At 47.5% G+C, this 71,755-nt stretch overlaps 2 long non-coding RNA genes across 4 annotated transcripts; both read right to left on the bottom strand.

Annotated features, from left to right (window-relative positions):
• Window positions 1–18,614: 18,614 nt before the first annotated feature.
• LOC139079629 (uncharacterized) lies at window positions 18,615–25,800 on the bottom strand. Its single transcript, XR_011533392.1, has 5 exons — window positions 25,361–25,800; window positions 21,284–21,464; window positions 20,452–20,567; window positions 20,106–20,228; window positions 18,615–19,242 (listed from the first exon to the last, which is right to left on the bottom strand). It is a non-coding gene; the product is annotated as an uncharacterized lncRNA (long non-coding RNA).
• A 16,748-nt stretch (window positions 25,801–42,548) lies between these two features.
• LOC139079720 (uncharacterized) lies at window positions 42,549–61,933 on the bottom strand. 3 transcript variants are annotated; one of them, XR_011533603.1, is made up of 12 exons: window positions 61,778–61,933; window positions 60,279–60,462; window positions 59,930–60,146; window positions 58,698–58,736; window positions 57,591–57,827; window positions 56,100–56,296; window positions 55,450–55,497; window positions 54,409–54,490; window positions 46,658–48,675; window positions 45,778–45,849; window positions 43,454–44,126; window positions 42,549–43,190 (listed from the first exon to the last, which is right to left on the bottom strand). It is a non-coding gene; the product is annotated as an uncharacterized lncRNA (long non-coding RNA). The 3 variants fall into 3 exon arrangements; XR_011533604.1 differs by lacking the exons at window positions 56,100–56,296; window positions 57,591–57,827; window positions 58,698–58,736; window positions 60,279–60,462; window positions 61,778–61,933 and having other exon boundaries at window positions 59,930–60,058; XR_011533602.1 differs by lacking the exons at window positions 56,100–56,296; window positions 57,591–57,827; window positions 58,698–58,736; ... (1 more) ...; window positions 60,279–60,462; window positions 61,778–61,933 and having other exon boundaries at window positions 55,450–55,640.
• Window positions 61,934–71,755: the final 9,822 nt, after the last annotated feature.

The raw sequence follows: 71,755 nt of genomic DNA, 5'->3' as shown, positions 1-71,755 counted from the left end.
CATAAGGGAACATTCCAGCAAGCCCCTTCTAGAACCGGCTGCTGACATTAACCTCATAGAGGTGATTGCAGGATCTCTGCATGTGTGTGCATGCACGCATGTGCGCATGCGTGTGTTTGGTGGGGTTTGCCGGAATGTTTGTATCCAAGTTGACGAGAGCCCGGCTCTCCTATTTACGAGCTATAAAACCTCTGCTGGTCACTTCCTCCCCGCCAGCCTCAATCACCTAAGTGGGGAGAATAACGTCAGGATGATTCAGTGACGTAAAGGGAGAGAGCGCTTAGAGTTTTCAGAATAACCGCATTCTCTCCTTAAATCAGGTCAGAGATGGAGGCCTGGAGGCTGGGGGCAGGGGCCTGTCTGAGCACCTCACAATCCTACCAGGTAGCTTGATTTTCCCAGAGGGCGGGCTGCTGCTTCATTCATTCTCTCATTCATACAACAAACAGTTACTGAGCCCCTCCGTGAGTCAGGGGCTGTGCATCCCATAGGGTCACAGAGACAAACAAGACCTGGCCATTGCCTGGAGGAGCCCAGTGACCAGTGGGAGGGACAGGCACATCCATAGATCATTGCTTGGAGTCCAGTGACTACCACAAAGGAAGTCTGAGTGGAGGGCAGAGCATGGAGGGGGAGGCGGCTGGCTCCGGGAGAAAATGCAGGACAGGCTTCAGAGAAGAAGCAGCTTTGCATCTGGGCCTCAAGCGGGGAGAAGCTCACAGGGCAGTGAAGAGAGGGAAAGGACGTCCTCAGCAGAGAAGCAGCTCCAACAGCACAGGGGGCAGGAGGGCTTCCGGTGTCAACCGAGCGCATGTGGAGAAGTTTGGTGTGAGTGGGCTAGAAAGTGTGTTGGGCCAGGAGAGAAAAGGGTCACATGGTCTTGCCAAGGAAGTGGACAAAGGGAGCAGAGACACCAGCGGATCTGACTTTGTCCATAGCGTGGCTCAGCGCCATCCGCAGGCCAGCAGCATCAATATCACCAGGAGCTAGAGAGAAATGCAGACGGATCCTCAGGCCCCTCCCTGCACCTACTGGATCAGGAGCTGGCGGGGGCGGTGCCCAGGAATCTCTGTGACGAGGTGGAGTTTGAGAAGCACTGGTATAGAGCATCAGAACCAACGGCTCCCGTTTACAGGGCACTTTGTGGCAGGCACTAGGAGGTCCTTTCCATGACTTATCTGATTTAATCCTCGCAACAAGCCTATGAGGTGGGTCTGTCATTATCCCCACTTCACAGACGAGGAAACTGAGGCTCACAGAGGTAAAGCAACTTCCCCGAGGTCATGAAGCTCCTAAGTAGCAAACCTAGGGTAAACTCAAACCGTGAGACTCCCAGGCGTAGGCACCCAGAGAAGGGCGGTCTGCCTCAGGGACCCGTTGCAGTTTTTCACACCAGGAGGTGGAGAGGAGCATCAGAGAACCTGAGATTTTCTGGGAATAAACAGCAAGATCTGTTGACCTTGATATGTATGCGGAGGGAGCAGGAATAGACAAGGAAGACCCCAAGCTTCCTAGATCGAGGAATTGAAGGAGTGGAGACCTCCCCTCAGGGACAGGGACATCGGGAGAAGACTGGGAAGAGGATAAGCGGCTTCCCATAGGGATGTGCAGAGCATAAGGGGAACACCCAGGATGGAAGATGTGCCCGTGAGAACTGGAAAACATGGTGTTGTCTCCCTCTTGGTGGGTGGTACAACACGGCATATTGGATCAGACCAGAAAGTACACTTGGCTCAAGTTCCTACAGTTTAGGAGCATCCAGGAGCCTAAATCACAAGGTTTATGAATGTGTGGGGACAGGGGAGTCCAGGTTAAGGGACATTGTTCTCCCCGGGAGCCGTGGTGAGGGGAACCCAAGTCTTTGCAGCCAGTCCAATTCCTCCAAGGGTACACAGACTTGACCTTGATGTGACCTTTGACTAGGTCTCAAAAAAAGAGATGGAAAAAACCTGCCCTCACAGCAGAGGGTGACAGAGCAATTAATAAGGCAGATTCTAAAGCTTCTGAAATGCCCCCAAAGCAAGGATCCAGGTGCTGAATTCATCTGCTCTAAAGATGAGAAAACAGAAACCCCCTCTTTTGGTTCCTATTTGGAGAAAGCTGGACATAAATCATCGTTTGAAAAGGTGTCGTGGGTGCCTTTGGTTTAGGGGCTCCAGCCCTTTCCAAACCTCAACTCATTAATCCTGGCAAATACCAAGAAAGCAAGCCCCGACAGGCGGCACCTTTTGTGTCACCGAACAGATGAGACCCGGCCTCCAACTTAAAGACCCAGGCAGGTTCCAGGTGGACCTGGCACAAGACCCTGCTCACAGGCTGTTCGCTGCCCTGCCCGCGCTGTGGCGAGAGGGGAAGGAGTGAGGAAGGGGCGTGAGCGTGCGCGCATGCACTCTGAGAGCTTTTAGGCTTAATTATCTGGTTCCAAGAACAGAAAATGAGGCAGCAGCAGCCGGGGTTATTAGCTGGGTGGCTGGGTAACCTGTTACTGGGAAATCTATATTCTCCTCTGAAACTGCCAGGCTTTTGCAAGAATTTAATCACGTTTTCTTGGTGAGCTTGCCCTGGAGAAATGCTTCCTGGTTATTTCCAGCCCTGCCACATGCTTGCACATTATTGCAAAGGCGATGGGAAGGGGCTATCCACCCAAGAAGAAGAGAAGGTTAGAGCAGCCCCCAACAACACACACCCAAGGGTCATTTGTCCTCTGGGATCTGTCCGGGGGTTGGGTCTGGTTTTGTGTTTCAAAGTAAGGAAAAGATATCAAAGTACCAGGTGTCTTAGAAATGGAAATCATTTGATGTCGTCTCTCCTGTTCCTTTTAATAAAGAAGGGAAAGGAAATAAAGGGGAAAAGAGAAAGAAGAAAAGAAAGAGAAGGAGAAAAAAAGAGAGAAAAGAAGAGAGACAGAGAGAAAGAAAAGAACGTAAGAAAAAGAAAGAAAGAGAAAGAAAGAGAGAAAGAGAAAGAAAGAAAAAGAAAGAAAGAAAGAAAGAGAAAGAGAAAGAAAGAAAAAGAAAGAAAGAAAGAGAGAGAGAAAGAAAAAGAAAGAAAAAGAAAGAGAGAAAGAAAAAGAAAAGGGAGAAATGGAGAAAGAAAGAGGGATAAAAAGAGAAAGAGGAAGAAAGGCGATGGCGAGCGCCCGGACTCCTGCGAGATCCCGGCTTCCTACCCGGGAGAGCCGCGCACTTTCCGCCGCGGCCGCGGGCTCGGAGCTTTTAAGGGTTTCTAATCCTGGAAGGCTGTCTGACATCACCCCGTTTCTTGTCGGCTGATGTTTCGTACAAGCCTCTCATTTCCTCAGTGTTTTCAGAGCCACCAATTACTGCAACAATCTCGTGTTTATGTTTTCTCTCTCCTGCCTCGCTGGCCCTCCGCCTGGAGCCTTCGCTTCTCTCCGACGCACGGAGCCCAAGGGGGCTGGGTGGGGGGAGCGGGGTGGGGGGATCTGGATCAGGCATTGAAGAAAAAGGGAGGGGTCCCCCTTAATTTTTTTTCATTGACTTCAGCACCATGTGATCAGGAAGTCTGGCCTCCCTCCATTTCCCCTCCCGACTAAAGGGAAACATTGTGTAGCAGCCGCCGCGGCCACTGGTGGGATGGCCTTTGCTGCCTGACGTAGGGAGATAAAAATAACCGGCATATTTAAGGCCGGAGCAGGAATCCCGGCGCTCACACGCGGCCTGGTCAGTTCCCGAAGCCGGCGGGCGGCGCGGCCTGCGGGAGGCCCGGCGCTGCTGCGCGCACGGGGCCATCGCGAGTGCCAGCGCAGGAGCCTGGGGACCCAGGCCCGCCACCCAGGCCCCACCGAGCCTCGCAAACCACGGAGAGTCTCGGCAAGGCTGGCCGCCGGCAGCCTGGCTCGATGGAGTGCGTTGGGCCAGGCCTGAGTTCTGTGTGGTGCCTCCCTGGAGGAGGGAAGGAAGGATGCGGTGGCAGAGGGAGGGTGGCGCGTGAAGCCTGATGCTGGGGGCAGAAAGGCACACACCAAGCTGCCGCTAAAAAAGCCTGCCACCGGCAAGGCCTCCGGTCCCACACACCAGTGTGCACACACACACTCAAGTCAAGTCCCCTGTCTCCATCCCCTTTATCCGTTGGACCTGCACGTTGCAAAGATTTGCAAACATATGGCAGAACTGGAAACAAACAAGAACAAGCTGACCAGAGAAAATGGGGAAACTCCTGCAAAGATTTGGCCATTTCAGAGGAGAATATAGATTTTCCGAGGAGCATGCTCCCCAGCCACCTAGCCAGTGCCTACAGGTTTCCTCCAAGCTCCCCACCACTGTCATCACCTCTGACCTATTCAGGGACCCAGAAAATAGAAAAGGAAGAAATGTCCCTGTCCCCTAGATGAGTTCGCATCCCCAGTGTCAGGAGCAAAAACCAGAGTGAACAGTATTTTACCCTCTATAGCACTGACATGTTTCCATGTTCATGCTCTCATTTAAACCTTAAACTGCCCCGGACAAAAGGTTCTATTATCCTTATTTTACACAAAGGGAAACTGAGGCTCAGACAGATGAAATGATTGCCAAGTCACATGTGGGCAATGCTTCCCCACCACTTCAGTTGCCTCCCTTGGTTGCATTTACATGGCCACATTGATTTATCATTTCTGGAAACCACCTTCCTTCTGTTCCTCCCACTCCCTAAATAAAATTAATACCAAGCAAAACCAGTGATGTTGAGTTTTCCGCTGACCTGTGAAATCACAATTTTGCCCTTGCTCTGGACCACGAAGAAGTTTTTACTTCCAATTAATAATGTGAAATCTCCCAGTCTTCTGATGTTTAAAGGAACAAGATATTTCAAAATTTCTGGCAGCATTTTTCACCTAAAAGCCAGATGTGCTGATGAAAAATAAATCAACACTCTCGCTTAATTTTTTTGGCGTTACTGAGATAACGAATAGCTATTTATCTGGGTGGAAGAGGCAAAGAACTTGCATATAGAGAGATTTGAGAATTTAACCGTCTAGGAGGATGGAGACCCCAGGGTCTGGCATGGTCATTGCTGAATGCCCAGGACAATGCCTTACATTGAAGGTGCTCAATCCATAACTGTTTGGACTGAGTGAAGAGTGGTTGTGGGAAAATGATGGGCAGCACTTAGAGACACATGGGGATGATACGAGCTGGTGATCCCCGTGGAGACTAGAGCATAATCCCATTTAGTCCTTACAGCTACCCTAGGAGGTATCATTATTATCCTTGTCTTGCCTGTAGGGAAACCGTAGCATAGAAAGTAACTCTCCCAAAGTTACCCAGCTTAGGGAGGACCAGCACTGGAATTTGAATCCAGGCAGTCCGCCTCTAACAGCTGAGCCCTTAACCAATTGGCTGAATCCAAAGAGGTGCCCCTGAGACGTTTTCTCTGGAAAGGGACCCACCTTTCCTAAGCAGCCTCTCTGGCTCAACTTCCACACTTGCTGCTGGAGAGGTGGGTCAGAAGCCACAGGCTCCAGCCCTCGGACGGGAAGCAAGATTGCACTTGAGGCTCTCTGAAGGCAGCCCTGGTTCTGCTTCATCTCTGCATTCCCGACATCGATGCTCACAAATGCCTCTTGAATGGTCCCTCCTGTGGAAAGACTTCTTTGGCCACTGCCAGCCCAGCGTATTCAGCTCTACTCCCCATCCCTCCCAGTAGACACTGCGCGTGACTCATTTAAGCACCTGTCACACCGGATCAGAGCTCCTTGCTTACCCGCCTTCTCTCCTGCTGGTCTGGGAGCACCTTGAGGGCAGAAGTGACTCCTGGTTTAGCTCTGTATTCCCAATATGGACCCTGGGGCATGGCAGCCACTCACTGAATGTTTGATAAATGGTGACTGAATCTGTAACAGACGTCCTAACAATACAGGCCCCTATCACCACCACTCTTGATTTTCTCTAGCCCAGCACCCCATTCTCTTGCCGCATAGAATTTGTCACAGTTTGTAATTTAATCTATTTCCTTCCCTTCCATAAATCCGTGAGACAGGAACTGCTTCTGTTTCCATAGTAGCCCCAACATCTATTAAAAGGCCACATACGCGGCAGGCACTCAATAAACACTTGTAAAATGAATGAGTCAATGAATGAATGAATTAATCGACACTCCTTGGAGCACTTCTTACCTTTCTGTTTACAATAAGTTTATTCCGAAGGCAATTATAATTGAGCAAAGCCACTTGAAATAATGTCACTACCCAGATTGTATTCATAAAGCAAGTGCTTTTTGTTTGGTGACCACTTCAAATCCGAGTCTCATCCATATTGATGATAAGAAAGACTTAAAAGGGGGTATTGAATGAGGCCCTTCTTCTCGTACAATGTGGGCTCCGTGACCACTACAGTGGCAGCTACACACAGACTCCCTTTATGCCCCTCTGTTTTCATTAGCTCGGGGAACTTGCCAAAGAGTGATCCTTTTGGGCTGAAATTTTCCATGCTGGGTCTTGGCAAAAGGTGAATTTTGGGGGAAAGTTTGAATAAAATCCCTTCAGCCATTTTTTAGTTTGATGAGGATGAAAAAAAAGTACATTTTTCCTGCCGTTAATTGAAGACATTTTTAGGACACAGGAAACTGCAAACCAGTTGAACTTTGAAAACTTGAAACTCATGTCTGATCCCATCTAAGGAAACTGTGGAGATCATTTGGGGCTCAAAAAAAAATTTTTTTTTTAGTTTAAAAAAAAACCTAAGAAGTAATTGAAAAATCTCTTTGCAGCCTTAGCCGTCAAGACTTTTTTTTTCCCCACTTGGGCTCCATACATCTCTCTGTGATTCTAGCAAATCATAAAAGCTCAGAGCTGTTTAGAAGGGATTATAAACTTGAGTTTCACTCCTAGAGCATGACAAATGATCTTATTTCCCTCTTTCTTTTGTCGACAATCTTCCCTCAACATTGTACCAAGAAAATATGATTTAAACCACAGCCTCAGAAGATAAAGCAGCTGAGCTTCCTGCAATGAAAGGACCACTCCTTCAAAGCCAAATATACAACTTGTTTTCCAAAGCTTTCTTAGACACATGCTAACCCAAATATTCTGACATTGGATTTTCTTGATATTCATGTCGGTATCAGATTCTTGCTTTCTTATTCACTGGAAACTACCTAAGACTAGTCATAATTATTATAGCTCTTGCCACAGAATTATTTTCAAAAGGCAGGGCTGGGCTAGAAAGTCAGAAAGACCTGGGTCTCACTCTCTTCTCTGGTATATACTAAGCAAATACCTTACCCTGTCTAAGACTCAGTTTGTTCGCCTGTGAAATGGGGATCATAATACTTACTCAGCAGTTGTAGTGAGGATTAAGTTAGGCCACATGACCCCAACAGTGCCTGGTACAAAATAAATGCTTAATAAATGGCCGTGTCTTTCTGCCCCTCCCCTGCTAGGCGTGTATTCACGTTTGTCCTGCCTTTATACTACCTAGTTGGCACCACATGGCTTCTAGTTTTCCGCTCCTTATAGCATCTAGTACCTTCTGAGGCACGTTTAATAGAAATCTGTGGAGCGGAATCAATGGAGGGCTGGCCGTGGATTTCCGTTGACGCTGTATATTTCCAGTGACACCAGCCAATGTCTTGTCTTCACCTGTTTACTTTTCTTTCTTTCCCACTAGAAGGATCTCTTTTGCCTTTGTGAACCCAGGATGTAGCTGGATAAATGACTGAATGGATGGATGAACCAGTAAAGACCTCCTGTTTCCTCATAGGATCTGAGGCCCAAATGTTGGCCTCAGTTTTCAAGTAGTTATATTTCAGCTCAGGTATTGCCTGGCAGCTGGGATTTTCTTGGAATGCTCACTTACCTTGGCTATGGATTCAAAATCGACCACGTCTCAAATAATCTTCTTTCCTTCCGGTTTTATTTAGCAGTGGGCAGGCAGGGGACGTTTAAAGTCCTTTGTTGGGGCAAAAACTATCCCTATTAGAATTTCCCACCGCACAGATATAGAACCACTCTCAAAGAGGAAAACACTACAGGAACTCAAAAAAGAAAAACAGGGAGAAGAGGGAAGAAGGGAGGGAAGAAAGAAAGGAGGAGGAAGGGACGGATGCGGAATTCAGCAAAGCCAGCACATACCTCTACCTGCCCTGAATAATTTGTACCTAATCATCTGTCTGGTTTTTTTCCTTCTGCAAAGTTGGCTGGACTTCTTGCCTTCTCTTTAATAGTTAATTTTTTTAAGAAAATTAAAGGTGATTCAGTTCTGATCATGGGCCATTTCTCTTCGCACATATTATATCATTTCATCCTCATCTCATTTTACAGCCGGAAAACAGGATCAGAGAGGCTAGGAAGCTTGCTTTCAGCCACACATCGAAAAGATGTTACTGGGTGTTTTAAAACAATTTCTGATTCACAAGGTTCCTCCAGTCTTCCCTGCCACCTCATGTCCTCTCCTTATAACACTCAACCCAACACGTGCTGTGCGCACACACGCACAGACTCGCACTTAAGTAATTACGTTTTACAGAAAGAGTCCAGAGTGGAAGAAGCGTATGTATTGAAACAAATGGGGTGAGTATCATCATGGGAAGGATGGACTTCAAATCCACCACAGCACTAACCCAGGGAGATGAGGGGGATACAAGGGGAAAAGAGGGCACCGGAGGCTTCCATTGTGTTTGGTAAAGTTTTATCTCTTAAGCTGGCTGGTATTTATATGGGTGTTTTTATGGCAGACTATATAAGTGTTCGTTTGTCTTAAATGTGTCATAATACATTTTTTGAAGATTTAGTAGCATTGCCTAGTGCTTAGTCCCAGTTCTTGCCATCCTTAAGCATACACACACAGAGACACACAGAGGGTCACACTCAGTACATACTCACCCACTGACAAGTACACTCAAGCCCCAACACACACACTATGCACAGACATTCGCACGTTCACCTACACATGTTCAGTCACTCACTGAACACACACAATCACTCAAGTGGACAAACACACACTTGTACACACACACACTGCCTGCCAGCCCCAGTCTCTGACCACTACTCCTCTTCCCGGGTCAAGGGCAGCAGGGTTACACACAGGGACCCTGAAAGCTGGGACATGGAGATGACACCAGCTGAGTGATAGGATCACCGGGAAGAGAGGAAAGTGAGGATGTATGGGGCTGCTGTCAGGAGCTGAATCATATGATGTCACCGGTGTCCAGTGCCACCGGGGCCAGTGTGTCACCCCAGACTCCGGCAGCTGTACTCCCACTACAGCCTCATCCAGGAAGGGACAGAGTTAAAGAGCGGAGGGAAGACGCTGGTCTTTTACAGTTTGGGGTGGGAAGCAATAACTTGTGTGGGAAACAACCTCCTTGGAAACCATAGCAACACCCATTTGGCGGCTCTGGATTGGACCCCGACCAGACATTTATTAAGCAGCCTCATAAGCTGTGGTCTCCAGAAGAACAATACCAAACTGATCAAATGTTAATAGCTTCAATCTGTTCCTCCTCACAGAACTCCCGCCCCATCCCCCTCTCTCCACAAACCTCATTTCTGCTTCCCAGCCTCAGCTCAAGATTGCCTCTGCTGCTCCCCAGAGCCAAAGTTCAAGGCCAGGACCACAAGGCGCAGGTGACTTAGGGAACAGAGATGGAAGGCAGGTCAAACAAGGGAACCCTAGGAGTCCAAAAAGGGCCATTCTTAGGGTAGACCGCCGGAGTTGAACAATCTCCAAGATCATCTGATGGAGTTGTTCTCAACCTGGCTGCATTTAAGAATTACCTGGACAGCTTAAAAAAAAAAAAATGCCAAATGTAGGTTCCACCCTGATCCAATTAAATCTGAATGTCTAGGGTGGGGCCTGATCTTTTGTATTCTGTAAAGCTTTCCGGATAGTTCTGGTGGTAGCCAGGATTGAGAGGCACTGAATTAATTCAACCCCCTGTAGAGGTGGGTGGGGGTGGGGGACCCCAGAGAGGGACAAGGACTTGCCCAAGGTCCCAGAGCTTGTGAGGCACCATATTGAGAATGGACTCCAGGCATCCTGTCAACCCAGAGCTCTGTCCGTATGCCTGGGCTACAGCACTCCGTCGGACTCCTAAAAATACGTCTCTCTCCTTGATTCACCTTGAGTCCACTCTTTTCTGCCAGGAGCTGGCAGGGGGCAGGGGAGGCGGGGGATAAAATGGATCCAAGTAGGGTATGAAGACATGTAGTTTTAACAAAAATATGAGGGCTAGACATTCAAGAAATCACAACAGTCACTCTCACTATTCCCAGTGTTTACCATGGTCACGACAGAATTTATCATGGCTAAACGTCACCTTCACCCGGACACCCAAACCCCCAAACCCAAAACCTGGGAGACATCTTCAACTCATCCAGCTTCATCACTGCCCACGTGCAGTTGGTCTCCAAGCCATGAGGAGTTGACCTGTAGCCCCCACTGTCCAACTCACTGGCTGTTGTCCAACTTCATGTCACCTAAAATGGCCCAAGGGCCTCCTAACCAGGCTCCCTAACTGGGCATATGTTCTCCAAACCAACCTCTGCAGAGCCACCAAAATATTCTCTCTAGAACACACATCTGCCTCTGTCACTCCTCAGCCAAAGCTTTGCCAACAGGCCCCTGCCTATGGGTCCAGACACACCCAGGCGACATGCTCATCACACATTGACCACACATCACACATTGACCACACATCACACACTGACCACACACTGTGCTAGGACTGGGGCCTCCAATGCAAAATAAGATAACATGGTCTCTACTGATGTGCTACTTACCTTCCTGATGAGGTTAACTAATCATGTGATTACCACTGAGAAGGAGCTAAGAGAAAGTTACCAAGAGAATGTAAGTGGGGAATGGCCTAATCTATTCTCAGGGATGTCAAGAACGGCTTTTCTGAGCAAAGGCTGGGATGTTTGATCTGATATCTGAAGAGTAAAAGGGAGTTACGCAAAAGGAGAGGAATGTTCTAGATGCAAGGAACAATAGAATGCACAGATGCTCTGAGTGGTGAAGGAGTACAGTCTGGAACCCTGAGAGTGAGGAGAAAGGAGGGCAAGGTGAGGTTGGTCAGGGGTCAGACAATGCACAGCCTTTTAAGTCATGGTAGAGACTTTGTGTTCAGCCTTTAGATTTTAGTAGAGCGACCAACAAACCCAGGGTACCCAGCACTGAGGCGTTTCCTGGGAGGCAGATTTACAGTGTTAAGATGTGAGGGCATGATGGCACCCAGGTCTCTGGTCTGCACTGCTGCTACGTGATGGAGCCACTCCCTGGAGGGGACTGGGATAGGAGGGAGAGTGACAAGCTCAGTTGTTGAGTTTGGGAAGATAGGGCAATATTCAAGTGGAGATGCTAGTTCGGCTCTTGGTTCTGTGGTCTGGAGCTGGAGGTCTTTGCAGAAAGACGCAGGTTTGGGAGCTATCAGCATAGAAATGGTAGCTGAATTATGGGAGGAGATTAGGCAGCCTAGAGATAAAAATAAAGGGGACAGGAGGCCCTACATCCCAGCCTGGAGGAAGGCCAATGATTAAGGCTCTGGGAGACAAGAGTAAACCCAATGAAGGTGGCTGAGAAAGAGCAGCCAAGGCGTAGAAGGAAAACCAAGAGTCTGTGGCATCTCAAGTCATGAGACGCGCATGTGTCTAGCAGGACAGAGTGGCCCACCATGCCTGATGCTGCTGGAAAATCAAACAAAATGAGTGGAAATGCCTACCAGCCCAAGATCATAGAGGTCGCCATGAGCTACTCCGAGTGTTTCAGTGAAGCAATGAGAGTAGAGGGAGATTGAGGAGCGAATGGGAGGGAAGGAAACGGAGACAGTGTGCACAGCATAGAAAATGCATTTGGGAAATTTGGCTGGGGAGGATGTTGATGGAGCAGGAGCTGGAGAAAGACATGAGGTAGAGGAAGGGTTTGCGCTAAGGTAAGAGACCTGTTGGGGAGGATCCAGTAGAAAGGAAGAATGGAGGCACGGAGGACAGAGAAGGGCCAGTCACTATCGCCACAACACACGTCTCCCCGCACGCTCTGCCAGCACTCCCTGCTCCGAGTCTGCAGGGCGATCTCCCTTGGTCCACAGTCACCCTTCCTGGGATGAAAGGACAACCCTAGGAAGACTGCCCTCCTCTGTGTTTGTGCAGCCTGGTACAACACCTCCGCCACTGCACTCAAAGCTGGCCAGTCTCCATGTCAACTCTCCCACTAAATGGGGAGCTCATCAGAGACAAGTCACTCAATTCTTAGCCCACAGCATTGGCTGGCCCTGAGTACAAGCTCAGGAAACATCTGAAGGATGAATGAATGAACGAACGAATGAATGAATGAATGAACACACACTGTGATGAATGAATAATGATGGATCCGAAGGCGCACATGGGTAGCCATGAGGACAGCCTGGCCTGGCATGAGGAGTGATCTCTGTTCTCCAGAGCACAGCCCTCAGAGAATTCGGTTCCTGTGATCCTTGTCAGGGGCAGGGAGGCAGGGTGGGGCGGACTCCTCACTGAGCTCGCATTCTTCCCTTCCATTGTTCCTGACAGCTGCACATGGAAAGTACAACATCCACCAAGGCCCATGTGTTTCCCTGCCTCCCTTCCCTCAGCAGGGAGGGAACAGATGGGCGTAATTTATGCCCAAACCCTTCCCTTGCAGTCCGGGCACTGGGGAGACAAGATGCAGGGGCAGGGATCCACCCAGGTTCCACAAACTTCTCTCAGCATCTAGGCAAGCGAGCCACAGCAGGAGCCAGCTGGGGACGGGAACAGGAGAGGACAGGTGGAGGAGGAGGAGGGGGAGAAAAAGAAGGGACCCGCCACTTGTGCATGGCCATGGCGTTCTAGGCCACGTGCCGCCAGGTTACACACACTGTCAGCACAATTCTGCAAGGAACAGACTCTTGCCCCTGCTTCAAAGACGAGGCAACTGAGGCTAAGGGAGGTGGAGCGAAGGGACCGCTCCAAGGTGCCCCAGCTGGTGACTGGCTGCATAGCCAGGATTCCAATCCAGGTCTGTCAGGCTCCAAAAACTGTGTCCTCTCCACCAGACCCCAGTGAGGGAGGATGTCACATCTTCAAGCCTCCCTCCACCCTCCCTTTCCTGGGTCATCTGGGGTGACGGGCGAAAGAAACCTTGAAGGAACTGGACAACTAAAACCAAGGCTGTAGAGTACGCACAGACCGGCAGAAGACCGTGCTGGAGGAAGCATGAAGGGGAGCCCTGGAGGGGCAAGGAGCTGGGTTCTGCTGGGGTGGGCATTCCTTTGACTGCCTTTGGCGGTCAGCCCTCTGCAGGCGGCTGTCCTGCAGCCAACCCTCAAGGCTGGGAGACGGGGTAAAGGTGAGATTCCGAGGGCTGCCGAGCTCTGAGTCACCGCAACACATCTGCAGGAACACCCTTCCTTCTTCATTCAACGGCAGTTGAAGCAACTGCCAGGGACCCCACAGGTTTGGGGATCATTTGACCCTGGGTTCAAACCCCAGGGCCTCCACGTGCTAGCTGTGTGCCTGTGGGCACGCCACTTTACCTCCCTGAGCCCCAGCTTCTCTACCCACAAAATGGGCTCATGGGAAGGGGCTGGTGGAACGCCCCCTGCAACTGGCTCTATCTGGCCCCTTCAGTGTTGTTTTGGTTTGGCTCCTTTTTGCTCTTTTGGGTCAATTGTTACTTGTAAAAACGGAAAGACTACACCCAAAAGTATGAATTTCCAACTTCTTTGAATAATCAGAAAGTCTGCCTGCGTGGCCCATGGCTCCAATTTAGCGGGGACATGCACGCTTCGGTTTTCCACTGTCCCCATCACTCCCTCCCTCCCTCATCGATATCGCCTGCCCGTGGGATGTGGCATTGGCTACCCTGCTGTAAAAACCATTTCGCCATAGCCCTGAAACTCTGAGCACCTTGGGACCAGCGAGCCGATTCTAGTTCATCAGCATCTCCCCAGGCCTGGAACCCAGTAGGTGCTCAGAACTCAGTTGTTTAACAAAGACATATGTCTTGAGTCCCTGCTCTGTGAGAGGCTGAGATCGAGCAACAAACAGGCCAGATATGTATAGTATGCACAGAACATTCCATGAAACCAGATCTATTATTATCTCACTATAGGGAAACTGAGGCACCCAGAAAGGGAGGAACTCGCACAAGATTCCGAGATAAGGAGAGGCAGAGGGAAGACTTGAACACAGCTCAGCTGATTCAAACCAATGGATGTTCTGAACATCTGCAAACTACGGCCTGTGGACCAAATCTTGCCCACCACCTGTTTTTATAAACGAAGTTTTATTGGCACACAGCCACGTCTGTCGTTTACATCGTTGGTGGCTGCTTTCATGGGACAATGGCAGCACTGAGTGGTTTCAGCAGAGACTGTATGGCCCCTCAAAGCCTAACATATTTACTCTCTACCCCTTTACAGAACAAGTTCGCCAGCCCCTGCTCTGAGCCACTATTCTAAGCATCTTGGCTTCATGAGAGGTCATTGCTGTCATAAAATTATATGGGGGAGGGGCCAGACAGTAAAAAAAATACATCAAAAAGGCACATGCGATGGTAGACGGAGCTTATCCTGAGTGCCCAGGGAAGGCCATTAAGCTGAGATCTGGGTGACAAGGAGCCAGTTACACAGAGAGGGGAGAAAAGCCTTCCAGACAGGAGGACCAGCTGCGGCAAAGCCCTAGGACACGAGCAAGCGCTGTGGGCTCCAGGAACGCAAAGAAAGCCAGCCAGCCCAGAGCCCAGGAGGCGAGGAGGAGGGCGCATGGGTAGAAAAAGTTCTGATCAGAAGGACTTCCTGAAAATGTGTGAACAGAAGAGCTATGCGGAGCCCGGAGGAGACCTGCATCCCCCATCTGACATGTGCTGGCCTTCTGGATCCAGACCCTTCCTTGAAGCTGCAGGACCGCCTCTCCTTGGGCTGCAAAATGAGTTCTCTCTATGAGCCGCCCTTCTGGGGCTGGCGTGGGTCAGAGGCAGTAAAAGCCGTGACGAAAGGCCCTTTGAAACCATGCAGGGCGGCCTGAGACTGGATGGCTGCCCCTGACACGGGTGCTGATGCGTGCTGGGGGTTCGTGACCCCCAGAGAGCCGGAGACCCTTGGGATCCAGCCTCATCCTGGTTCTGGCCGGGGAAGCCTGACGCTGCCTTCCCAGCAGGCTGACTCACAGTGTAGCCTCAGGCCTGCCCCTGGGCCCGGGGCCGCCTCCCCTCACACAGCCCTCAGCTAACGGGGAAGTCTCCGCAACAGGGAAGGTGACCGGTGGAAGGAGAGCTTGAGGGTCTGGGTCAGAAGCCCCAGGAACTTCTCTGCAGAGTCACTGAGCTTGCTGCAAAAACATGAGCAGAAGGCCAGGAGGCTGAACACAAATCGTGTGTGTGTGTCTGTGTGTGCGCGTGCGTGTGTGTGTGTTGGCATTGGGATGTAGGGGCCAGAGCGGGCCTGCCTGGGTAATATGTGACCAGAATAAACCAGGTTTTCTATTTTTCCTAATATTATCTATCCAGCTCCTGGGTCTTTGCTGCCACAGGTAATGCTAATCACCTGTTTCAATGACCCACTTGTCAAATCCACAAGGAACTGAAAAGTGAGGAAGGGAATAACATGAATGAGGCACAGATGAAAGGTTTGGAGTCCAACAAGCAAGGAATGGCTTCCTAGCTCCACCACTTGTCAGCCATGTGACCTTTGGGAAATCACATTCCTATTCAGAGTCTCGGTGTCCTCACCTGTAAAGGGGGAATGCCACCTCCTAAAAAAGCTGTTGTGAGGATTAAGTGGAATTGGAGGAGTTATGGGAAGCACTTAGCAAAGTTCAGGATTATAGTAGCTCTCAAAAATATTAGCCTCTTAATGGCCTGGTGGTGCAGCAGTTAAGTTTGCACATCCCTCTTTGGCGGCCCGGGGTTGGCCAATTCGGATCCCAGGTGCAGACATGGCACCACTGGGCAAGCCATGCTGTGGTAGGCGTCCCACATATAAAGTAGAGGAGGATGGCATGGATGTTAGCTCAGGGCCAGTCTTCCCCAGCAAAAAGAGGAGGATTGGTGGCAGATGTTAGCTCAGGGCTAATCTTCCTCAAAAAAAAAAAAAAATCAGCATCTTTCCCCTCTTAGATTCCCAGTGTCTGATAGGACACCTGTCACAGCTGGGCTGGATGAGATTCAGACATCATGCGGAGGTACTGGTTTTCTGAAGCCTCTGTGTGTCAGACGGATGTCAAATGGGCTGGCCTTCAGGACACATAGACAAGAGTCCTGAGGATGCCCAGGGTAATAAGGGGTCCTTTGACTTGACTTCATTCATTAATTCATTCATTCACTCCACAAAACTTTAAGGGGCATCCTCTATGTGCTGGCCCCTGCAGGAATGCAGGACATACAGAGATGAATAAGAAGTGTTGGGAAGCGAACAGACTGCCAGGTTGGAGAAGGACAAGTGGCACATAGTGGGCGCAGAAATAAATGACAGCTGAATGAGTACACAGATTCATGGCCATTTTCCTGTGTCCTTTGGGCACTGACATAACTCAAACACAAGTTGAGGGCTCCTTCCTGCTCCTAGGAAAACATCTCAATCAAAAGCAGGACACGTCGACAACTCAGGTTTTACACTCCAGACAGTTCTGGATTCAAATCCCAGCTCCTCCAGTATCCAACTCTGTGACCTGGACAAGCCATTCACTTCTCAGTCTCCAGTTCCTTAAAACTAAATTGGAGATGATACCCGCCCTTCTGGCCCAGAGGTTGGGAAGGATAGAACAGAGGAAAAGAACGCTCACATTCATGGCACTGACTCTATTACCCTCCAATATCAGCTCTCCCCTTCTCTCCCAGTAACAGATCCCTTGATATTAGCTGAGTATGCGGCCACCCAGACTAAATTACAGCCTCTCTTGCTTCTATGTTCAGCCAAATGACTAAGTTCTGATCAATGGGATATAACTGGGAAAGGTTTCTGCAGCTTCCAGGAAGTGTGCCTGTCCTTATCTCTGCCTTTCTTCTTTCCTGCTTTCTGGAATGCAGATATAATGGCTGGAGCTCCAGCTGGCATCTTGGACCCAGGAGGTAATTTTGAGCACAGCAACAAGACAGGAGCCTGAGGCCCTGACATTATGTCACATGCCAACCTGGACTGGACTGACTAATTCTGACTTCTTACGTGGAAAGAACACAAACAGAAACCTCTCTCTTGCTAATGTTACACTGCTAAGGATTCGGAGGAAGGGCAATGTTTCAAATCCCTTCAACTGAATCCAATTCTTAACTGACCGATTTTCATTAATATCAGCAAAACACGTTCAGAGGGTCAAGCACCCTGTGTTCTGAGGGCTAGTGAGCTCTTATGTGGTGAGAACCACTCTGCAGGTCGTGGTCGCCATTTCCTCCTGACTGAGGACTCATCTTCCCTGGCACTGAAGCGCCTCCCACACCCCCGGACCCTTCCTTGCCCCCAGTTCTCTTCAGCAAGGTCATAAGCCTTGTAGGAGACCCTCGGTGCGCAGAGTTCATTCACAGATACCGATGGCTCTGCTGCAGGGGTCAGGCGCTGCAAGATCAAAAATATGGGGACATGTTTATAAATGCACAAAGATGAGAACACTTCCAAAAGCAGGGCCCAAAGCTGTATACAGATCAAGTCCAGCTGCGTGATTCAGCACCAGCCTCCTAAAAAGAAATCCGTGTGTGCACTTGTTCAGTTGTACCCATGGAATGCCTTCTCCAGCCAGGGCACCGTGCCAAGCCACGCAGGGCAGAGGAATGGAGAAGGCCCCATCCCTGAGAACCAGGAGCCATCGTCCACATGAGGAACCGAAAAACACACAATGCAGTTCATTCCTTCATTCAGCAGCTATTTCCTGAGTACCAACTACGTGCCAGGAAAAGGGCCAAGGAGCAAATAGGTAAGGAGGGGAATCAAGAATTCAGCCTGGAGCTGCCCACGGAATGTGAAAACATCCATCCTCATCCTCTCAGTCCCAAAGAAGCCACACATGTCCCAAACCCCCTCATTTTGAAGTCCAAATATTCCTAACAATGAAAAGGGGCGCAGAACTTAACAAACGGACTTGATTATTTTGGGAGCCAGCCACAGGTAAGCAGCCGTCAGTAGCACTTAGAAAAGACCAGTGGTTTCCTTTGTAGCAGTCGTGGATCTGAGTCCTGGACCAGCTTCTTCCCTCAGTGAGCTCATCTTTAAAATGGTATCATGATTAGGAGAAAGCTGTCATCAGGCACCCCTGCGATGGAATTCTGGCTTGGCCACCACACTGCCAGCTAACCTGTGTGGCCTTGGGGAATTCGTTTAGTGTTTCCATAAAACGGGAACAATATGCTATCAACCTCATTTGGGACTGGGAGGATAAACAGCTCCTTATCTTTGGGAAAAATGAAAGAGTAGGAAGGAGACAGGGAGCAGGAAAAGAGTCTAAAAGTTGGGAAAAGAGTCTAAAAGTTCCCGCCCAGCGTAAAGCCCTACCCTCGACCTTATCTATTCGTTTTTTAAATATTTTTATTGTTGTGACATGTGCACAACATACAAGCACCTTCCCCTCCCTGGGCCTCAGTCGCCCCATTTAAAAAGTGAAGGAATTGGCCTAGAAGGATTCTGCTGATTGGCCTCTATTCAGAAGAAGCCCAGTGTAACGTTAAACGAAAGAATTTTCTGGACGTCTCTTGAGCATGACTCCCCAGCATAGCTGTATATTTGCAGGGCATTTAACAGTCAATCATCTTGGAGCAATATCCAGGTAAGCGTTTTATCAGGGAAGTTAAGGGAGGGGTGGGCAGGGCACACGTGACTGGCCAGGATGGGACAGACCAGGCGTGGAGAGCCCACGGCCTCGCTCGCCAGACCAACCAATCCCGTGCCTCCTGCTGTATCCAGAAGTCTCGTTAAGTGCATTTTACAAGTCTTTTTTGACAAGTGAGGCCTTTAAAACATGTTTCCTCATTGTGCAGAGGGCAAAGTTCAGTCCAAACATTTGTCTGCAGAAGAAACTGGGCGGCCCCAACTGCCAGGGGACCATCATAAAATCTGCTCACACTCCGGGGCCCCAGGAAGGGTGCTTCTTCAAGACACCCCATCAGTGGCTCTGCTGAGAATAACAATGCATGATGAAGAATAAAAACCCAGGGTCTAAACACCTCCTGGCTGTCTCTACTTTCTATGATCTTTAACCTCGCAAAACCTGTATTTTAATCTTAGTTTCTCAACCAAAGCCACACAGCTAGACAGGGCTAAGCCAGCATCAACATTTTGGTCCCTCTGGTGCCACGCCTGAACTCCTTCTGTTCCACCAGCTGCCTGCCAATGCAAAAGGAAGGAGAGTGAGGGTCGAGAGTGGAGTAATAGCCCAGCGTTTTATGGAGCATCTTCGGGAGCCTAAATCCCCATGCTTTTTCTCGGGCCCCAAAGGAAGACCAATGACCTACATAGCCTCATCTTGGCATTGTGTGTGGTTAGGACAACTGAGTCAGACTTGAGTTCTCCATCCGTGGAGATGGGGCAGCTGGAAGGAGACACACCCCACAGCAATTGGGCGCCAGGTTGTAAAGGCCTTGCTTACAAAATTTCCTAGGGACAGATGAGGCAAGACGCCCTCCCCAGTGCCTCCTGAGCCCTACTAGAGTCACAACCACCCCCTTGTTAAGAGAAGGTCAACGGAGTGGAGGCAGACCTTGAGGGGACAGTGGGACAGGACAGGTCACGGGAAAGTCCACTTCCCAACAGCCTCCTGGAGCAATTTCTCAAACTCACCTGAGTGAGTCCTCACCGCCTGTCTTAGAGGACAAAGTCAGGCTGCTTAGGCAGGACACACAAGTCCTTCATGGACTGGCCTGTCCTCCTGGGTGGCCATCTCCCACCCACTCCTCACCACCTGCACAGGGCCAGTGCTTGGCCATATGGAAAGGTCGGGCACCGCCTACTCCTCAGGCTCCCCTCATTGCCACATGGCACATGCTCCTTCCTCCATTTGCAATGTCTACTTCACCCCTGACCAACATCTACTCGTCCCTCCAGGCCAGTCCAACTGTCACCTCTTGGTGAGGCCATTCTAAGTCCCCTGATCTTCCTTCTGCCCAGCAGCATTTGCCCCTCCGTAAGTTATTTAGCCAGTTGGCGGCTCAGTTCCCACCTGTGTAAATTAGAGATAATAATAATAATACCTTTCCCATTGGGTCCATGTGAAGATTCTGTGAGACGAAGCTCATCCGTGCTTAAACAGGGCCTCACCAGACTCAGTGCTTGATGCATTCAGCCCTTGTCAGCCTTCTTATCAGGCCTGGATTCTGAGGGAACCGGCAGGGAATTTGCTAGCAGGAGCTCCAGCCGCAAGGCTCAGCCCTTGCCTTCAAGGGGGACTCCATGCTGCTTTCAGGGCTCAGCTCAAGCTTCTGTGCTGCAAAGACCTCCTTGGCTACCCCAGCAGACCAGCCCCACCCTCCTGAGGCTTCTATTCAGCTGTGCATGTGCCATCATGGTCACGTGTATAGCAATGGTCTACTTACACACCTCTCTCCTATCACGCTGAGATAGGGACCGTTTCTAAATCCGAATGCTGGCTGCCTCAGTGATGAAAGAATGCCAACAGGAAAATTGTTTTCTTCACACATCCCTGGAGAAATCCCCTATGTGCAAAGCGAAACTTCAATTAGAAAGGAAATAGATAATAGTCACAAATAAAACCTGCATTATTTGCCACAGACTGTTGCTCACGGAAGCAGGAAGGAGGTAAGGATTTTTTATGCACATTTACTTTACTCTCATCTCAGACTTTCACAGAATTGCAACATCACGTTTTTAGCAAAAATCTGAAAGATCCTCTAGTCCAACCACCACTGGATGCTTGAATCACCATTCCAAGAGCATACCTCCAGTGACAAGGCACTCACTATCTGCCCATATAGCCTATTTCATAGTCTATATCTCTGGTTATTGTAGGGTTGCCCTCGTGTTGATCTGCAGCTTCCTCCATTAGTCATGCTTCTGCCCCTTGAGCCCCACAGACTCCATCTGCCTCCTCTTCCCAGGATAGAAATTTCAAGGCAGGGCTATCAAACCCCGAGCCCCATCCTTCATCCAAAGTAATACCTCAGTTTTCTCTGGCAAGGTTTCAGGGCCCTCCCCAGCCTGGTCATCTCCCTCCATTTCAATGGACTTCCGCCACTTGGTGCCGTTCACAGTGTAGGACCCAGAGCTGTGGGCAGAACTTCTGGTTGGCTCCAACCAGCACAAAACAGCAATTTAGACTCTCAGAGCCACCGGGCCTTAGAGACCATCCTGGGAGGTTCAGCTCCCCCACCTGACAGATGAGACTGAAGGCCATAGAGGTGAAGTAACTCACCCAAGTGTTCTGATTCCCAGTAGAAGAACGGAATCACATTTGTCGACAACAATAAACAATATCATCATTGTTGTTATCATTTACATTGGCAGCCATAGCACAGGATGAACTCATGTTGGACTTTGGTCTTAGCATTTTGATATTTTCTTCAATGATGTCAACATTAATCTTGGAATTCCTCCTGGTAATTAAGTCATTAAAAATTAAGTAGGTAGATAGATAGACAGATGGATACATAGATAGATAAAGGAAATCCTTTAGAAACAGAAAGTAGATTAGCGGTTGCTAGAGAGGCTGTGGGGAGGACAGAGCAGGGAGGGCCTGCTAATGGGCATGAGGTTTCTTCAGGGGCTGATAAAAATGTTCTGCAATTTGCTAGTGGTGATGGTTGCATAATCAGTGCACACACTAAAGATCACTGAATTGTGTGCTTATGCGAGGCGAACCCTGTGTATGTGAATTATATCTCAATGAAGCTGTAATTTTTGAAATATAAAGGAACAGCAGACACTCTCCAACTTTCTTCAGCTCGGTAGAACTTCCTTAGTGCCCCTAGTCAACAGGTTTCTCAAAAGAATCCTAAGGACTTAGAGGATTGATGACATTAGTCAGACAAACCTTGGAAATTCTTTATTGGGTGTTTTCTAAACTTCTTATTCCAAATCAGCGTTGCAAGAGATGGATTCCATCACAGTGTGTGTCAGTCTAAGATGTGAATTCCTGAACTACAAGTTATGAACACTCTCTGTATATCAAATACCTTAAATAATAACCTTGCTTAGTCTTCACAGAAATCTTTAAGACAATGGTTCTCAAACTTGAGTGTGCATCAGAAACACCTGGAGGGCTTGTTAAAACACAGATTCCTGGACCCCACCCTCAGAGTTTCTGATTCAATGAGTCTAGGTTAGGCTTCAAGTTGCCAGGTGATGTTTTTGTTGCTGGTGTGGGAACCACGCACCACATGTATTCTCCTGTTTTACAAATGAGGAAACTGAAGCTCAGAAAGATTCCTGTAAATTGCCCAGAATCACATGATGTGGTAGATACTATTGTGAGCTGACCTAACAGCATTTCTCAAATCTCTTCTCTCTTGCTGTTTGCAAGAAGAGAGGCTGGAAATGTTCATCATCCTTGTCCGATGTTCCTTGCAGCTAGGAATGGCTAGGCAACACGATTCCAACCAGTCCCATTCTTCCTGCTTCAAATGCTGACAAGATGCTGGCAAATGTCTTCCCTCACCCCACGAGAGCTACGTGGTAGAGAAGTTGAGCAGAAGGACAACATGTCCCTGGGTCCTTGATGACTGGCAGCTTACTCAATGATTCCAACACTGTCGCAGGACTTCTTGTTATGTCTCAGAAATAAACCCGTCTTGATTTAAGCCACTGTTAGTCAATCATTTCATTACTTATAGCTGATATTGTCCCTAATGATACACAGGAATGATCAACATGGGGGCCAGGATTTGTACCTAAGTCTATCTAACCCCTGACTTATTCTTTCCCCTCTTCATACTGCCACTGGAAATGGAATTTTTGCCTGTGAAGTACTCAACACCCCCTAAGAAATCTCTTAACTTCCCTCTAATAATCTTCGTCAAAGGGAAGTGGCTTGAGAAATTCACCTCAATCCCAAGCAGAGGAATTGGATGTGGTTTGATTCTAACCAATGTCCCAGGACTGACCCAAGCGAAAACGCGCCTTTAGACCCTTACTGCTCCAAGTGTGGTCCACCCACCAGTTACAGCAGCATCACTTTGGAGCTGGTTAGAAGCAGAGTCTCTATCCCCATCCCAGTCCTACTGAATCAGAATCTGCACGGTAGCAAGCTCCCCAGGAGATCTATATGCTCACTGAAGTTTGAGAAGTAGAGTTCTAGTTCAGTGGTTCCCAAGGCTGAGCATTAGAATCACCCGGAAGTCTAAAACCAAATAAACAAACCAAAAAAGCAGAGTCCTGGGCCTCACCCGAGACCAACTGAATTAAACTCTGCTTGAGTAGGAACCAGAAACCATATTACATTCTTTACACTATTTTGCTCAGGGACCATTTTGAGAAACTGATTAAAGCTATGGCCCTTCTCCCAGAGAACTGCCTGTATACATTTACACACATTTTACTTCCAATTTCAGGGGTTCGGGGAAGTCCATCCAGAGTCCCTCTAGTATGTGTGAACTCCAGAAAAGGAGCCCTCTCTACATGTCTGGGCAGTTACAGAAATGCACTCAGGATCCTAATGAGAAGAGGCAGCCTAGCTCCTGTCAGCTGGGCCAGCCCCGGTTCATCCCCACCCAAAGGTGGTTTATGTAACCAGCTAGAGCCCTAGATCACAATTCAATTAGCAACCTCTGCAGCCAGTACAGCTTTGTGCTCCCCAAGCTTTCCCATCACCCCAGATGACAGAGCTTTTCATTTCATTTTCACCAAATTAACCTAATTCACATGGAGGATGACTTCCTGCTCAACCAGTGCCCACGAGGATGCCACAGAGGCAGGTGCCTCATTCAATTAGGAGGAAATTTTGAAAAATACATGCAGAACACACTCTTCAAAACAAAATATTCAACACGTAGGGGCAGAGTATCACTGCCTCCCCCAACCAACTGGGCAGATTAATCTCCCTCCTCCACCTACAGGTTTCTGCTGACACTTATTCCAGCATTTTATCATGTAATTGATTATTGTTTTTTTCAGACCCATGAGCTCCTGGAGGTTTTCATCACAATAGCGCTAGACCTAGACCTAGCACAGGACCTGGTAAGAGTAGGCACTGAAAGGATGATGATTGGATGGAAAGATGGATGGATGGATGTGTGGCTGGATGGAAGGATGGATGGATGGATGGGTGGATGGATGGGTGGATGGACGGATGGATGGGTGGGTGGATGGATGGATGGACGGATGGATGTGTGGCTGGATGGATGGCTGGATGGATGGATGGATGGATGGATGGGTGGATGGATGGGTGGATGGACGGATGGATGGGTGGGTGGATGGATGGATGGATGGATGGATGTGTGGCTGGATGGATGGCTGGATGGATGGATGGATGGATGGATGGGTGGATGGATGGGTGGATGGACGGATGGATGGGTGGGTGGATGGGTGGATGGACGGATGGATGGGTGGGTGGATGGATGGATGGATGGATGGACAGATGGATGGGTGGGTGGGTGAATGGAAGGACAGATGGATGGGTGGATGGGTGGATGGGTGGATGGGTGGAAAGATGGAGGATCTGTTCTTTAAACGTAGTAAAATAAAAAGAACAGGAAGTTAGAGTCTAGAAAATTCAAGTGCAAGTTCTACCACGCACTAGACAGCTGTAAGGTCTCAGTAAAGGCATTTAACTTTGAGTCTTGGTTTCCTCTCTACAAGATGGGGGTCATTAAGAACATACATCTGAATTCTTACTTATTGTGACAATTAAATTGGAGAATACATGTGAACACATTTCCACAGAAAGTACCTCTCAGACAAAGACTGTGGAAAGGGATGACTCCTAAAATCTGGTAGAGCTGGGCTCCAAGTATGGCTTCACCATTGTCAGCCATCTGACCTTGGGCAAGTGTCATAAACTCTCTGCACTTGCTTCCTCATTTGAGTCATGAGACAGCACTAAGTCCCGTCCCAGGGGCCCTGAAGGAGGCACTGAGACAATGGGCAGTGTGTGCGTAGTGGTCAAACACACACTCCTCCCCCATTCACTTAAGCCCCCTGACCCCTGATGCTGGATGGCATTTATAAGTTTGTGGAACTGCCAACAAGAGGTAGTTGGAAAAGAAAAATTGACGTTTCAATAAATCTCATCAAATCGCGTGGGAAAGCATGATCCAGCAACCGGATGTCTAATTAGAGGCTCGGGGTGAGTGAGGTATGCTGGGAGAATTCTCATCACTCGGGCCTCACGGCTCAGAGCTCTGTAGAACATAAAGCTTTCAAAGCTAAGTTTCACAATTTTCTGCCACATGAGCAAACTTCATTTGCCTCGATGAGGCAATAACTGTGGGCATTTCTTTATATATTTCCCTTTTCTTCCCCTCCCCCACCCTCCTCACTAATCCACTTTGCGTACCTCACAGCCTCCTGCTTTGGCCTTTTTACTTCCTCGTCTCCAAGGCGGCAAAGCTGTTCAAGAATTTGGCGTCAGAGTCCCCGGTTCAAAGCCTGGCTGCCACTTTCTGGCTGCCAGATCTCACACAGGTTGGTTCACCTCCATGGGCCTCAGCCCCCTTTGTATCTGGGCTCACCCACTCCAGTCTGGGGGTGGGGGCTGCTGTCAGGAGTCAGTGAGATATCATAGGTGAAATGGAGGGGGCTGGCGGGTCCTAGCTTCTCTCCTCTTCTGTGTGTGTTGGGGGATCCAGCCAGAAGCAGCTCAAATGGATCTGATTCATTTGTTCAGGAAGAAGGGGAAGTGAGAAATCCCCAGACCCAAACCGGTCTTGGATGGAAGTCAGGCAGTGGGGAACGTGCTTTACTGCAAACGCCTATAGAAACATCCTGGTATTTTACAAGCCTCTGGCGCCTTCCACCAGCGCTATGAGGCTGATTCAGCCGGAAGGGCCGTCAGCTGGCCTCCCAGCAGCCTGGTGGTTCTCGGTCCCTTCTGCCTGCCTGTCTGTCCACAGGTGGTGAGAACCCAGCTGCGAGGAAAGTGACATCCTTCACCCGGAAACATTCTTCCCAAACCTCAACTCAGTTCAGCCCAGTCTGTGGGCAAGCCCCTAAGGAGGGCTCTAAGAGCAGAAGCACAGCGACAGGCTCTTGAGAAGCCACTGAAGCAGCTCCATGGGGCAGCGACCAGCTGCCCAGTCCCTCGATGTGAGCTCTCCCACATCCCAGGGCAGCTCACACTGTGCCCAGGCTCACACACGCTGGGCTCTGAGGCAGTGTCTGCAATCTTCTCCAGCCCCTTCATTTCTTCTCAGGACAGGGAGAGGAGAGGGAGTGGCCCTGAACAGCTTGCTGAGAGCCTGAGCGTGGCCTGTGCAACTTGGTTCTCTGTATACGACATGCTGGGCTCTTTCACAGGCATTCTCACGTCATGTGAGGTGGACCCTGTTGGGCCCATTTTACAGATGAAGAAACTGAGGCCCAGGGAGATGTGACATGCCCAAGTGGACTCAGCTGGATCATAGCACCCCCAGGTTTCAAATGGATGTCTGACCGACTTCCTATCCACTGGCCTTTCCGCTGCCCAGGAGCTGTCAGACACCCACCTCCCTGGCCTGTAATTCTTCAGGCCCTCTCCACTCAAGTTTCCAGTGTCGAACACCCAACCTGAAGGGCAATCAGAAAAAAGCACAAGGTACCAGGCAGCAGAATATGCTTGCTGGCGGGGGAATCAGGATTTTCCTTTTGCACAGTCACAAGGCAGGAACACCCAGCCTTCAAGAATGGCAGATGGGACCGGCCCAGTGGCGCAGCGGTTAACTTCACACGTTCTGCTTCTCAGTGGCCCAGGATACGCCGGTTTGGATCCCGGGTACAGACATGGCACCGCTTGGCAAAAGCCATGCTGTGGTAGGCATCCTGCATATAAAGTAGAGGAAGATGGGCATGGATGTTAGCTCAGGGCCAGTCTTCCTCAGCAAAAAGAGGAGGATTGGCAGTAGTTAGCTCAGGGCTAATCTTCCTAAAAATAAAAGAATGCCAGAAGTGACCAGAATCTCCCAGAAGTCACCATGTAGCAGAACAGGGCACATAAGCCACCCCCATCAATGCCTGAAATACCCATAAGTTATGTAGTTCACAAGCGTCATTGATGCAGCCTTAGGTCTAGGAACTACCCTTGACATAGCTAACTTGTGCCCCCAAAATTGCCTCTCCATGCCTGCACTTTGGCAGAGAAAAAAGACTGATTGGGCAAATGTGGCTTAGGCCTGTGGGCCAAAATGCCAACGTTAAATAATAAGCTAGGGAGAAAAAAGAAATAATTTATCAGTAGAACGATAGGCAGTCCATGGGTAAAACCAGAGCTGCATTTTCTCACCACGCAGAGTGGATGTGTAATTTCCCCCCATTTCTCTATAAATAAGGGGGGTGAGTGCTATCGGTGAAATAATTTACGACCCAGTGTGCTCCGTTGTAAATGGCTGCTCTGTTTATTGGCTGTAAAAACATCTCTGAGCACACTGACCTTCAGTAGGTGAGCCCTGGAGTTTATAGCACTGAAGAATTGTTTTACTGCTCCAGCACAGGCGACAGTTATGCTGGACACCTGTGGGGGTGAGAAGTGGGAGATCGGGCCCTTTGGAATTTCAGGAAAATGAAACCCTCAGAAGAGCAAGGTGCCCCCGATGTGAGCCAGTCAGATAAAGCAAACCACTGAGTGCCTAGCCAGAGCTTGGTCCATGGTAGGCACTCGAGCCCAGGATGAGACAGCGAAACTGGCCTAGGCTAAGGATTGAGACCTGGGGGGCACTACTGGAGTTGGAGAATCCTATCAGAGGTCAAGAACGTGGAGTCCAAGACAAGCCCTGAGGGAATGCCAAGGACCAAGGTGGGATAGCCTAAATACAGACAGAGCCAGAGCAAGATCCAAGATGGTGTATTAGTCAGGGTCTCCAGAGAGACAGAACCAATAGGATATACACAGATAAATATATAAGAGGAGATTTATTATAGGAATTGGCTCACACGGTTCTAGAGGCAGAGAAATCCCACAACCTGCCATTTGCAAGCTGGAGAACCAGGAACGCCGGTGGTGTAATTCAGTCCGAGTCCAAAGGTCTGAGAATTAGAGGCTCCTGGCGTGAATCCCTGTCTGAGTCTGAAGGCCTGAGAGCCAGGAGCACTGATGTCCAAGGGCAGTGGAAGATGGATGTCTTAGCTCAGAGAGAGAGAGAATGTGGCCTTCCACCACCTTTTTGTTCTATTCAGACCCCCAGAGGATTGCATGCTGCCCATGAGCGTTGATGAGAGCCATCATCTTTACTCAGCCTACCCATTCAAATGTTCATCTCTTCTGGAGGCACCCTCACAGACACACCCAGAAATAATGCTTTACCAGCTATCCGAGCATCCCTTGGCCCAGTCAAGTCGACGCATAAAATTAACCATCACAGACAGAACTGCAGCCAAAAGCACAACAGTGAACAAATCTAGAACAGAGGCAAAGTGAGAAATGTTCTGGAAAGTGTTCGTGAACCAAAGAAGCAGAGCATGGCAGCCACCAAATGAGGCATGGGTGAATTGAGCTGACTGGAAAGAATGGATTTAGTAAATAAAAATACTCTTTCTTCTTCACCTCTCAACTTACTCTGAGAAAGTATTACTTTTCCCATCAACGCCTTAGTATGGAGATTTCAGAGAGGCCCCAACGTGGAGCTCACTTCCCCAAAACCAATTACCAAACGATCCATGAGGATGACTGCGCCAGCCTCAGCTAGGAATACATTCTTTGAGTCTTCACTGGAAAGCTAAGGTGACATTTGACCAAACCTCTAGAGTTTTGAACGACCTTATCAGGCCCAGACCCTCTGAGAACAGAGAGAAGTACACAAAAGAATAAAGACTCCCCAGCTAAAAAGCATGCTTGGAGGGTTCTGAACTCTTACAGGCAGTGATGAAATCGAGATCTGTGTACAGTCTGTTCAGAAGAGTCCTGGAAGAGGCCTTCATGCTCAGTGAGCGTCCTGGCCGAATGAGGAAGAGTCAAGGGGGCTGGCCTGCAATTGCCCAATAGCCTGGGCCTCTGGGGAGAAAGAAGGAGGAAGCAGGCCATTGTGTCCAGACCAAGTTAGAAACCTAGTGATTTCCATTCCTGGTGTTTTTAATTCTGTGCCTTTGAAGGTTATTTTCATTTTCTAATGGAAAAAAATATTACGGTTGATGACCTGCCAGTTCTTCACACATACAATTATCGGTGAAAGCCAGAGGGCCCACCTTTTTGTAAATAAACAGGTAGAACAATGTCTGAGATGACCTGAAGCTTGGGGGGTGTCAGGGGCGTCCTTCATTCCTGTCCCTGCTCTCCCCAGTACACACACCACGTGCGCACATGCACACACGTAGACATGCCTACACATGTGTGTGCGCACACGAACACACACACCTGTGATTCCTCAAGCAACGCTTTTCCACCACCATTACCCAGCGCCTAGCACTGGGACTCAGACAGTACAGCTACTCAGTGACTATTTAGCAAATAAATTGACAGACAAATGAGGATATAAACAAGAGTTAGAAACAAGACTCACAAGGAAGAGAGAGAGGAAAGGGCATAAAGCAGATGTGGCTTGGAATCCTGCACCCGGAGATCTCAGCGATCTGTTGGCAATAACAAGCCATGACTTTTGCATAACACTTTGCAGATTACAAAGCCCGTCTACATCCCTCATCACTTTTGATTCTCAGCGCCCACCCACCCACCCACCACCTCCCGCAAAGAGGTAAGGGTCTTTGTGCTGACGTTGTGGAAGAGGAAACTAAAGCCCAGAAAGTTCTGCTGGCTAGTCCCAGGGCAAATGAAGCAGAGCTAGGAACTGCAACTTCCGAAGTCAAAGCTTGAGCTCTGGTGGCTCCTGCTCTGTGGGTTTGGAACCCCTGGTCTAAATCTACACCTTTTAAGACACTGGCTCCATCACAGTCCAACAAGGCTGGAGAAACGGACAGCATCCATCCATCATTCCTTTACTCAGCACCTAGGTAATGGGCATGGGTTGTGTCCCAACCTGTGTTTGAGGAGCTAGAGACACAGCAGCAAACAGGACAGACACAGTCCCTGTCCTCCCCAACCTTACACACTCATGAGAGAAATACAGACCAAGTGGATAATCTAAGAGATAAACCAGATAGTTATAGATTGAGAGGAGTGCTATGAAAGAGAGAAGCAAGGTGATGGAATAGAAAATAATTGAGGGAGTCCACCTAGATGGGCAGCCAGGGAAGCTTCTGAGAAAGGGCCATTTGAGCTCTGAGCTAAAGGATGAGAATGAGCCAGTCATTCTGGGAGCAGGAGGAGGGAGTACATGCCAAGTGCTGGAGATGATGAAGAGTTCAGGGGTCCCCGGATGAAGAAAGAGGACCACATGACTAGAGTATAATGAATGAGAGAGGAATCTTTTTGTGAATCCAGAGGTCAATGTAGATGATGTAGATATAAATAATTCCTTCTTCTGAAAGGAGAATTTCATTTTCCTTGAATAATTATCCTTCCACTATTCTTATCCCATGAGGTTTGGGCGGGTTGACCCCACTCCTCAGCCCCAGAAATGGGCACAAAAACCATGCTTGGAAAATCATTCCTTGCCTCAATCTACCTCCCATCCTCCCAGCCAACTCACCCACCCACCTCCCCCACCCCTCTGACCACCATGTGACTCAAACAGGCCAATAAAAAAGACTTCAGCCAGAACTGTTGGCAAAGACGTCAGTGTGAGCTGCTGCTGGGGACCATCGTTCCACTACTAGAGGAGAACATGCCTAAGAAGAAAGCCAGCCCAGAGTAAAGCAGAGCTGAGAACAAGTCCCGCAGCAATTGTTTGAGCCCTAGGATCCAGCGGTACCTGGACTTTTCATCCTTGTCGGCCACTAAATGTCTTTTTTTTTTTTTTTTTTGCTCATCCACGTTTGAGATGGAGTTTCTATAACCTTTGACTCATGCATAATCCACACTTACACAGTTATGCTGGCAGCTGAGTGGCCAATGGATTGAAGAGGAACAAAAGGAGAAGCAGAGAAACCCATTAGAAGGCTACTGTAGGAGTCAGGAGAGCAGGATTGAAGAGTCCCATGAATCAGGGTCCAGATTTTTGGAGCAAGTGATGGCCCCTGAAATGTGGGGCCATCTGTATACTGTAGACACTTCCATCTCAAGCTCACTTGCTGTGTGGAGGCCCCCACACTTTGCACGTGCTCCCTCCCTCTGCCTGGACCACTCACATTCTCCAGGTCTCAAATGACCCTTTCTCAGAGTGGCTTCCAGGAAATCTATCCAAGTGGACACCACCAATTATCTCCTGTCCCATCACTTTGCTTATCCTGCCATTGCATTGTCACAATCCATGCTCATCTTCTTTATTCATTTGTCTATCCCTTTGGTCTGTCTCCCCCATGGGAATGAATGTAAGCTTGAGGACAGGGGCTGTGTCTGTCCTATGCACAGTGTATCTCTAGCTCCTAAACACAGCCTGGATCCCAACAAGTGCTCAATAAATGCATGCTGACCACCCTTTCATCCAATAACCCCTCTCCTGACAATTTATTCCAAAAGGCAACTAAAAGAAATCTTTTAAGCAATATAGACACAGATAGTCAGTGCAAACTCAACTGTCAAAAAATAAAGGATCTTTAAGTGAACAATATGTTCACAGGTGTTTACTGCAGTCTGAGAAAATTATAATTATGAACATTTAGAAAAATGTCCCCAAATAATGTCAAGTGGTAAAAGAAGGAGAAAACATTGTATAGATTGCACCCATATTTAAAAATGAATATATACCCGTAATCAGAATCTAAACACACATGGAAGTACAGGAAGGGAGTGTGCAAAAATAAACAGATGATGTGGAAGGTGTGTGGATCCAGGTGGTTTTTTTTAACAGTGACTTTTATTTCTTTACAAGTGGATTTAACAACAAATAGGCAATGTGGAGTTGTGCAAAACAACCAGATTCTGAAAAAAATGCTCTAGAACGTCGGGCTGTAGGCGTCCTGCCAACCTCATAGAGCTGTTGTGAAGATTAAATGGGATCCTGGATTTGGAAGCACCCAGCCCAGGTCTGGTATAAATATTCATTTATTTATAAATCCATAAAATTCAATAATAATCATTACAACTACAATAAAAGCATAATGGCAAACGCTGTATTCTGAGGATCAGAGAATGGGCTCCACCACCACCTGTGTGACCGAGGGGGAAATATTTAATATCTCTGAGCCTCAGTTTCCCCATGTGTAAAGGGAGATGATGAGAGCTGCCTTCTATAGCTCTCATGAAGCTTCCTTGAATACAGCAAGCCCTCAGAAGACATCACCATCCTCACCTTCATCATGAAACAGTAAGTGATGTAAGCAATATCGCTTCAATCAGGCTTCATATTATTCTGTTCCTTGATCAAGTTGATGCTGACTGTCCCTTTATTGTTAACTGAGTGCATGGAAGAGAGCTTCAGTGGGCAAAGAAGTACAGAAAGAAATGAATCACTGGTCCTTCAAGAGAGGGGAATAGTTTTTATTATTCCTATGTCACATCAAAAGGGCACTTAATAGTTGCAAAATGGTTTGCAATCACATACTGGCTCCTTGCTGGGTGCTGTGTGGGGAAGTCTAAGGCATCGTCATTCTCTTCTGAAGGCCCACTGTGCTCCTGAGCTCCAGGGGAAAGTGAAATCACGCACACAGTCTGTGCCCATGAGGAGCGGTCTCTCAAGTTACAGAGAAGAGTCGGGAACAATTGAAGGAGCAGGAGGACTCTACCCGCTACGTCATTGTGACGCAGCAAGCAGAGAACTGCACAGTTGTCTAAGCTGTCCTGTGTCCCCAAGACTCATGCCTCTCAGTATGGGTTACATCTGTCCACTATGTTGCATCCCCTCACCCCAAGCATCTTAGAGCAGGCCCTGGACATCCCCCTCCGGGTTAGGGGCACAGGTTTACAACCAAACTGTGTCTCTATTTAAATTTTCACTCTGCCTCTTCCCAGCTGGGTGACTTCGGGCAAGTTATTTAAACTCTCTGAGGCTGTTTCCTGGCGAGGCTATTATGAGGAGTAGATGAGATTTGGGGATATAGCACAAGGCCTGGAATATAGTATGTGTTCAAAAAGTGGTGGCAATTATTATTATTATCACTATCATTATTACCAAGACTAGAGAGGGGATATCAGATCCTAGTTAGGAAGTTATAAAAAATGAGAGAACAAAAGAAAGGAAGGGAGGGAAGAAAGAAGAAAAGGAGGGGGGAATTTGACCATGCGCATCGCCACCATAAAGCCCTCCAATTGATTCTTTCCAATGACAGGATGAAGTCCGGCCTCTAGACACTCCATGCAAGGCTCTCCGTGGTCCAGCCTGAGCCTCTTTCCCAGCCTCCCTTGCTGCTACTCTTGGCACTTAGACACTGTGCTCCAGTCACACGGAACTCCTAGCTGCTCCCCCAAATCGTCATGACTTCTCATGGCTGAGCGAGGAGCCCCATCTCTGTGCTCCCTCAGCCCCTGTGTATCCCACTAGGGAGACACTTAGGTACTGAGCTCTCAGGGTATGTCTGTTTGCTGTCTCCCTCACTAGCTCCTAAGGCCTGTGCAGACTAGAATCTGATTCATTTCAGTGACCCTTGGACCTCTCACCGAGCCCAGCTCAATAAACATGTGTTGTATTGAACAGAAATATAATAAACTGTTTATTATGGTAGGAATTTGGAATCTGTCCTTAGTGCCGTAGAATCGAATCTGACTCCTAGCGACCCTGTGGACAGCAGAGCGGAACCCCGCCTGGTCTTGTTGTGCCATCCTCTCACCTTCTGGCACTGTCTCAGACAATGCTCTGCTGCTATTCATAGGGTTTTCATGGCCAGTTTTTTCAGAAATGAGTGGTCAGGTCCTTCCTAGTCTGTCTTAGTCTGGAAGCTCCACTGAAACCTGTCCACCATGGGTGACCCTGCTGGTGTTTGAAATCCCAGTGGCATAGCTTTCAGCATCACAGCAACACACAGCCGATGCAGTATGACAACTGACAGATGGGTGGCGTGGTTCCCTGACCAAGAAACGAACCCCAAGCTGAGGCTGTGAGAGCGTGGAATCTTCACCGCTAGGCCACCAGGGCTGAAGACATGTGGTAGAAATAACGCTGGTAAAAGGTACAAAGACAGGAGTGAGCAATTGTCAAGGGCCTAGAGCATGGGCTTGGCATTTCCCAAGAAGCCCTGCTCCTTGCAACCAACCCCAGCTCTCCCCTGCAGGGTGGAGTCAAGTCTCTCGCCTTCCATCCCTGTGGGTGGCCCTGCATGGGAGACCACCTCATGCCATCTCCCTACCTCGCTGGTTTTCCTCACCTGAGCTTGAAGAAAAGCAGAATGAACAGCATGCCTACACATGGCCAAAATTACCATCCCTACGCCCCCAAAGCCCTTCTCTCTCCTTCCTGGTTCAACTACTCTTTCGGGGTCTCAACATGTGAGGATGAAGGTGGGGAATGAGAAAGAAGGACCAGATCCTAATTGAGACTTTCCTCTGAGGAGTAAAAACACAAGTTCCAGAGAGATGGGGATTATTATCCCTGTTGTCACAGGGATTCCAGTTACTGGTTCGTTATATAAAAAACAGATTTATTCCTCCCGACACATCTTCATTTCTCCCCAGAGATCACAAGCTCAAAGCCTTAGGGCTTCATATGATGTCCCTGACCTCCTGTAAGACGTTGTCCTGAAGATTAGATTTATTTGTTCTCTGCTACAATGCTTTGCAGATAAGGACACAAGAGCCTGTGAAAGTGCACTGGGACATCTACAGAAGCACTGAGGATTATCACCACTGTCACTAAGGAGGATCGTAAAGCTGAACAGATGCCCGATTGAGTATCAATAACCACTGTCCATTGATGATCTGAGACCCAGATATATCACCTATGACTAACTAGTTCATACCTCAACGTGAATATTTATAATTTTTAACTATGCAAAGAAAAGAAAAGATGTGGCGACCACATTTCCCACCGCTGGCCAATTCAGTGGACACATTTATTGACACCAGTGCCACACTAACTTAGATTTTCTCACGACAGCTGAAACAAATCCCTCCTTCTCTGACACATTTCAGATGAAATAAAAATATTGAAGGGGCACATACATGGTCTCTGAGATAATTGAGACTCCTATAAGGGAGTTTGGCACGTAGAGCAATCAAAGTGTTTGTCAATTAGAACACGACCCCCCAAAGGCAGGCCCCTTTCTCCATCATATTCCCAGTGGCTGGCGCGTGAGAGCATGCAATGGGTTCAAATGCATGAATGAATGAGTGAGTAAGTGGACTAGATCATTTTCAAGCACGAGCCTGGTTATCTCTTGGATTCACCGTGAAAACTTAAAGCCAAATTGAAAAAGCACATACTTTCCTATGTCCCTGATTCTAGGGTTACTCCTACACCCACTGGCTAAGCATCCACAGTTTAAAGAAGACATATTATTTAGAGATTTCAGCAGCAAAGAATAAGCCACCCAATTAAAAGTGGCTTAAAGAATTAGGAGATGTATTATCTCATATACAGCCACTCTAGGGGTATCAGGTGAGTTACGGGAGAAGCCCCTCCCACTCACACACATACTCCTACACATGCGCACCCATTGTAGTAAGTCCCCAGTTTAAATAGCGAAGGGTAGAGAATCTTACTGAACTCAGAATGACCACACTATGTGGGCACAGATCAGAGTATGTCTTAGTAAGGCTTCTCCTGAACTTCTGATGACTCTCAAAGGGCTGTGTCACTGCTCTTTCTTACTCATGGCTTACGTCACCAGGCTAGAGTTTATGCTAACATCTATGGCTTCTGTGTAGGGCAGTATTCAGATATAGCATGAGTGAGCCCACTTCCTCACCTGCAGGAAGAAGGCAGCATCTGTGCCCAGGAGTCCTCAAACGTCACTCTGCCTTCAGCACTGCAGGATACCAGAAAACCCATTTCCTCACATTTTACTTGAGAATTTTGATATAGAATGCTAGCACAATGGTTATAGATCCATTTTCTCCAATTCAGGCAACACGAAGTTTGGAGATGGGGTGAGCTCACGGTTGATTTGACAACTTCATCAGGGACCCAGAATTTTTCCATGTCTCAACACATCAACTTTGTTTCCAGAGTGGCTCCCTTCATGGTCACAAGAGGGCTGCCACAGTTCCAGGCATCACATCTGGGCAGTAAAACATCCAGAGGCAGAAAAGAGACTGAATCTTCTCATTTACCTTTTTGAAGAGTTGAAGAAACCTTTTCCAGATGCCTCCCATCAGCTCCCCCATTACATCTCTTACAGTTACCCTAAAATCCACTGCTGACCAGGGAAAATGAGATTACTGCAACTGCTTAAACTAATGATAATCCCCCCCGACCTGGAGACAGAGACACCTTCCATGACAAGACTGGGATTTTGTCAGCAGAGACAAGAGGAGGAGTAGGCAAAGCACAGGCAACTGACAGCACCTGTACAAAATGGTCTCCCAACAACAGAGACCTTCTGGGGTGCTATGCCATCTGGGTTCCAGAGGTCCCTTCAGGCAGAGGCTAAGGAAGGCCTCAAGCCCTTGGATCACCCAGGGTGTTTGCTTCTGGTTCTTCCGGGCGCCTCAGCAAAGGGTGTGGAGGATGTGCTGACATGATGATTTATGGCATTCCTGCCACCATTGGTTATCGACCTGCCTATGCCACTTCCTGAGGCTTCCAAATCTCAGAGGACGCAATAGTTTAAAAAAAAAAATGGGGTACAAGAATAAACGGAGCCACTTTATTGGGTACCTATCAGACACAAGGCACCTTTTACACGTTCGATCATTTAATTCTCACAATAACTGCCAGCTAAGTATCACTGGCTCTCAGTTATAAATGAGGAAGCTGAGGCGGGATTGAACAACTCGTCCAACATCCCACAGCTAGAGAGTGGCAGAGCCAGACTCGAGCTCAAAGCTGCCTGATGCTAAAACTGCAGCCTCTGACTGCAGACATATTACCCTCCAGCTCGGAATGGAGCACCAAGCCACGAGTAATGAGAAAGGACACTCCAAAAACATCAAGTCAGGGTAGGAATCTAAACAGAAAAGCTGAAGATTGAGTTCCTAATCATAATCTCAGGAAACCAGAGATGAGCATCACATTAAGACCCCATAAACACAGATCACACGCACAAGTTACATTCAAGGCTTCCTCAGCTCCCAGAACTTTATCCATGGGTTGTCACGATTTGATTCCATAAGGCCCTAAACCGGGGTTGCTCAAAGTGTCGTCCCTGGACCAATGCTCATCCACAAACTATTGGTTTCCAGTTCACAAAAATAGAAATGAAAGTGAGTGGTTAGAAACCTTTACAACTTTTTGACACTCCTGTGACATTCAAGCACATAATGAGCAGACTTGTCTCATGGTACAGAAATGAGACCAGTTGGGTGTTCTGAATTCAGGTTGCATATGGCACAAGCTGAATTCTGATACTGGTCTATGATGGATTGGAAAATTAAAAATTAAGGTAAATTAATAAATGTCTTTTAAACCTTGGTTCTCCACCACAGAAAGTTCAGCTGGGTAGATGTAATTACTCCCATTTTATAGGTGATGAGAATGAGACTCAAAGAGACTGAGTCACTTGCCCAAGGTCAACACAATGGGCATGAGGCAGGAAAGGAAAACACTGTAGTTCAATGACAAATGAGGAGAACTATGAAATCTCTCAGCTCCTGATAACAGAAAGAGTGTTGGCAAGAGGGGGCTGTAAAAAGGTGGAGGCTTGTAAAGAAAGGAGCATTTCCTCTGGCTCTGCGGTTGCCAAAAGTTCAGCTGAGATAAGATGCCTAAGGTGAGAACTATCTGTAAAGAGAGGCCAGAAACAAAAGGGAAATGGATAGCTTGATTCCTGACAAAGGCAAGTCTTTTGCTCTGATTCACAGATGAGCTTACTAATTGTGACCACAATTTCACTTCCACAAATTACCGAGGACTATTTTTAAAATCCTCCCAGTCTGCCTCTAGAACTCACCAGCCCCATCACTGACTCTAGGCCCAACCAGGCTGAATATCCCACCTCCTCTGAGCTTGGCCCTTTCTAGAATGTTCTACCATGACTCTTCCCCAACTGGAAAAGCTCTGCTGTGCCCCAAAACACTTTAGGAATAGAGTCTTGTTATACAAAGACTCTGGGTTTCAAGAATGAAGAGTCACCCAGGCTCATTTTAAAAGGAGGAATGGATAGTGGACTGTTCAGCGTTCTCCCACACACATCCCAGGACAAGAGCATAAGTAGAGCATCCGCTGGAGACTGGAAAACTCTTGGCACCCCAGGCACTTCTTGCTCACTGTCTCTCAGAAGCTACTGGACACTCTCGTACGTGTGATATCTTAGCTTCTCTGCCTGTCTGCCCCAATCTCCGTTTTCTCCCAAGCGTCCTCTGCTGATTTGTGGCTTTCCTGCCCCTACACCTTTACAATCATCGTGGTCTCCCAACCTCAACTCCACTTGCAACTCTGCAAATGCAGCACCTGCAACAACCAGATCCATCTCTCTGTCCCCAAGTCTAACTTCCTGAAAAAAGGAATCTGATTGCCTAAGCTCACCTTTGCAAGCCAGGCCACTAGTCAGTGGTCATCCGCCCACTTAAGAATCAGCTTTCCTGGGATCTGAGGTCAATCTCTGGTCTCAACAGCTGTTGCCAGGGAGGGCCAGGTATGAGACCTGGAGAATGTCTATTTAAATGAAGGATACAGTAAGCAGGCAGACCAACACTACTAACGGGTCTGTCTGGCAATAAATGAGAAATAAATAAACTCCTATTTATCCTTCAGTTCCCAACTCTGGTGACACCTTCTCAGGGAGATCTCCCACGATTTCTCCAGGTTGATTTTTATTCCTCGTGTTCTCGCAGAGCGGTGCAAATCCCTCTACGGGAATGCTCTCCATGTTTACGGGAAACTGCTTGCTTGCATCTCCACCTTCTCTGCTAGACAATAAGGACTCTGGAGACACGGACCACACGCCATCACCTGTGTACGCACAGTGTGTGGCAGAGAGCCTAATGCTGGCCATAGAAAGAGCCCAGTAAAGGAGCGTGGAATGAATGACCAAATGAACAACTGAGTCAGCCCTGAATGAAAGGCTGAATTGCAAAATATGCCATACAATTTGACAAATTTAAGTCCCTGGGCGCCCACTCTAGATAAACTAGGGAGCATGTTGGGCAGGGGAAGGGAGGAATTAAGAGGTAAGAGGATTCCACAAAGAAAAGGAAAAAGAAAGACAATTAATCCCAAAAAGAAGAGACAAAAAGTAGCTGAATACTGCTTCTGTTGTAGCATCTTTTATTTCCAGGTGTTTCTTTCAGTATTTTTAGATTCCTTGATACAGCAGGTAGAGATAAGAGATTGAAGCTTAGACCCAGTATTCCCATCTGTAAATGGACATAGCTGCTTTGCCGGATGGCTGAGAGGAAGAAACGAGATAAGAGATGAAAAGTGCCCAGCAGGGCACCTGGGGACAGCAGAAGAGGCTCACGGGTTATGGGGAAGAGGCTGAGAACTGCCCAGAAGGTGCCAGGCAGGCTCTCAATGGCAGAGGGTTGTATGTACAGGACTTTCACACGGAAGCCCTGAGTCCATAAGAAATTATTCTTCCCCCTGGAGCTTAGAGCATGAGGGAGCTGGCGGCAGGGGTGTCGCTGCCCAGTGACAGCAGGACAATAACAACGTTACGATGTTAATCATTAAAATGCTGTGTCTGTTTTTGTCTGGGGACAAGGCATTTTGATCTTTGTTCTCCCTCTATAAAGATGAAAGGTAAGCTGCTACCACAGGCGGAGACTCCAAGCCAGAGGGCAGCATGCCCGCCGGCCACCTCTCCCAGCCCCCAGCATTCCTGGAGGCCTCGGAGGGTACACCCTGAGGAGCCGCGGGTGGAAAGGGAGGGAGGGTGATTAGCTCCTCCCAGGAGGCCAGGCCCCGCCCGCTCTGCTGGCTGGCAGAGAGAGTTAAAAAGGAAGGCAAAGGTCTATACCGGAGAGAAATGAAAACATACGTCGACACAGAAACTCATACGGGAGCTTTCACAGCAGCATCATTCATAAAAGCCAAAAGGTGGAAGCCACCCAAAAGCCCATCAACTGGTGAATGACAAACGAAATGCGGCATATCCCCACACTGGAAGATATTTGGCAATAAAAAGGAATGAAGTGCCAATGCAACCGGCAGGAAGCTTGAAGACATTATGCTGAGTGTAAAATGCCGATCCCAAAAGCCCGCATCCAATCTGATCCCGTTTATAGGAAATGTGCTGGATAGGCAAATCCGTGGAGACAGAACGTAGCCCCGGGGTTACCAGGGGCTGGGAGAGGAGAATGGGGAGGCCCTGCTAATGGGTACAGTGTTTCCTTGGGAGGTGATGAACATGTGCAACTCTGGGACTATACTAAAAACCGTTGAATTGTACATTGCCAATGGGTAAATTGTACAGTATGTGAATTACAGCTTAATAAAGTTGTTCCTTTAAAAAAAAAATAGCAGTGTGGACTGGCAGTTCACGCCTAGACTCTGGGTCAGATTCTTAGCCCTCTTACATATTTTCATGGAGAAAATGTTGGTACCTACTAAGTGCCCAAAGCGGCCCTAAGGTACTGGGTCCACAACAACAAATAAGACAGACAACGCCCCGCTCTCTTGGCACTTAGGTTTTACTGGAGAAATCTGCCAAAAAATAAAGAAGGCAAATAAATAAATAACTGCAAGTGTGCTGAGACCATGAAGCATACAGGGAGCTTACAGACAGAATCCCTTAGGATGTAGAGGCATGCCTGGAAGGGGAGAAATTCCGGGCAGAGGGGCCAGCATGTGCAGAGGGCTTGAGGTCAACAAGGAGTAGGTGTTAAAGGCACTGAAATAAGACCAGGAGGGCTGGAACAGTCCCTCTGCCACTTCTTCGTGTGGACCTTAGACAAGTCCCTTCTGCTCTCTGAGCTCTTGTACAGTATGAGGGGAGAGTAACAGTGCTGGCTCGCTCCTGGGCGTGCCCAGCTCCATGCTGGGCCGAGAGTAGGACCCAAATATTATTTCCCTTCCTCTCTATCCCCAACTCATGTGCTGGCCATGGTCTGGCCCTCCAGCCTGGATTGTATATTCATCCTCTCTCTCCCCCTAGAAGGACAGACATTCCCTGAAAGAGTCTACAGAAGTAGCAGCTGTGCCACACAGTTCTCTTGGTCGTGGTGCGATGCAGACACATTTTCCTTGAATGCCTGCACTATGCGGGACACAAGAATTGGCCTAGGACGGCTTGTGAACTGCTTTTCTTTGAACAAGCATGAGCCATGAGGTCCTTGGTAGGCCCTTGTTCACCGGTACCCTCAGAGGGGCTGCTCCTGTTGCCTTCTCACGGCCCTCTGCTGGCTCTGGACCTGGTCTGGGCCGGGAAGCTTCAAGAAAGGAGAGAGGGCGATGCTGTTGACAAGAGCAGAGGCTTCAGACACCAGCATATCTGGGATTCCAGACAGACTTACCTCCACCTCTTCCTGGCTAAGTGCCCTGGAGGGTGGGAATTCCCCTCTCTGGTCATTTTTCTCCAGCGGCATCAGCCATCTGTTCCATTTATGGTGCATCACTCAATTTCTAATGGAATCCTCACCATCACCCATGAAGTTTGATGCTACAGTTATTCTCATTTTACAGAAGAGTAAACTGAGGCTCAGGCAGTTGAAGTCAGGTGCCCATACAGCTAGTCAATGAAAGAGTCTGGATTTAAACCCGAGAAGGAAGTCGGGCTCCAGAGCTTATGGTCTTTACTACCACACACCATGACACCCCTCAGCTATAAAATGGGACAATGACACCTGCATGTGCGGTTTTCATGAAGATTGACCGAGCTAATTACACAAAGCATCTCAGTACTTGGAACAGAGAGTGTCCGAAGAGCGGTACCCCGCCCGCCACCCCTACGCTCCTGGAGTTTAACAAGGTTCTGCTGTTGGAAGGGACTTTTTTCAGACTTCCAGGTGAGGTGTGCCCAGGGAGAGACTGACAATGCGAGTAACTCCCTGGTGGAGCTCTGCAGTGGTCACTGAAGCTTCCATCTTGTCCCAGGACGCCCCCACAGAACAGACCCAGGAGAGATGACGTGAGCTTTCAAGGGAACCAGTGTCAGCTGCGGGGGAGCTGAAGCCTAACACAGCTCTGAGCTGGAGGCATCAGTGGCTAACAGGAGGAATCAGTGGGGCCACCAGGAGATGGGCTGGGGAGGGGGGCGTCCAGTCTGCTTGGCCCTGTCAACGTCAACAGCTGTCGACGTTAACCCTGAGACTCTCCACAGTGTCTGCGGCAGAAGGAAACTTTCATCTAGAAAGTGTCAAAGGAGCTTTGACCCCAGCTTGGCGATGAATGAGCAGGCACCATTCTCAATCCCAGGAGAGCTGCGTTTCCCCTGTTGAGTCAGGAGAGCAGCTGAGGGAGGGGAAGGGAGCATCATTCCACTGTAGCACCCACCAAGAGGGAGTTCCCAACCTTGCCAAGGCTGGTTCTCCATCTACAACATGAAGCAAATAACCCCAGCCTTGCAGAGGGTCATCAGAGCTCATACAAGGCAAGTATCTAGTGCAGGGGCTGGCATATATTTTTATTTAAAAATAATAATCAGGGCTCTGATTTACTATGCTAAACTTTATACATACACTTGATATTCTCACTGAATCCTGATATCATTATTAGCCCCATTTCACAGATGAGGAAACTGAGGCTTAAAGAGTTACAAGATCGCGTGTTCAAAGTTATACAGCTTGTGAGTTGTCAAGCCGGGATCTGAATCTGGGCCACGAGGTCTCAGAGCCTCCATCTGACTTGGTTCCCTTCTTCGGAGACCTTCCCTGTGCCTTCTCAGATCACATAAGCCAACACCAGTTCATGTTTGCTTGGCCAATCACGGTAACTGGGACAGTAGGGAGGAATGGCTAAGGCCACGTGTGGGCTTTAGACAATACCAGCTCCCCCTTCACAGAGGAACTGTAGCAGCCTCCCCCTGCATCCTCGGAACAGCTCCGTGAGAGATGCAGTGTATTAACCCCATTGTGCCAACGAGAAAACAGAGGCAGAGAGATGAGGTGAATCACCCACGGTTGCCGTCAGGCAGTAACATGAGAAACGAGAGGCCACTTCAGCCCTAGGCTGGGTTCCAGGGAAATCGTTGCAGGATAATAAGTTATCTCACCTCTCCGAGGCCAGGCAGCCTTGTGTCTACACAGGAAAACAAAGGTAGATAAATGCAAGAATTCACAGCCCTATAAAAAACGAATTAAGATAAAATACGTACCCTTACTACTTAATGAGGGAGGTTTATGAACACAAATGCATGACAATGACTCAGAAGAGCATAATTATCTTATCATAAGTTAAAGGCAATCGATTTTCATTTCTAAGTAAATATCATATTTCCTCCATCCTAAAACACACCTCTTTTTTTTCACATGTGGTCATTTCTGAGTCCAGGTACAACTTACCATGAATCTGCATGTTGAATATGTGTCTTCCGTTCCCCCTGTTAAGGCTGGCATTGAGTTGAGAGTATGTCAGGCTACTGATTCCACCTTAGAGCTGAGGTTCCTGCTTCTTCCTATCTCCCCTCCATCCTAGGGAAAGACTCTCCGACTCCTATCTCTGCCTTCATTCCCTTTTTCAAGTCAGAAGAGGAAAACTGTGTGTCCCTTGTCAGGAGATAAGAGGTAGCCAGCCTCTGTTACAGGACTCACGGAAGAATTAAGTCATTGGGGAAAGAGAAGATAGATGTCTTCTCTCCCCCAGCCCAAGACTACCCTCATACTTTGATCCCTGATGCAAGGACACAGGAATGGTTGACTGAGCCTGGATCCCCTGTCCTAGCAGGATGGGTGTGGTCAGGCGAGTCCAGATGGGAGAGCCCCACTGCAGACCACTCAGCAGCTCCGTGGTGGAGCCCAGTGGCAAACGCAAGGCTCTGGGTTTCCAAAAGCTTCTTGCTCTGCGGCCTCCAGTTTGTTCTCTCACAATCCCTGACTGGAAGGACCCCTTGGATGGCCAGGGAGCCATGAGGCTGCCTTCCTGGAGGCGGAACGGGCCGTGTGCCCTTGGGCAAATCGCTTTCTCAGCTGTGGGATTTACAGCCCTCATGGATCATCGAAATCCTCCTTCTGTCTCCTGAAGACAGAATAGAGATAAAATGTAAAACAGAGATATTTTACATGACCCTCACCCTTCCTGCCTGTGAAATGGGCACAGCCCTTTCCTACCCCTGAACCTGGTTTCTACTTCCCTTCTAGCCTGGCCTCTGAGGCCTATAGGTGCTGAGGCTGAGACCCCATTGCTCCCAGCAGGCTCAGCTTTGGTGGGGTGGGTGTCCTGCTGGCAAAGCCTGGGGGCTATAAGCTCTGGGGGTGTGGGGCAGCCTTGTCCTGCCTCGTTAACATCCATTGAATTGAATCACCACTCAGAAGCCGTGCTCTGGCCTCCTTTAAATGACAGACCCCAAAGACAGATACAACTTCAGTTTATGCCTCTTAACAAAACTTCAGCCTAAGGTACTCTGCCTCCATCCCTGGATGCAGAATGAGAAAACAGAGCCAAGTGTCAGCCCAAGATGTGTGGGAGGGTGTGTGGGAGGAAAGGGAACTGAGAGCAAGGGGATGGGTGAAGGCCCCAAGACAGCCCAAGGAGGCCTCAACAAGGCAAATGGCCAGCAGCTCCCAAATTAGCTGGGAGTCCCTGAACCCAACCCGAGCTCAGCAAACTCATGTCTCCCCAAAGCAGTGGGGTACTGGGATACCGGGCTGCTGGATTCATGACCCCAGCTTTGCCACCTACATCTGTCTGACTGTGGACCACCACTTAACCTAGCTGTAAAATAGGAGTAAAGAGCATCCACCTCCTAGGGTTGTGGGGGGCTCAGAAGAGGGCCTAGCCCAGAGCTAACTCTCCAGGATGGTTCACTGCTCCTCTGGCCAGAGGTTCACAGACATTATCTCCTAGAATCTTCATCACAAGCCTGGGAAGAAATAATCATTTTCTAGATGAGAAACCTGAGACTCGGTCTCACTGCTGGTTTGTGGCAGGGCTGGGGTTTACGGGCTTTCTATCCTTTCTAACTTCAAGTTCCACTGTCCCAGCTTCCCTCCTGGTGGGCAGGGATGAGGAAGGGGAAGTTGAGTGACAGAGAAGGGAAATCCACATCACTGGAAAGGGCTCCAGTTGGGAGAGGCTGGGCGGCTAGGGCAGACAGATGGAGCATCTTTCCTGCCCATGAAGTCTCTAAGCGCTGCCTCCCAGGAACGATGCTGGCTGCAGGCTGAGGGCCCTTTGGGCATCACAGGTCTTTCCCAGCAATGCTGCAGTCTCTGAGCCTCAAGAGAAATCCTACTGCAGTCTGCACAGGTCAGCGGCCATGAGGGAGGAAGGAGAAAGGGCAGGCCAGCTTGGGCAACTCTGGGTCAGGACCCTGCACAGGCCTTGGGGCTCTAGGATGACCACAGGCTAGGACAGCCAGTGACACCCCATCATCCCCAGGCTCCTTGGGTCCCAGACATCTCATTCTGGAGAAGGGAATGGGGAGATGGGCTCAGAGTGGGCAGAGCCCCATGAGCAGGTAAGCAGCCCACATCCCCATCCATCCCAGCATGCAGCAGGGGAGGCCGGCGGGGAGATGAGCAGGAGCCCAGAGGGCCAGAAGTAGTGACCACAGGCCAGCCATCCTTCTGGCCACAAGGGTTGGCAGAGGGAGACCAGACTGCCATCTCAGACTAGAAAGAGAAGGAGTTTCTTCAGCTCAGGGAAATTCCTGCCTAGTGCCACTTACCCATTCCCAGACTTGCCTCATGTTTGAGCAGGAAGGGGGCTTCCCAAGGTCAGCCAACAGGACTTTCTTATTCTGTAGTGAAGGAAAATAAGGTCACCCAAAGTTAAAAGATGTAAATGGGACCAGACTTGAGTGCCCTAACACCTCTACCGAGTCCCATGCTCTTTGGGGGAAGCACAGGAGACTCAGAGTCAGGTCTCCAAGGTTCTGGCTCTGGATCTGCTCCCAGCTAGCAACCTGGACTATTCTAGAAGCTTCCTTCAGCTTGTGGATTCTATAGTTCTGAGATATAGAGTGGCGTGAATGCATCGTGTGTGCGTGTGTATCTATTCATTCAACAGCAAATATTTATCGAGGGCCTTGGGCCAGGCTCTGTTTTCGGCCCTGGAGATAAAGCAGTTCACAAAGCAGATGAAGCCCCTCCTCTGGCAGGGCTGACGATCCAGTGGAGAGACCTATAGTCTTATGGTCAACGTAGAAGGACCCTGAGCATCCTTTGCGTGCAGACTCTGCTAGGTGGGGAATGTCCTATCGAGACCACTGAGAGCCACAACCCTTCTCCAGGTCTCCTTGTGCTGCACAGATGTCGTGGACAAATCTTCTGGAAGCATTTCCTGGGTCCCCACCCCATACCCCGACTCCTTGCTCCCACAACACCCCAGGGGGCTTCTTCTGGCATTCTGCGCCCTGCCTTGCAATCACCGATTTTGTTCTCTGACTTTCTGAGCAACCCAAAGAAGGCCTGCATCCACGTCTCCTCTAACCCCCAGAACCGGGGAGATGGGCTCCCTATAAACTCGTGTTGAATAAAGGGCTGATTAAATGAAGCCATTGATTCTGAGTTGCGTTCACTCATCTGTAAAACGGGGACGATCGCTACCTGATGAGTCCTGTTTGTCCCGCGGATCAGAGGAGACTCGCAGATGAAAGGACCTTGGCACCAGCAGGCTGCTCTTCCAGCCATCCTTCTTATCATCCTCCATAAAAATGGCACCAGTGAAGTGCCTCTCTCTGGGAAAGGACTCAGCCGTGGAGATCCCCGGTCTTAGCTGGGAGTGTGTGCTTGTGCAGAAATACGTGTGTGAGCGTGAGTGCGTGTGCCGGTCTGGAGAGCCAGCATGACCCCAAAAGAAGACCTGTAGTTTCCAGGAGGCTGCAGGGAGCATGGACCTGGCCAGCCCTACATGGCTGCCCAGGCCAGCAAGGCACCAGATGAGGCAGCCCACAGCAGAGGGCAAAGGAGGGGAAGGGAAAGAAGGAAGGCCCTCCTGAGTCCCCGTGTCCATCCATCCATCCGTCTCTCTGCTGCAGCCAGCGGCTCGCCAGGCAGGACGGAAGCACTGCCCGGCCGTAAATGACTGCTGGCTCCAGGCTGGCCACCCGCCCTGGCCACCCGCACGGAAGGGCCGGACTTTACCCAGCAAATCGGGAAGGAACTGGAACCCCTGAACTTGGGACTTGGGCTCCCTCGATAAGGCCAGTGGACAAACAGGAGGCAGGAGCCGAGGCTCCCCTTTATACACACAGAAGCCCGGCTCCAGGCTGATACTGCAGAGATCTTTGCCCTTTAGTTCAAACAGGAAATCTTAAAATGGAAAATGAGCAGCGTAAGGAAGGGGTGCGGCCACCAGCCTATGGGGAAGACAGAGCAGGTTGTTGGCAACGGAGCTTTTGGGCTCCGTGAGGAACCCAGCCAGGCCGGGGGTTTGGGAGGGGGCAAGAACCACCAGGGAAAGGTCAAGGGCTGCTGGAAGCTGGGAGAATCAGAGCCTGGGGCTGACCCACAAAACACCATTTATTCGTCGTTTGGCCTCACCCCTAGGAACCTCAGTTTCTCCATCCATAAATGGGGCCAGCAATACCGCCCACCTCTGAGAGCACACGAGAGGATCAGAATGAAGTCATGAGCATAAAAGTGTCCTGCAAATTGCCAAGGGCTTGACTGGCCAGCCCTGCATGCTGGCCAAGGTCCCCCCCCAAAAAAGGCATTTCACAATCGAGAAGGGAAATCCAAAATAGCGTCTCCCGCTCCCCACACCACCCCCGTACACCCCTACGCTGGCAGTTCAAAGAAGAGAAAATTGGGAGAAGATAAATAATTAGAGAAACCCAGCAGTCTCCCCACTGAGGTTTCCAAGTAATTATTTACCTGTAAATTACTCCTCTCGCCTTAATTCTATCTCCAGATCCTTTTGACAAGGTAAATTCATTTATTTACATCTCTAACTATCCTGCTTTGGTAAACATTCCAACAAGCTTGGATGGCCCATTAAAGAAAAAAAAATTGAAGAAGTGAGGCGGGCAGGGGAGAGAGAGAAATTAACTCGTGGTCATTACTGGCGTTTACAGAATTAACCTTGGAGGGTAATTAACCAGGAATCAAAGCCAAGGCAAACCTCCTCTCGAGCCAAAAGGCAGCCAGTCACAGCAGGGTGGGAACCACAGGAGGCCTTCTCTGTGTGGCTCACACCTCCCACCGGCAGTAGGACTTGAGGGGAGATTCTGGCACCTTCCAGTAATCTTCCCTCCACTCCTTCTGCCCTGGGCAGTGCTGTGGGCTGCAATTTCACTTTCAGGAAGGACCTTCTTTATCCAATGAAATCACCGCCCTCTCACTCACAGACCCCCAGCACTTCCAGACCACTCTCTAACCAAGGCCTGGCCATTTCTGGGCCTGACACATCTTGGGGGCTCAGGTAACAGCCACTGAATGAATGAATGCATGTACTCTTCCTTCCAGTGTCTTAAAGCCTCTCAAATTTGTCAAACTCCACAGTCACCCCCTCAGATTAAGGCCACCACTGTCTTCTGCTTAGATGAGGGCTTCCGGTTGTTCTCTTTGCTTCCAGTCTCTCCTCCTCTCATCCTCCACACAGAATTATCTTCTTAAAAGGCAAACTGAAAAAGCAAGCAAGGTAACACTTCAGCTCTGGCCACGGAGGAGAAAGTCAAGGTTAAGACAGAGGCCTCTGGAGTCAGACAACCTGGGTTTGAAGTCTGTGTCAGCCACAGATCACCTGTGTGGCCTTAGGTAAGTTACTTAACATCTCTGAACCTTAGCTTCCTCATCTATAAAACAAGAATAATAGAATCTACCCCCTTACAGTGGTTGTTGCGTGGATTATGAGTTAATGAAGAAATGCCTAGCACTTAATAAACATTAGCTATTAGCAGCAGCGTGATTATTATTGTCATCATCATCATCATTGCTTAAAATGCCTTCACTGCTTTCCCATTGTCCTGGAATTAAAAGGCAAGCTTTTTAGCATCCCCGGATCCAGACAGGCATAGACAACAACCCCAGAGAGGCCCCCACAAAGGGACTCGGCTCTCTGAGGTTTATCCCTGTCTGGGAAGAAAGAATGTGTGAGGCTCAGAGTTGGACCTTGCAGCCAGCCTTTCTAAGGTCAGGCATCTTCTAAAAAGAGCTTTCAGTTGCTTTGAAACATCCACCCATCCTATAAAAAGGGAAGGTAGGTATAAGTTTCCCCAGTTTTAAGAGGAAGAAACTAGGGTCTACAGAAGACCAGTGACTTGCCCGTGGCCACCACTTAGTAGCATCAGGAATAAAATCTTAAGCCTCTCAAGACAGCGAATCGGGGAAAAGAACACACACCTGGAGGTGGACCTGAGTTTGCATCCCAGGCAAGGCCTTGGACAAATTTTCACCTTTCTAAGCTTCCAGTTTTCACATCTGCAAAGTAGAGGTGAGCATGCCTTTCTTGCAAGGCGCTTTGGGAAGATGAATTGAACCACCTGCTGTATGAGAGAGTGCCCAGCCACTGCCTGGCCTCAGAAGTGAAGAATAAAGGAGTGTGGAGGAGATGCAGGCTGCAGAGGCCCGTGTGCAAGGATCTGGAAGTGGCATGGGGGAAAGCCAGAGAAGCCAGCCTCTGCCTCCAGCCCTTGGCTCAGAGATATTCACTCCCAAAGCCCAGGGGCAAATGGTGTCCTCAGCAGAGAGGCATGGGCCAGTTAAGACAGGAAGTGGAGGCAAGGATGGGGCTGGAGACCCGGATCTGCGGGAGCCAGCATCCACGAGGAAGCCGCAGTGATGGGAGAGGCGAAACCTCCCAGGGAGAGAGCTGAGCTGGAAACCAGAGGTTTCATTTATTTACATCTCACCTGCGCCCAGGACCAGGAGGCAGGGGCAGAACCTTAGAAAGAGCAGGAACTAAAATCCACAACAATGATTACAGAATCAACACCACAACAACCAGCCCGAAACAGCAACTCAGTTATTCAACATTTTCCTGCAAGTGTCTTCTAAGAGATTTTTTTGGTATTTCACTAAAAGGACAAATGACCCTCTGCTGCTAAGAGTCATGTTAGGAGACAGTAAGCCAAGTTTCCTTCACTTTCCAAGTAGAATGTGGCCTTTTCAAGGACAAGCTATAGATCCAGGGCCCAGCCCAGCACAGCCTCAATAGATCTCCTGAAGGGTTCAAGAAATTAATGAAGAGCTTAGCTCTAAGATCAGAAGGGGAAATGCCCAGAGAGCTCTTAAATTCATATTCCCTAATATGAATAATATCATATTGATATCATAATAATAATCTAACTAGTATTACTCTATCTTATTTTCCAAATGACAAACTAAGCTACTATATGAGTAGAAAAACTCTTTTGAGTTAAGCTAACCTGAATTAACTCCTGCTTCCTGCACTTACTCTCTGAGCCTCAGCTTCTCATCTGTTAAATAAACATTATTTCGTACTTGGAATCCTTGTTGGGAGGAGTCAAGATAATGTATATAAAGTGCCACCCATATGGTTTTCACTTAATACATGAAACCTTGACCATAAAGTCAGTCCAAAAAAATTCAGAAGCACAGCATATACACTGCGTTCTCTAACCACAAATCAATTCAGTTGGAAATAAATAACAAAAAGATAACAAAGAAAACTCTATGGTTTTGGAAATTTATGAGCATACTTCTCAATAAGTCAAAGATCAAAGAAAGAATTAAAGTAGAAATTAGAACATACGTAGAAATGAATGTCGGTGGAAATGCTACGCACCAAAATGTACTGAGCACAGCTAAACCAGTCCTCAGGGAGGACCGTGCAGCCTTGGATGCTCAGATTTGAAAAGAAGAAAGGCTGAACATGGGTGAGCTAACCATCCAACTTAAGGAATTAGAAAATAACCACTGAACGAACCCAAGGAGAGTAGACATAAGAAAGAATTAAAAATGAGAGCAGAAATTCATAAAATACAAAATGAAAATAAGACAGAGAGCTTTAACAAAGCCAAAAGTTGGCTCTTTAGGAAGCCTAATAAAATTGATGGGTTCAGTGAGAATGATCAAGAAGAAAATGACAGAAGGCTCAAATAGCTAATCTTAGGAATAAGAAAAGGGATAAACAATTATAGATAGGGCAGACGTTAAAAGGATAAGAAATACTACGATCAACTTTATGCCGATAAATTCTTAAACTTAGATAAAATGGAAAAATTCATAGCAGAGTATAATCTACCAAAATTTTCTTTAAAAAAATTAGAAAATCTGCCTTTTCCTTTAACCATTAAAAAAATTAAATTTATAATTTAAAACCATTCCATAAAGAAGTCACAGGTCCAATGGTTACAGAAGCAAGTTCTAACTAAATGTCAAGAGCAGGTAATTACAGATAGTTCAAACTCTTGCCGAGAACTTAAAGAGGAAAACGATTTCTCCACTCATTTGATGAGGAAGGTACAGCTTCGATACCAAAATGAGGCAAATACAATATAAAAAAGGAAAATCACCAGCCAATAAAAATCACTAGTCACATGAACATAGATGCAAACTCCTCAAACAAAATTTTAGCAAATCAAATTCAGAAATTATAAAGATAGTTAACGCAGGCAACCAAATTTGGGTCATCCAAGCAATGTCATGTTGACTGAAATTAGATATTTATTTTTGCTATTCATTATTGTAACATATTAAGCGAGATTAATCACAGGATCCAACGAGTAGACACAGAGAAATATCTTTAAAAATTCCCCACTAGGGGCCAGCCCGGTGGCTCAGCGGTTAAGTTCTCACGTTCTCTATCGGCGGCCCGGGGTTCACCGGTTTGGATCCCAGGTGTGGACATGGCACCGCTTGGCAAGCCATGCTGCGGTAGGCGTCCCACATATAAAGTAGAGGAAGATGGGCACAGATGTTAGCTCAGGGCCAGTCTTCCTCAGCAAAAAGAGGAGGATTGGTGGCAGATGTTAGCTCAGGGCTAATCTTCCTCAAAAAAAAAAAAAAAAAAAAAAATTCACCACTAATAAGTGCTTTAAAAAAAAATTTAGCAAATTCAAACTAGAAACTTTCTTAACTTGAAAAAGGATATTACAAAAATCCAAAGTAAATATCATACTTAATGGTGAATTATTAGTAGAATTTCCTTTACAGTCAACAAAGAAGCTGCTATCCTAGTTTAAGTTTGGTTACTTTTTTTAGAGGTTCTACCTCATACAATCAGACGACACAGATTTTTTAAAAGTATAAAAATTGTCTTTATTCCCAACTTATATGATTTTCTGCATAAAAACACCAATAGAAGCTACAAATTTTTAGAAAGAATGAGAAAATTAGCAAAATCATCAGTAAACAAAACTCAGTTACATTTTTACGACCCAACAACCATCAGTTAAAAATGCAATTTATTACGATAAAAATAATTCTAATAAAAAATGTGCAAGACCTTTATGCAAAAAGCTATAAATCTTGTTAGATGACATTTGGAAAACTTAAATAGAAGGAGAGAACGGGGCTGTGTTCATGGATAGGAAGTTTCAATATAAAGACGTCAACTGTCCCCAAATCAATCTGCAGATTTAATACAATTGAAATCAAAATATCCAAAGAACTTGAACATCTAATTCGAAATGTGTGAGCAAGATCAAAGGGCCAAGAGTCATTCAAACAATTTTGAAGAATAACAAATATCAAATAACAAACCATGCCCTTCCAAATATCGGAACTTAATATAAAATTATAAAAATTAAGATAGAGTCTTATTAATATGTGGAGGGATATATTTGCCAATAGGGAGAGAATTGAGCCCGGAAACAGACCTTTGCCTTTATAGATACCTAAGATAGGAAAGCATTTCATGGCAGGTCCGTGGATAGAGATAGATTATTCAATAAATAGTTATGGAACATCAGCTATTCAGATGGAACAGACAGTAACAATTTTGATTCCTACTTCACCCAAACAAAAAAATCAGATTCAGATACTTTAGTAATTGAGATGAAAAGCAAAACTTTAAAAATTTTTGAAGAAATATAGAATATACAGATGACTTCAAGGTCAGAAGGATTGTTTTAATAAGACATACCAAAAAAGCATTAACTTTTATCAAATTGATCAATTCAGTAACTTCTATTCCTCAAAATACAACATAGAAGAGTGAACAGTCAAAAACTGGGAGGAAATATTTACAACGCTAACTAAGGAATTGTACTCACAGCATATAAAGAGCTCTTACCAAAAGAAAAAAAATAATAACCTAACAGAAAAATGAGCCAAGGATATTAAGAGACATTTTGAAAAAGGAGAAAATTTGAATGGCAAAAAGAAAACAATTTTTGAAAGGCAGTCAACCTGATCAGAAATCAAGAAAATTTAAATGAAAATCACAATGTGATATCATTTTCATCCACCGAATGGCAAAAATTGAAAATTCTAGCAATCCCCAGCAGCTCCAAGGATCTGGAGCAGCGGGAACCCTCAGACACTTTCCAGAGGAGATGCAGGTATTTGTGTGATCGTTTTGGAAAAGAGTTTGCCATTTTCTAGTAACTTTCAGGATGCCCATACCCTATGACCCAGCGCAGATGCACGCCCCAAATTGAGAGCTCTTACACACACGAGCCAGGAGACACGCTTAAGAGTGTTCATAAAAATATTGTTTGAATAGTCAAGACCAAAAACGACTCAAATATCTATCCATGGGATGATGGGGAGGCACTGTAACTTGCGATAAACTCACACAAGGAAATACTATACAGCAGTAAAAATGAACAAACGAGAAATAAACACACCTTCACTGCTGACTCTCGCAAACTTACGAGGAATGAAAAATAAAAGCAATGGCTTCCTAGCCTTTCTTAATGTCTTGATTCACTTAGAAAATGAAAATACTTCTACTGTCTACATAGCACACCAGGATCAACTTAAATCTGTGGTGATCCATCCAGGGTCATCAGGTGACCAGTCCCCACAAGATTTCTTGGCACTCTTGGGGCTGGCCCGGTGGCGTAGTGGTTAAGTTTGCTAAATCCACTTCAGTGGCCTGGGGTGTGCCGGTTCAGATCCTGGGTGCGGACATACACACCACTCATCAAGCCATGCTGTGGTGGCCTCCCACATACAAAATAGAGGAAGATGGGCACAGATTTTAGCTCAGCAACAATCTTCCTCAAGCAAAAAGAGCAGGATTGGCAACAGATTTTAGCTCAGGGCCAATCTTCCTCACCAAAAAAAAAAGAGAGAGAGATTTCTTGGCACTCCTGAGCTATAATATACACTCTACTGGCATTTATGCAAAACCCAAAAACATGCAAAATTAAACAATACATTGTTTAGTGACACCTAAATATGTGGAAAACAATGAAAATAAGCAACAGAATCATAAAGAAACTTACCTCTGGGGAGAAAAGAAGGGAGATGAGATGGGAAAGGGGCAGGCAGTGTATTCTGTCCTGTGCTCGAAATATTTCATTATAGCTGTGGGATACAAATATATATACATCAGATGGATTTAACTATTTAACAGACCAGAAGAAAATGTATCAAAGCCTTAACCACGGTTGGTTATCTTTGAAAGACATGTCTTTTTTCTATTTCCTTTTTTTTTTTTTGGTAGTTTCTAATTTTCTACAATGAACATGTATTTATTTTATAATCAAGGGAAGAAAAAAAAAATACTTTGTTTAACAAGACAAACCCCTTAATTGTGAAGATAAATACCAGGCAGTCAAAGGAGGAGGAAGAAGGAAAAAAAATACCCCACTAGGTATAAAAATAACTTTCCCTGGATTTGGTCTTCAAGTAACAAGCTACAATTTCAGGAACTCTTTCTCCCCTGAGCTTTTCTGGGTCTCACGCAACAAAATAAGGGAAAATGTGCGTGTTGAACTATATTGTTCCCCCGTCAGGTATAAAGGAGAAACCTTTTGTGCATTTAAGGAAAAAGCACACTGGTCCTCCCCAGGCCTTATTTTTAGATTTACTGTAATTCGCTCTCTGAAAAGGCCCCGCAGCCAAGTGAACTCGGGACGTTTGTTTTTCCTTCTCGGAGCGTCATTTGTTTCTGTTTTCTGTGGAGGTGAGTGCAACGCGGCCTAAACGGCAGGCGGGGACTTCCCTTCAGATTAGCATGTTCTTGGCATTCCTCGGCTTTGGCCTCAGCCCCTCGCTGGCCTCCGCAGTTGCTAAATTATTTCCTGGGAGGAGATTAGGAACTCAGGACAGGGAGAGAATAACTGCCGCGATGGGCAGCGGGCAGGACGGTGCCCCGGATGCTGATGTCGAAACGGAGGCACCAAAAGGTGAAGGATCTGCCTTCTGTGGGTCGCAAGGAATCAGGTGGGAGACTGAATGCCCCCGCTGGGACCGTCTCTGCCTGTGCCTTGCCCGGCCACCCCCTGCCCCTGCCTTTTGTCCCTCAGTGACATCCCACCTACCTGGACGCCCACAGCAGTTCTCGCGGTCCACGCAGGAGGCCTCAGGATCTTCTCGGCAATGTGCGAAGAGAGGAGGAAGAGGGTGAGAAGGAGGAAGAAAGGAGAGACAGGGAAAATTATCTCTGTAGTAACAGCTCGTGCGTCTTCAGGACTCGCCACGTGCCAGACGCTGTCCCAGGCAATTCCCACTAGAGTATCTCATTTAATCTGTACAACGATACCATGAATTCGGTGATGAGGGCAGTGGAGGGGGGCGGAGGGGGAGCGAGGGGGGCGGGGCATTTGTCAGAGAATGAAACTGAGCTTCCGAGCGCCACTAAGCGACTTGCGCGCAGTCAGGTGCTGCTAAGGGCTGCAACGAGGACTTGAGCCCAAGCCTGTGATTTTGGAGCTTGAGTCCTAACTCTGATTCCTTCTCTCAACTCCCCCAACCACCCATCACAGGACCCTGAGGAGCTGAGTTTTTCCTCTAAAGCAGAAAACAGGAAGACGTGGCTCAGCTGCCCCCAAACATTCAGGGGCTCCCTATCTCCTGGACTCATTTATCGGAATTCCACTTCTGCCTCTACCATCTCTGTCAGTCTGACCCCCACCCATCTACCCAAGTCCCAAGTTCATGCAGAGTGCCTGGTCCCCCCACAAGCCTCCACCTCTCCAGGTTCAAGTCTGTCTCTGATTTTAACTGCCAGGCTGCTCCTCTCCCTGCTGCAGCCTCCTCAAGTGTCTTCTTTTCAGCCCAGTAAGTTAAGGTCCACCTCCTCCAAGAAGCCTTCCTTGATTTCATTGAATTCATTAACTCATTCATTCAATCAACGAGTTTCATTAAGCAGTCCCTGTGTAACAGCCCCTGTGAATTGAAATAATTAATAAATACACCATCAAAACTTATCGGGGAGGTCAAGAAGGAATTTTCTGAAGAATTGGTGGCTGCCTAGGGACCTGAAAGATGAGCAAGAGAAGTTGACTAGAAAAACTGGAGGAGGGGATGTGTTGCTAAGAGGACCAGACCAAGGGAACAGGATGAACCAACAAACAGAGCCGAGACAAACCACAGCCCCGTCATGAACCAGTTGTGGAAATATAGTCATGCGTTGCTTAATGACGGGGGTGTGTTTTGAGAAATATGTCATTAGGTGATTTCTATCATTGTGCGAACATCACAGAGTGTACTTACACAAACCTAGATGGCATAGCCTACCACACACCTGGGCTGTATGGTACTAATCTCATGGGACCAGCGTCATATATGCTGTCCATCACTGACCGAAACTTCAGGGTGCAATGCATGACTATGTGAGCAAGTTATCCCACTAACCTTTCTGAAATGGGTCACTGCCACTACATAAAGCATGTGGCAGTGATTGTCACACTGTCAGAATACACCATGGTCAGGTCTGTAAAGACCCTGCCACAAAATGCGTCACAGAGTAAGTTCTCATTAAATGGTATATCCCTTCTGGCCGATGTTTCTTTCGAGGAGTAGAAATAATTCTGGATGTCAAAACGTTGTAATTTGTATAGGCATCAGAGTTTTAGGGCTGAGGATAGTATATTATTATTATCGGGGCAACTCCAGATCCCTGAGGTCACCGCCATCTGCAATTCGTGCCCATACTTGGAGCTCCACTGAAGAAGGGGACCTCGTTGTCTTGCTTACCACTGTCTCCCCATTGCCGAAGCAGCGCCTGCCACAAAGTGCTAAGCTGGGAATGTTTGTTGAATGAATGTTTGATAGCTTTACTCGTCTACTAGACCAAGGGTTCTCAAAGACTGGTTGTCCAAGCAGCAGCAGCTTGAAGCTTGCAAGAAATGCAAATTCTCAGGCACAACCCCAGGCCAACTAAATCAGAAACCGAGGTGGGGCCAAGGAATTGGTGTTTTCACGAGCCCTCCAGGTGACTCTGATGACTACCTGGGTTTGAGAAGCACTGGTCTAGAGACGAGCTCCTAGAGAACAGGCATTGGCTCATCCAGTTCTAAGCATACAGCCCCGAGCAAATTCATCGGGACTGAAAATTGACGGTCCCTCCTGGAGCTCAAGTCCCCATGCAAAACTCAAGCCAACCTGAAGACTATGAGGACCAAGCTGCTCGGAGAATTGGGCCTCGCCCTTTCACTGGCCCCCAGATGAGTGCATCTACCTTTGCCAAGGATGTCTTTCCCTTCTGGGTGCAATCACGTCCCAACTCAAAAGTCCCCTCTTGGGGCTGGCCCTGTGGCCGAGTTGTTGAGTTCACGCGCTCCGCTTCAGCAGCCCAGGGTTTCGCCGGTTCGGATCCTGCGCGCAGACATGGCACTGCTCGTCGGGCCACGTTGAGGCGGCGTCCCACATGCCACAACTAGAAGGACCCACAACTGAAAAAATGCATAACTATGTCCTGGGGGGATTTGGGGAGAAAAAGCAGAAAAGAAAGAAAGAAGATTGGCAACAGGTGTTAGCTCAAGTGCCAATCTTTAAAAAAAAAAAAGGCCCCTCCTCTGGGAAGCCTTTGGAAGCAATTCCAGTGAAACGCTCCCTCCCTGTGTCCCCAGCGTACAGAGTAGAGGCTTTCATCACAACCAGCATCCCATGCTGGTGGTATATGAATTCGCTGAGAAATGTCTCCCCCAGTTATGTGCCATCCAATATGGTAGCTACCGGCCACATGTGGCTGTGAGCACTCTGGTCGAGCTGGACAAATTGGGATGTGCTGTAAGTGTAAAATCCACACTGGATTTTGAAAAACTGTAGTACGAATAAAAGAATGTAAAATATCTTATGAACAATTTTCATACTGATTACATGTTGAAGTGATAATATTTGGGATACATTGGATAAAATAAATGTATTAGGAAATTCATTTCACCTGGTTCTGTTTTCTGTTGCGGCTACTAGACAAAGTGAAGTGGCTTATGTGGCTTACGTTATAGTGCTCCTGAGCAGTGTGCCGTAGACTGTCAGAATTCCACCATGATAGAGGCCAGGGCTCCATCACCTCTGGACCCGACGCCCATCCCCTCTCTTGCGTATAGTAGATACTCAAGGAATGAGTGTAGAAACGTAAAAGAATTCACCAATATCTAAGACCTAGAAAGAATTATTGATCTTCTCAAAAGCAGATGCCTTGATATCCACATCTGGGGCCAATTCAGTTTGTTCCAACTCAGAAGTCGAAGAAAGAGGACAAGTTTGGGGGTCGGAAGACTCTGGTTGTGAGACTGACCCCTAAGCAGCCAGATCATTTCGTGCACCTCAATCTCCTTCTTACCTCCGATAATTGTTGCCGCGTCTCACCCCACGGGCTCTGCTGGGAGATGAAGGAGAAAATGAACAGGAGCCTATGGTAGACTATGGGAGCTGGAGAAGGGTGAGAAATTATCCTCCGTTCCCCCACCCCATCCCCTCCAGCTGTCTGTCAGAGTGTACAGACATCGTGTTCCCAGGATTTATAGCACATTTTATAACGTTTTGGGTGAGGCCAGTAGCTTTACATGCACTGTTGTTTTCCCTCTCTTTAAACTCAATAAGATTTCACTCAAAGAGAAGAATTCGAGAAAGAGGGGATAGAGGAGCCTACTGAGAATAAGAAAGCCCCCCTCCCTCCTCGTAGGTACCCCGGCTGTGCATGTCCGTCCATGTCTAGGGAACTGGAGAGAAACTTCTATTCTTAGAGTCTTAGACCAGCTGTGCAAGTATCAAAAATTCAGCAGCCTACCAGATTTCGACCTCAACGGTTGTCATAGATGCAATTACCGTCAATCGTTATTAGTCCATATTTACGAATTTGCCTACTCACTAAAATTTACTTGTAACCCCAAAGTCAAAACTTGAAGACTTTTGAGATCATTCACAGACATGCGCAGAACACTGAAAAATTTGAAGCTCCCGGGTCCACACTGTTGCGGGTTGAATTGTGTCCCTCTCAAAATTCGTATGTTCAAGCCCTAACCCCCAGTACCTCAGAATGTGACTGGATTTCAGCTTGGGCCTTTAAAGAGGTAATCGAGTTAAAATGAGGCCGTTAGGATGGGCCCTGATCCAGTCTGACTGACGTATTTACAAGAGGCTATTAGAACCTCAGAGAGACTCCAGAAAGATCATGTGAAGACAGAGGGAAAAGGTGACTGTCTAAAACCAAGGAGAGAGGCCGTGGGAGTAACCCAACGCGCCGACACCCTGACCTCAGACTTCCAAGATCTCCAGAACTGGGAGAAAATGAATTTCTGTTGTTTCAGCCCCCCAGTCTGTGGTGTTTTATGAAGGCAGCTATTCTATTCTAGCAAACTATTCTAGTCCTGCGCTGCATGGTAACGTTTTAGTCAACGTCAGACCACAAATACGACAGTGGTCCCATAAAATGAGTACCATAGACTAGGTGTGCAGTAGGCTATGCGTCTAGGTTTCTGTAAGTGCACTCTATGATGTTCTCACAATGAGAAAATCACCTAATGACGTGTTTCTCATAACACATCCCCATCGTACAGCGGCACACGGCTGTACCTTACGTACGTGCCCAGCTGAGGCAGAGCAAGGCGATGCTCTGTCGTCTTCTTGCAGCTCTCATACTGTAAACAAGCGTCCTTTTCATGGTCCATTTAGTGCCAAGTCTTTCACATTTTTGTGCCTTTCGTTAGTGATTTCGCTGTTCAAAATGGCCCCCAAGCACAGTGCTGAAGTGCTGTTTATTGTTCCTAAACACACGAAGGCGGTGATGTGCCTAACGGAGAAAATACGTGTCAGATAAGCTTCACTGAGGCCTGAGTCACAGTGCCATTGGCTGTGGATTCAATGTCAATAAATCAATAATGTTATATTAAATAAAATAAGATGTCTCTAAATAGAAACACACCTACAACAAGGTCACGAGTGGATCCGTCGATGAAAAGGCAGTGACCGGAGGCTCACAGGAACCTAACTTTGAATTTCCCCTAGGAACAACAGTGTCGTATTTGCTAATTCAGTTTTCGCAGTGACTTTGTAGACCATAATTGTTGCAAATAAGGAAAATCGACTGGATCCAGTACTTCTAATATCTGTCCAAAAGAAACAAAATTACTGTCTCGAAAAGATATCTGTCCCCCCATGTTCAGTGCAGCATTGTTCACAATCGCCAGGACATGGAAACAACTTGAGTGTCCATCGGTGGATGGATGGATAAAGAAGAGGTGGTATACATATATCAAGGAATATTATTCAGCCATAAAAAAGGAGGAAATTCCACCATTTGCAGCAACGTGGATGGACCTTGAGGACATTATACTAAGTGAGATAAGTCAGAAAAAGACAAATATCATATGATCTCTCTAGATATGTGGATCCTAAAAAAATCAAACTCATAGAAACAGAACGTAGATTGGTGGTTGCCAGCGGTTGGGGCAGGGGGGCAAAAATGAGTGAAAGTGGTCAAAAAGTACAAATTTTCAGTTGTAAGATGTAATGTACAAAAATGACTGTAGTTAATACTGTATTATATATTTGAAAGTTGCTCAGAGAATAAATCTTAAAAGTCCTCCTCACAAGAAAAAAATATGTTAACTATGTTAACTAAACTTATTGTGGTAATCATTTTGCAGTATATACGTATATGAAATCACTATGCTGTACCTCTCTCACAATGTTATACGTCAATTGTATCTCAAAAAAGTTTTAAATCAACCATAAATGCTTTCAAGTAAATGAGTGGAGTTCTGCTCTTTTGATACATTGCTCTTTCCATGTATCAATCTCTCTGGCTTGCCCTTGTCCTCTCTTGAATTGACACTCACCAGCACAAACCTGGCAAGTTTCAGCAGAGCTTGGGAAAGACAAGAGAAGCTAGAGCTGACCATGTCTCAACGCTCATTAGTAGGAAAGCATCCTCACTTGTTTCATATTGTTCAGAGGAGGGAGTATGTTGGTCAGGCACAAGCATCAGCATGTGGACTAAGGAATAAAAATCAAACCCTGAGTTGGTCAGACAGGTTCCAAACGTCCTGCTATTGAAAAAAAAAAAAAAATGCCGCACCCTTTACCAGTTTACAGAAGACCAGCAAAGAAGACGCTCAGACAATAATAAATGAAATGGGCAGCCTTTATTAGCCACCTGGCATGAAAGGACACTTGCCTCAGAAGAGGGAAACCTTTGACCCTATTTCCTGAGTCAGCCATCTGGCGCCTCTCCTGCCCCGTGGAAAGGTCAGGGCTTGTGGAGTCAGACATAGGTTAAAATCCTGTCTGCACCACTCACTGGCTGTGCAAACATCAGCCTCAGTTGCTTCATCTGTAAATTGGGGGCTAAGAGTACCCATTTTGTGGGCTGTTGAAAGGATTGAGGGAAATTACATGCCTATTGCAATTTCTGGCACGTACCTGATTATTCCATGAAGCTCTTCGATGTCACAGTCTTATTTTGCTGGTGCGCACTTATTTATGAATATCATCTCTCGGCAACCCTTTCTCCCGGAGGAAAAAGGATCCTGTGTCCACTTTCCAGTCCTTTAGCAAAGTTTTATTGTGCACCAACTGCTTACCAAGCCCCATGTCAAAAGGAGAAGCAGAGAAGTAAAGATCTTACAGTTGAGTTCTGAAGGAAGTCTCTCTAGTGTGGATAATATTTTCATATCTTAAATAATAATATCTTTGGGCCAGCCTGGTGGGGCAGCGGTTAAGTGTGCATGTTCCAGTTTGGCAGCCCGAGGTTCGCCAGTTTGGATCCCGGGTGTGGACATGGCACCGCTTGGCAAGCCATGCTGTGGCAGGCATCCCACGTATAAAGTAGAGGAAGATGGGCACGGATGTTAGCTCAGGGCTAATCTTCCTCAAAAAAAAAAAATAAATAATAATAATAATATCTTATATATGGCTAATGTAACACACAGAGCGATAAGAGACTTAATCAGGTCTAGGGCTATAAAAATTCCACAGAAGATATTGTTTTGTGGGGTAGAGAGATCTGAGAAGACTTCCTGGATGAAGTGATGCTCCATTGAAGCCTTTAATAAGGCCTGCACTCAGAGAAGTACAGATGAGGTAAGAAAGGAGGGAGAAAGGAGGAAAAGGGAGTGAGTAGCTTGATTTGCACAGGGACATATATCTGAGCCCTGAGGGAAAAGTACATTCTTTCAGCAATGCATCACCTCCCACGCGAAAGCCGATCTCGCTTCGTCTCTCCTTTTTTATTGAATGAAGTTGGAGGAATTTTGAAGTTTATTTTCTAAATTATATGAATCTTGAATGTTCAATTAGCAAATTTAGAAAATTCAAACAAACAACAAGAAAATTAAAATCACCCATATTCCTACTCCTTAGAGATAACCATTATTAGTATTTTCGTGAATCTCCTTCTAGAATATCATGTGTGTATGTGTGATACACTGAACAGGATATTTACAAACTAGGATCATAGTATGCATGGTTTATAGTTAATTTTTTATCACTTATTTAACATGTTGCAGGCATGTTTTCAATGTCACTAAATATGGAGCTCTATTATTATCTTTAACAATCAAATAGTATTCTCCTGAATGTACATACCATAGTTTATTTAATCCATCCTTTCTTGAAGAACTCATCATGTGTCTGTGTGTTTTAAAGATTGTTCCAATTATTACAAAATAAATGTTTGGACAGAACATTTTGAAAATATAGAAATGTGGGAGTTTTCTTTGTTTTTTAAAGATTGGCCCCTGAGCTAACATCTGTTGCCAATCTTCCTCTTCTTTATTTTTCTCCCCAAAGTCCCAGTGCATAGTTGTATATCCTAGTTGTAAGTCCTTCTAGTTCTTCTGTGTGGGACACCACCACTGCATGGCTTGATGAGCGGTGTGCAGGTCCACACCCAGGATCCAAATTAGTGAACCCCAGGCTGACAAAGCAGAGCGCGTGAATCTAACCACTCAGGCGAGGGGCCAGCCCCCTAGCCATTTTGTATTTTAACTTTCTCATGAAAAATCATTTTAGCCAATATAAATTATCTAGGATAACAAGGACCTAGTCAATGAACTGATATTACTCCACGTTCCAGGCATACAAGAAATTCAGAACTTGGTTGTAATGCCTGTCTGATAATACACATAACCTGTGCTAAGTTTTCCTGGTAGCTGACCTCATCCTTTCTTATAACCAAAAATCCAGATATTCCAATGCTGATTACCAAAAAAAATTGCATTATGAAGCACTTAAATTGTCTTAGGATACATGTATTTTTTTTAAAAAGCACAAGAGGGCCAGCCCAGTGGTGCAGCGGTTAAGTTCACATGTTCCACTTTGGCAGCCCCGGGTTTGCTGGTTCGGAACCTGGGTGTGGACATTCACACCATTCGGCAAGCCATGCTGTGGCAGGCGTCCCACATATAAAGTAGAGGAAGACGGGCACGAATGTTAGCTCAGGGCCAGTCTTCCTCAGCAAAATAGGAGGATTGGCAGCAGACGTTAGCTCAGGGCTAATCTTCCTCAAAAAATAAAAAAATAAAATAAAAAGAAAGCAAAAGAATTCTACAAGACAAAGAGAAATATGTACAATTACTTCAAAAATAGTTTGGTCTGATATTTTCAGATTAAACCAATTTTGGAAACATGTTTTAGATATTTGCAAAGAGGGCAAAGAACAAGGCTTAACTTTCTACCTTACATATTTCTTTAATGCTTGCAATTTTACCTATTAAATGTGTGTTAATTTTTTATCAGAACAAAATAAAGTTTTTTCTAAGACAGAAGAAGTTGAAGAAAAATAAAATTGCTCCTATTCTCACCACCCACTGTTAACATTTTGGTGTTGCCTCAAACCTTTTTCTATGCCTACTTGGTAAACTATTTTTACAAAGCTAGGATCATAGTATAAATATAATCTTACATCTGGCTTATTTCAATCATAATAGAAGCATTTCCATTCATAAACTCTTCATAAGCATTTTTAATGGCTGCATAATATTCCATTGAACAGCTACGTAATCATTTATATAATGCTTCCCCTATGTTTGAACATTTAGGTTGTTTCAAGTTTTTCTCCATTGTACATAAAGTTTCAATTTTGCTGCATAAATCCGGATCTGCACTTTAGATTACTTCCTTATGGGAGATTCCCAGAAGTGGAATGACTTGCTCTAAGGCAATGAACGTTTTTCAGGCCTGTGAAACATATTGCTAAATTGCTTTCCCGAAAGGGTTGTACCACTTCACACTCCCACTAACAGTGTTGCTCATTCCATTTTTAATAGCATCATGTGACCGAAATGGCCAATAGCAAGGTCTAAATAAACTATCGTACTTCTAGCCAGTGAATTATACAGCCCGTGAACTTGATTATGAGGCCTGCATAACGACAGGGAAAGGTGGTTATGCTGCAGTGTCAAGCAGAAAAAGTCGAAAATAGTATTGAATGTAATTGCCACTGCATCAAAAAAAAATAAGTCTGCATAATGATGAAAACTAGGGGAAAAAAGCAGGAAATACTGACATGCCAGGATAAGTGTGGCAGGGTGATGACTTCAAGATTCATCACTGTCCCTCCGGTTTTAATTATTTTCCTTCTCTGCGTTAATTTCGCCTGATGTTGCTATAGCACTATTTAAGATGGCAAAAACTTTAAATACAGGCAAAACACTCAGACTACAGAATTGCGCAGTACAGGATTTCTCAAAAGCTGCTCCTGCAGAATTCGAGCGTTTCCAAAGCCATCCCAAGTATTTTCGTGGCTAAAGGATCATGGTGGTCTTTTCTGAATTCCCAGAAATAATTAAGTCAGTGAATGGAATTTTCTCAAATGTAAATTCTCCCATGATGTTTTTTTCCTCAAACCTCTGGCAACTGCCACCACTCTTCTGCTAACAGATGACAAGAATGAAGACTTTACAAATAGTAACAGAAAACCACTGGAACAGCTGGTCACACTCTATGGATCCTGCACTTGTGGTTGAACTGTTTTACCCCAGCATGGAAGAGAGTCCGATTTTCTGCCAGTAAACCTGCTCCAAGTCCTGTGTTGGGGTGAATAGCAATAGGTTATGGCGTCCCCCAAGCGCACTGTGATGTCAGTGGCGGAAATTCACCATCTAAAGAGACTTGGGCAAAGCTGAATTCTGACCTCTGCTGTCTCCGCCCTGTTCTGAGCGGGAGAAACACAGAGGATGACATCATCCAGGGCCGATGGGGTCTGATTCCCAAGGTGACGAAGCAACAGCCTTCTTGAACAAGCACCCAGCTCCCCACCCCCCAGGGCCTGCTTTGGTGCTTTTCCTGCCTCCCATCTGTCCTCTCGTCAGTCCGCGCTGATTTGAAGCTGCTTAAAATCTTTCCACTTCAAGTGGGTTTCAGGGACCAACAGCATCAGCATATCCCCAGGAGCTTGTTAGAAACGCAGAAGGCCAGGCCCCACCCCATCATATGGAGTCAGAATCTGCATTTTAACAAAATGCCCAGGTGATTCACAGGCGAGGTACATTTGAGATGCTTGGGCTAAACCACAGGGTTGATGTCATTCTTCTGCCCAGACACTAGCAGTGGCTCCCTGTGGCCTGAAGGAAACCATCCAAACTCAGCAATCTTATCCCAGCCTGCCTTCCCAGCCTCTTCTCAATGCCCACATAGTAAACATTCCCTGAGTACATTAGGCTTGCTCCAGCCCAACCAAGCACAACTTTGTACGTATGGTTCCCTCTGCAAGAATGCCTTTCCAGGGGCCAGCCCCATGGTGCAGCGGTTAAGCATGCACGTTCTGATTCAGCGGCCCAGGGTTCACCGGTTCAGATCCCAGGTGCAGACACAGCACTGCTTGGCAAGCCATGCCGTGGCAGGCGTCCCACATATAAAGTAGAGGAAGATGGGTGTGGATGTTAGTTGAAGGCCAGTCTTCCTCAGCAAAAAAGAGGAGGATTGGAAGCAGTTAGCTCAGGGCTAATCTTTCTCAAAAAAAAAAAAAGTAAGAATGCCTTTCCATAAATGCTGAAATCACACTCAGCCTTCAAACCCTAGCTCAAGACCTCCTCCAGGAAGCCTTCTGGGACTACTCCCAACCCACTTCCCACTGCTCCTTCCTCTGATCTCTGCTGCCCTCAGAGGTTAAGCAGTCTCCGTGCATATGTACGTGTGGCCTACTCCTGTGGGCGCCTCAGTAGATGTTTAATCCGTGTTTGCTAAATAAATGAGTGAATGAACAAATGAATGAATGGTGCCACTTCTGGCCCTGCCACGTGATCACTGAAGTGATTTTTCTCTTTGAAAAATGCCCTGTCTCATGGGGACTTTGTGAAAATCAAGTAAGTTTTGTGCCTGGAAAAGGGCTTTGTAAACTACAAAGATCTATGAGATTGGGATCAACACCAGCACTGCCCCCGGGGCCCATCCCTGGATCTGCCTGGGGTTGTCCCCGTGATAATGACCCGAAGGGATATTGATGCATACAGATTCTTGAGCCCCACCCTCGGAGATCTGATTTGGGAGGAATTCTGCATTTTAACAAACTTTTCAGGTGGTTTCAGTAGGAAATCCAATCTAGAAAGAGCTGGCCGGTGAGGCTCATCTCACACCCTCAACCCAGACCCAGGGCTCAGATGAGGGTGAGGTCAGAGAGACCCTCGGGTGTAAAATTTAAGGAGGCCCTCCATCTCAAGGTCATGCAAGTGCGGGGTCAGCCACCTGAGAATGAGGGCCTCCTTAAAAGCCATGCCTCTCTTGCGGCACCCTCGAGCTGGTCCTGTCTTGACCACCCAGCAATGCTGACCGGGTCTGGCGTGTGCATTCTTCTGTGCCAGCCACTGCCGCTCGGCCCACCATGCCCAGCCCTCCTGAGAACCCAGCCCGAGCCTGCTGCACAGGGAGCTCCCAGCCCTTGGCCACAGGCAGGCCCAGGTGAGGTGAGGACAAGGTGTCCTCAGGGCTTTGGAATTCCAGGCCCAACCACTGCAGCCCCAGTAACGGTCTGTTTTTTCTTAAGTGGGGCAGAGGCAGGCTCATTCCAACCTCATGCCCCACGAAGTCTGACCACCTCGGGGCACCAGCATCCTTTGAAGGACCTGGGACTTGGCATCCAAGATTTCCTCAGTTCTTCAGACCCCAAATGCCGGCCCCGGGGATTCTTGGTGGATGGCGCTGCACCAGGCTCGTGCGTGAGGCCGTTCCCAGGCTGTCCATGCGTGTGGGCAGGGGAAGGCCCACTCTCCAGGCTGCTCACGACTCCTTCTACTCCCCAGAGCACACAAAGCTCCCTCCCCAATCTCCCTCTTTTCATTTTTCCTGGGCTGGCCGCGGCTGCGAGCCTACTGTGTGCATCAAGCTCAGTGGAGCGCACATCGGATGTATATTTCCTGTTTGTCACCATTATGACCCTGCAAGGTAGGTACTATTGTCACTGTTTCACAGGTGGGGTCACTGAGGCTCAGAGAGGCGAGGGCGTTTGTCCAAAATCACAGAGCAAGGCCATGGCAGAGCTGAGATTTAAGCCCAAAAGCTCTCCCGACTCCTCCCACTGCCTCTCTGAATTTACTTCTTCTTACCTTATTCCCGCTACTTCGTATTTCCTAGCCCCTTCCTCTGTCTTTCTGGAGGATCTATAGACAAAAGCAATCAGCAGCCTCAGGTTCTGGCAGTTTCCCCTGAGGGTATTTCCTGGAATCTAAGCTGGATTCTTTTTTTTTTTTCCTTTGTGAGGAAGATTAGCCCTGAGCTAACATCTGCTGCCAATCCTCCTCATTTTTGCTGAGAAAGACTGGCCCTGAGCTAACATCTGTGACCGTCTTCCTCTACTTTATATGTGGGACGCCTGCCACAGCATGGCTTGCCAAGTGGTGCCATGTCCACACCTGGGATCTGAACCAGTGAACCCCGGCTGCCGAAGAGGAACATGCAAACTTAACCACTGCACCACCGGGCGGCCCCTAAGCTGGATTCTTCAGAGGTTGTGGAGTTTGTGCACGTGTGCACAATAGGGACCTATATGGCAGTCTCTGGACATCTTCTCAAAATGATGTGTTTACATGCAGCCAATAAAATCATATGATTACAAAGAAAAGCAATTGTGTAAAACTCCAATTATCAAAATATTAAAAAGCAAATTTTTGATATAATAGTATAGGCTTCTTTATTAATGCATTAAGTTCTAATTGTGAGTCTAAGCAGTGATGAGCATAACTGATATTTGAGAAATTTGCAACAACTATCATTTGATATGAAAATACCTGCGGGGGCCGCCCTGTGGCCCAGTAGTTAAGTTCGCGCACTCCCCTGCTGCGGCCCACGGTTTTGCCGGTTCGGATCCTGGACGCGGACATGGCACCGCTCATCAAGCCATGCTGAGGCGGTGTCCCACATGCCACAAATAGAAGGACTCACAACTAAAATATACAACTATGTACTGAGGGGATTTGGGGAGAAAAAGCAGGAAAAAAAAAAGAGGATCGGCAACCGTTGTTTGCTCAGATGCCAATCTTTAAAAAAAAAGAAGAAAATACCTGTGATTTCCAGAGACAACACATATACACACCTACACACAACGAACACACTTCAGCAGAGGCCAAATGGAATGGAATCTACCACCTTCCAGCCGGCTAATGGCCATGAAAATGGGCTGCCTTGGGGACGGCACAGAACCCCACCTACTAACATTTCCCTAAGGCATCTTCACTTACAGGGCTGGCATACGAATTCTCATAGTGTCTCTAAGATTGCCCAGAAACAGGGTAGAACGACCTTCTTGAGAAGGTGGGACCTGAGGGTTCTCATGCAAGGTCACAGCTGGTGAAAGAAGGAACCACCTTATCAGCCCAGAGCTGGTAATAGAAGCGCTAAATGTGTTTGGATGGGGAGCAGGAGAATGTGTGCGTACGTATTGCTGTGTTATACATTCTGATTCCGATTCTCTCAAAACATTGTAGAGGCTGCCAGAGGTACCCAAGCCATCCGACATCATGTGCATCGCCAAGAAATACTCACTTCCAAAAACGAAACCATCCAAGGCGTGGCAATGGAAGATGAGAATCCGCAAACTCGGCAGGCAGGCCGGCCTGGGTGCTGGGGGTCAGGTAGGTGAGCATGAGCGCCGATGGTGAAGCATCTCAGAGAGCAAAGAAAGGGGGGTGGCATATCTGCAACTCACAGAAAATAGGGAGCCACTGAAGGTTAGATAGGAGAGCAGAAACTGATCGAGCCCTGTGCCTCAAGATCACAAAGTTCAGCTCAGGGCAACCCAAACCTCCAATGTTTGCTGCACACAGGTCCTGCACTGGGCACTGGGCCGGGGTTGGGGGGAGTGGGCTGGGAGGCAGGGGGTGGAGGGTGGTAAGGGAGAGAAAAATGACAGAGTTCCTATCTCCAGAGAACAAACAGTGCCCCCAGTGTGGCCAGTATCGTGTCAGAGAGGAGCTCCAGGAAGGCTTGTTGGGGAAGAGAAGGCCTGAATAAAGGCTGGATGAGGAATAGGAGCGAGCCAGGTAAAGGGCAAGAGGGAAGGGCATTTATAGCAACGGGAACAGCTTTGGAGGGGAGACACAGCAAAGGTGGGTGGGGTAGGGTGCCAGACCCCTCCCATCTCACCCCTAGATCCACTCTGAACGTCTCTTCACCTTGCTCTGTGCCCAGGGCGCTGACCTTTGTGGACTACCTCAGTAGTAACCTTGACCCTGGCTTCCAGCTGGGTTCAGCCTATGGAAGACACTGGCAGGAGATGGGAAAAGACGGGAGAGAGGCTAGTACATTGATCCTCAGACTCCCTCCCCTTGACCCTTCAGGCCCGGGAGAATAGGCAAGATGCCCACTGTTACTAGTCCCAAAGTTCTGCCCTCATGCTTTTTGGTTTCCCCAAACCCCACGCACCCCTTTGTAAAAATCGCTGTATTCAATATCCCCCAGCGTACCACATATCTGTGTCCTGCTAGGACCGTGACTGACACAGCGCGCAAGGAGAGTTTCCATTATCTAGATACGATATGACGATGGCCTGAACCGGAGGAGAAGCAGGGACATTACCCTATGAACGTGCAGCCCTCTACGGTTAGCAAATTCCTCTCACAGGCACGGACTTCTTCCCAGCTCACAACTGCCCTGTAAGCATCAGGCGAGTCCGAGAGACCAATTCCATCCCATAGACGCGGCAGCAGAGGCCCAAGAGTGCGTAGAGACTTGGTCTAAAGGCATGGCTGCTCAATGAGAGAGCCAGGGCCCGCCGCCTGATTTTTAATTGCTAATCCGGTCCCTTTCCACCAATGCAACCTAAAGTAGACCTGGAGTGGAGAAAGAAATTCAAGAGGCCTTTCACACACACGCACACACACACACACACACAGCACCCCCCTTCAACAGGAATTAGTGATTCATTCAACAAACATTTATTGAGCTCTGACTGGGTTTCCAGACTTGTATTAGAAACCGACGGATGAAAAAGATTAGATATGAGGAGAAGGAGAATGAGTCAGAAAGAGTGGCAGTGTAGGGTTGTAGACAGAGAGCAGTGGCCCTGGGGTCAGAAGACCTGGCTCCCAGGCCGAGTCTATGAGTTGTGACTCTGAGATTATCCATTGACCGAAGTCAGAAAGTCAGGAGGGGGCAAGTGCTTCTGTTTTTAGACCAAACAGTCAGGTCAATTTCAGATGCAAGTGCAAAGCTGTGCTCCCTTCAACAGCCCCGGGTGTCTCTGCATGACACCCCAGACCCTCCCCCTGGCCCTGGCTTATCTCTCCCGTCTCCACGCGGAGGGTCACCTGCCCTGCTCCCCTGCCGTTAGGAGCTCCCCACGGCTCCCCACAAGCTGCACTTCCTCTCTAACGGGCCAGGCTTTGCTCTCGCTCTCCCCTAAGCCTGAAAGCGTTTGCCCCACTCTCCACTCCGCTTTCTCCACCTGGAAAAGGCTCACTCACCCTTCAAGACTCGATTCAGCCTAGTTAGCGTGTCCTCGGTAGTCACTAGCACATGCCAGGCACCAAGGCAGCCTCTAACTTTTTGGAATTAATGAGTCAGTTGATTAATAATAATAATAAAATAGCCAGAGCATAAGAAAGAAATAATGAACAATAGAGTAGAGTATATTCTGTCTCCATGGAATATAATAGAAATATCAAACCAACCTTTTGGAGACTAGGAACTTGAACTTGATTGAGGAGTAAGTGGACGGATGGGTGGATGGGTGGATGGGTGGATGGACAGGTGATGGATGAGCTGAAGATGAGAGAAGGAGAGTAGGTAGATGGATGGGGAATTGGATGGATGAGTGGCTTCACAAATGGATAGTCAGTCGGGTGGATGACACTTGCATGAACCTGATCAAAAGGAACCTGGGGACCCAGTCTCAAGGAATGAGAAAGGGCAGAAACCTAACCGTGGAGATTGGTATTAACAGAACATCAGAAATCTCTCTAGCAAATG

This window comes from Equus przewalskii, chromosome 26 (assembly GCF_037783145.1).
Source record: "Equus przewalskii isolate Varuska chromosome 26, EquPr2, whole genome shotgun sequence".
Classification (NCBI taxonomy): Eukaryota; Metazoa; Chordata; class Mammalia; order Perissodactyla; family Equidae; genus Equus; species Equus przewalskii.
The sequence above is the reverse complement of the archived record's forward strand: the minus strand, read 5'-3'. Positions and strand labels throughout refer to the sequence as shown.